The sequence below is a fragment of the Mytilus californianus genome, unplaced genomic scaffold (genome assembly GCF_021869535.1).
Source record: "Mytilus californianus isolate M0D057914Y unplaced genomic scaffold, xbMytCali1.0.p SCAF_12, whole genome shotgun sequence".
In the NCBI taxonomy this organism is placed as follows: domain Eukaryota; kingdom Metazoa; phylum Mollusca; class Bivalvia; order Mytilida; family Mytilidae; genus Mytilus; species Mytilus californianus.
The window spans coordinates 44,278,116-44,350,204 of NW_026262604.1; the positions used below are offsets into that span (position 1 = coordinate 44,278,116).

At 32.8% G+C, this 72,089-nt stretch overlaps 3 protein-coding genes and 2 long non-coding RNA genes across 5 annotated transcripts in view; 4 read left to right on the forward strand and 1 right to left on the reverse strand.

The window, feature by feature from the left end:
• The window catches only part of LOC127721873 (uncharacterized), a 23,466-nt gene extending 10,164 nt beyond the window's left edge, over positions 1-13,302 (forward strand). Inside the window, exons 6-9 of the mRNA XM_052228695.1 lie at positions 894-956; positions 1,145-1,182; positions 5,665-5,853; positions 6,965-13,302. Of these exons, the coding sequence (XP_052084655.1) occupies positions 894-956; positions 1,145-1,182; positions 5,665-5,853; positions 6,965-12,459 (5,785 nt within the window). The 3' untranslated portion in view covers positions 12,460-13,302. The remainder of the gene's footprint in view (positions 1-893; positions 957-1,144; positions 1,183-5,664; positions 5,854-6,964) is intronic.
• A 15,023-nt stretch (positions 13,303-28,325) lies between these two features.
• LOC127721872 (uncharacterized) lies at positions 28,326-35,945 on the forward strand. The gene is made up of 5 exons (XM_052228694.1): positions 28,326-28,356; positions 29,354-29,757; positions 31,624-32,253; positions 33,414-33,632; positions 34,308-35,945. The coding sequence occupies exons 2-5, from the start codon at positions 29,355-29,357 to the stop codon at positions 34,394-34,396; spliced, it is 1,341 nt and encodes a 446-aa protein (XP_052084654.1). The 5' UTR covers positions 28,326-28,356; position 29,354; the 3' UTR covers positions 34,397-35,945.
• Positions 35,946-37,955: 2,010 nt separating this feature from the next.
• On the reverse strand, positions 37,956-39,494 carry LOC127721874 (uncharacterized). The gene is made up of 2 exons (XR_007991501.1): positions 39,411-39,494; positions 37,956-38,898 (listed from the first exon to the last, which is right to left on the reverse strand). It is a non-coding gene; the product is annotated as an uncharacterized LOC127721874 (long non-coding RNA).
• A 109-nt stretch (positions 39,495-39,603) lies between these two features.
• LOC127721875 (uncharacterized) lies at positions 39,604-45,472 on the forward strand. Its single transcript, XR_007991502.1, has 3 exons — positions 39,604-40,273; positions 41,923-41,995; positions 45,405-45,472. It is a non-coding gene; the product is annotated as an uncharacterized LOC127721875 (long non-coding RNA).
• Positions 45,473-46,948: 1,476 nt separating this feature from the next.
• Positions 46,949-53,920, forward strand: LOC127721088 (uncharacterized). The gene is made up of 5 exons (XM_052227771.1): positions 46,949-46,957; positions 47,587-47,779; positions 48,765-48,848; positions 51,189-51,275; positions 52,716-53,920. Exons 1-5 carry the CDS (start codon positions 46,949-46,951, stop codon positions 53,918-53,920), a joined length of 1,578 nt encoding a protein of 525 aa, XP_052083731.1.
• The last annotated feature ends 18,169 nt before the right edge of the window (positions 53,921-72,089 follow it).

Genomic DNA, 72,089 nt, shown 5'->3' on the forward strand with positions numbered 1-72,089 from the left:
AAGAAGGACCTGCCTCATATGTGGCACCCATCCAGTTGCTCATGTATACACTACAGTTAAGGTAGATTTTGCTCTATCCACCTGTCCACCATAGGATGTCCACTCAAATTTGATATCAAATTTTGTAAAAGCATGGAAAGTAATAGCTTGTGTTATTAGTCCTCTACCAATGAAGTAAAAGGGGACTTTAGGTTTGCATTCTGTCTGTCTGTCTGTCAGTCCAGCAAATCAGTTTTCCACACTTTTTTTCTTTGTGCTTGAAGATATTGATCTTATATTTGGTGTATTGTTTAATCATGACAAGTTACAGATCAAGTTCGAATTTCCTTTGGGTTTGAAGAATTTATGCAGAGTTATGGTCCTTGAACTAAGAAAAATTAACTCAAATAATCAGTTTTCCGCACTTTTTTTGTCATGCTTGTTTTTCAAAGATATTGTACAGTCAATTCATGTCCGCTTTAAAGGGCACAAGGGACATATAAAATTTTCTTCAATTTATAGGACCAGTTAAAGCCAGCAATAACATACATGTAATTTCAGTCTTAAAATAATATGAATTTGGAATTGGAATAAAATTGAGAATGGAAATGGGGAATGTGTCAAAGAAAGTACAACCCGACCAAAGAGCAAAAAACAGCCTAAGGCCACCAATGGGTCTTCAATTCAACAAGAAAATGACGCACCCGGAGGCGGGCTTAAGCTGGCCCCTACACAAAAATATGTACTAGTTCAGTGAAAATGGACGTCACACTAAACTCCAAAACAAGTAAATGAACTAAAATTAAAAAAAAAAACATACAAGACTAACAAAGGCCAGAGGCTCTTGACTTGGGACAGGGGCAAAAATGCAGCGGGGAATGTATAAGTGTTGTAATTTCCTTAACATTACATACATATTGTTATGGTGGACTAAGGAAGAAATTAGATGTTTTGCCGCCAACATTACCTGAGTTAGAAATCTTATCAAATTCAGCAGTAAGTACCAATAATCACATAGATATAAGAAGATGTGGTATGAGTGCCAATGAGACAACTATCCATCCAAGTCACAGTGAGTAAAAGTAAACCATTATAGGTCAAAGTACGGCCTTCAACATGGAGCCTTGGCTTACACCCAACAGCAAGCTATAAAGGGCCCCAAAATTACTAGTGTAAAACAAATCAAACAGGAAAAAACCAACGGTCTAATCTATATAAAAAAGGAGAAAAGAGAAACACTTATGAACCACATCAACAAACGACAACTACTAAACATCAAATTCCTGACTTAGGACAGGTGCAAACAATTGCAACGGGTTTAAACGTTTTAATGGTACCAAACCTTCACCCTTTTTCTGAAACAATAGCTTAACATCACAACATAGAAAGACACACTATAAAATATCAATTCAAACAGGAAAACCAATGGTATAATAACATAGATGAATCATAGTACTGTAAATTCAGAAATTCATGTGTGCGTTTATTATTCGGAATGATTGATGACTGGTAAAAATGCAAGATCTAATTTATATGCAATTGCAAAAAAAAAAATGTGAAGAAAAATCACTACTAAAATTATGAATACAAGATTTTATTATTGTGAACCTAATACTGACACATTTTTGGCATTGATAAAAACATTGTGATAATTTCTGAACTGACAGTAATCCGTAGCATTACAACATTGTGATAATTTCTGAACTGACAGTAATCCGTAGCATTACAACATTGTGATAATTTCTGAACTGACAGTAATCCGTAGCATTACAACATTGTGATAATTTCTGAACTGACAGTAATCCGTAGCATTACAACATTGTGATAATTTCTGAACTGACAGTAATCCGTAGCATTACAACATTGTGATAATTTCTGAACTGACAGTAATCCGTAGCATTACAACATTGTGATAATTTCTGAACTGACAGTAATCCGTAGCATTACAACATTGTGATAATTTCTGAACTGACAGTAATTCGTAGCATTACAACATTGTGATAATTTCTGAACTGACAGTAATCCGTAGCATTACAACATTGTGATAATTTCTGAACTGACAGTAATCCGTAGCATTACAACATTGTGATAATTTCTGAACTGACAGTAATCCGTAGCATTACAACATTGTGATAATTTCTGAACTGACAGTAATCCGTAGCATTACAACATTGTGATAATTTCTGAACTGACAGTAATCCGTAGCATTACAACATTGCATACGAAAACAAACGAAAAGCTTTATTTAACTCATAAATTATTCAATGTTTTTAGCATAACAAATATGTAACTATAAGAATTGAATGTATTTTTTTCATGAGCTTAAAGGGTTGTAAAATTCATACAAAATGTACTTTGGTAAAAGATTTTACACCGCAATAAAATTACAGAAAGAAGCATTCAATTCTTATTTACAGCGCACAGTCCTAAATCCAGCAACTCTGACAATTTTAGGATGATATGTTTATTGTAATTTTCACTAATTCGGTAGATCTTTCAGGAAAAGTATCATTGAAATGTACAGTCAAACCTTGTTATGTCGAAGTCGAAGGGACCGGACCAAAGTATTCGACTCATCCGAGATTCGACTCATCCGAGGTCGAGTTTGTCCTCATAAATGTTCAACACACTAAGGCCAATTAAAATTAATTGATAGATTTTCATCCCCGCCCGCCCCTCTGAAATCGTTCCGCCCCAATTTTTTTTATTTTGAAAAATTTTCGATTTCCGGATTTTGTTCATTTTCGTTACTGGTAACTGTCGATAATTTCGTTTCATTAATAACATCCTGTTTCAAATTTTGGTTTTTGCATTTCTTTGTATGTTTGATTCGTTATACATGTATATACATGATAGAACCTTATTATTACACTTGCATATATGAAGAACACGTCACAAGAGCGTTTCATATCTAATAAAAAATAAAAAATAAAATCCTCCCACCCACCCCATTTTTTTCAAAAATTTGGATGAAAATCTACTAATTAAATTTACTTGGCCTAACATTCCGCTTGAACAATCAACAAAGGTGTTAATTACCGGTCACCATAAACATGTCATTTTAACTGTTATACAAACAAATATGTTAACTCAGCTTTAATCTCTTTCGAAAATGATTAGGTTGCATAAGAAATACATCCGATTTGAATTTTTATCCTTTCGAAAATTCTTCCTTTCGAACTTCGAGACATCGGGGTCAATTTACATTAATTTTACATCGACTGGACTATCAAATTTACTCGACTTAACCGAGTATTCGAATCAACCGAGTTTGACTCATCAGAGGTAATTATGCATTGATCAAACGGGAATTTTACCGGGACCGAGAAATTACTTCGACTCATCCGAGTTTTCGACACAACCGAGTTCGACACAACTAGGTTCGACTGTAGTACATTCTTTTAATAGAAAGAAACATTATGTTTCATACTTTATTAATTCAAAATCCACATTTTCAAAATGCTTGTTAAGGTTCAGATAATTGAGATTATTATATTGGTATATTTTGGCAGTTTTAACAAAAATAGTGCCTTAAATTTGATGCATATTTAGAATTGGGTGCTTTTAATACGACCGCAAAACAATTTGTGGTTGTATATTGGTATGACGCTGGCGTCGTCGTCGTCGTTGTCGTCGTCATCGTCCGAAGACACATTAGTTTTCGCACTCTAACTTTAGTTTAAGTGAATAGATCTCAATGAAATTTTACCATAAGGTTCAATACCACAAAAGGAAGGTGGGGATTGATTTTGGGGGTTATGGTACCCACAGTTAAGGAATTAGGGGCCAAAAATAAGCATTTTTGTAACTTCCAGACATTACTTGTGTGTAAGTGTATGGATCTCTCTGACATTGTACCACAAGGTTCCATATCACAAAGGGAATGCTGGGATTGATTTTGGGGGTAATTGCCTCCAAATTTTAGGAATTAGGGGCCAAAAAGGGGCAAAAAACAAGCATTTTTCTAGTTTCATGACAATAACTTGTGTGTAAGTGTATGGATCTTTCTGACATTGTATCACAAGGTTCCATATCACAAAGGGAATGCTGGGATTGATTTTGGGGGTAATTGCCTCCAAATTTTAGGAATTAGGGACCAAAAAGGGGCAAAAAACAAGCATTTTTCTAGTTTCATGACAATAACTTGTGTGTAAGTGTATGGATCTCTCTGACATTGTATCACAAGGTTCCATATCACAAATGGAATGCTGGGATTGATTTTGGGGGTAATTGCCTCAAAATTTTAGGAATTAGGGGCCAAAAAGGGGCAAAAAACAAGCATTTTTCTAGTTTCATGACAATAACTTGTGTGTAAGTGTATGGATCTTTTTGAAATTGTACTACAAGGTTCCATATCACAAAGGGAAAGCTTGAATTGTTTGGGGGTAATTGCCCAAAAAGGTTAGTAATAAGGGACCAAAAAGGGGCCAAAAATAAGCATTTTTCTAGTTTCCAGACAATAACTTGTGTTCAAATGTAAGGATCTCTCTGAAATTGTACTGTAAGGTACCATACCACAAAGGGAAGGCTGGGATTGATTTTGGGGGTAATTCCCTCAAAATTTTAGTAATTAGGGGCCATAAAAAGGGCAAAAAACAAGCATTTTTCTAGTTTCAGGACAATAACTTGTGTGTAAGTGTATGGATCTTTATGAAATTGTATTGCAAGGTTCCATATCACAAAGGGAAAGCTGGGTTTGAGTTTGGGGGTAATTGCCCTAAACGTTTAGTAATTTGGGGCCAAAAAGGGGCCAAAAAACCAGCATTTTTCTAGTTTCCAGACAATAACTTGTGTTCAAGTGTATGGATCTCTATGAAATTGTACTGCAAGGTACCATACCACAAAGGGAAAGCTTGGATTGAGTTTGGGGGTGATGAATCATAAGGGGGTTCAAAAAATTGGGGGGGATTTTTTTTTTCTTTAAAATTTTCCATTTTAAATTGGTTATTTCTGATTTATATATAAAAGCAAATAATAATGATATGGTTTGAATAGGTAAATTAAAAAATTTTAAGTTCTTAGACCACTTTCATTCTGTGTGAGAAACCTATGCTGTGTCAAATATTTAATTACAATCCAAATTCAGTGCTGTATCAAGCTTGAATGTTGTGTCCATACTTGCCCCAACTGTTCAGGGTTCGACCTCTGTGGTCGTATCAAGCTGCGCCCCAGCGGAGCATTTTATTGTCAGTTCTTGTGAATGGATAGTGGATGGGTAATAAAATACTGAAAACCAACAAAATAACGCGAAAAATAAATCGTCGTGAATATAGAGCTCTTGGGGCTTCTCTCATATAATTACATCAAGAAAATGAGTAAACCGCGAAAATAAATTGCCGCGAAACCGGCTGAAAATTGCTAAACGTGAAAGAAAGTATCCGTGAAAATAAGTTGGTTTACAGTTAAAGTTTTTTGGACACATAAAATAGGATTAATTGATTGCCGTTTGCTTATTATCCACTAAAATAGGACACATTGGAGATGTTCAGTTGTATCAAATATAAACACCATATTAAGAACAAAATGAAAAACAAATATGTGAAAAAACAAAATATTGAAGTTTAATGCATTAAGTTGACATTAGAACTTTAGGATTTATTAGGTTTTTTTTTGCGTTAAAGACTTACTAAAGTTGGAAATATTTATTAACCATGTGATATTTTTTTCTTCAGCCTGGAAATGAAGATGACGAACTCAATACAGCCTCCTGTCAACTGGTATGTGAGTGGGCCCATAAACTTCTCAATGCTAATTTCCAAGGTATACGAGATTTGGCTGAATACCTTATCAGTAACCTGTGTGTTAACAGTAAATCTGTGGCTGCCTTCACTGTCATTGCTGCTATGGAAGATGCAGGCATACAGAATATTAAAGGTATTGATTGTGAATAAAATAATTTTGTTACATATCTTTCATACTTCATAATTAACATAAAGTTATTTTTATATGTAGTTGTATGGAAAAATTGTATGGGAGATATATAGATTCTTACATAGTTACTTGTGGATTATCAGATTTATCCAATCAAAATAGTTAATTATCGAATTTTAAAGTCCGATCCTTAGCGAGGAATTTAAAAAATTGATAATTTAACTATGTAAGAATATGTTTTCTTATGATTATCAAATACATTTTCATTTTAAGACACCCCTTCGAGTGCCTTCCACAATCCACAAAGTTGTCAATTTCTTTAACACCAGTTAGCACATTTCAATTCATCCAGTGAGCTGATAAAGGTTTATGACTCTTAAACTCAGCCAATCGTCTTCTGAGATCATCTATAACCACACGTTGATTAAATTTTTTTATACGATGGGTCCAGTTAATTGTCAAAGAATTAGAAAAAACTCTTTATATGTGTAAGAATCTAAATATTTCACATCTTAAGGGTCCATTGTGAATAGTGTACTTTTAACCTTAATTAGAGAAATGTTTGTGGCTGAATGGTTTCATTAGTTGTTTGATTATCTTAAAAAATGACTAACAGGCTTTAACACTTTAGCAGACTTTAGGATTAACCACATGCACTACAGCATAGGCCAGTAAAAATTTTGTGTGGCCAGTAATTTTTTCCTGAAAAAAGGATCAACAAGCCAAATACAATTAAAGATATTTTATGAGAGACTGATTTTTCGCGTTTGATAGTCATAGAGTCTTTCATGAAAAGACTGCTATACACTTGTAAATGAATTTAAGTCTTTAACGGTCTTTTTGATCAAAAACAAGGCTAGCCACCATGACATTGAGCAATTATTTAAGTACATATGCTAAGACATAAATATATAGCCAATCAGTTGAATGTTCAAATAGACAATCTTGTATCTCGTCCACTTCACATTTTTATGAAAATTAAATGTCAATGTGGTATTTACAGAGCCATACTTGTTTATATATTTTTTTGAAATTCAATATCAATCTTGTATTTGCAGAGCTGTCCTTGTTTATATATTTATTCTAAAATTGAACCTCCATCTTGTATTTACAGAGCCATCCTTGTTTTCTAACACAACCGGTGGAGATAGACACAGAGAAACACAGATGTTACTTCAGAGAAAACTACAAGAAGGTAAACTCTTACGTGAACAAAAGAAAAAACTTCAACAACAACGTGAGGAAAACGAACAAAAGTTAAAAGAATCTCATGATCGTCAAACTCCGTTCATTACATCTCCATCCATACAGCAGGTGATCAAATCTCCCGTGAAACGATTGTTTGAAGATGGTGGAAATCGATCAAAAAGTGTTCAAGGTAAAACCGATTTACAGCGTAGTCAGTCTGTCATGGTTGTTCAACAGCAGAACAAAACAAAACAAGAAAGATCAAAGTCTATTTCTGAAGTTGACGTTGAAATGGTGAGTGATGAAAAAGACAAAATAGCGTCAAGTTTGATTATTGGTCAACAGAAAAGATCTGATAATAACAAAACAAATCAAATCTTGGCTAGGAAGAATCATCCAGTAGATCCTGCAAGGAAGCTAAATATAGAAATTCCGAAAAATGTTCAAATGGATCAAAATATTCTGAGGGAGCTTACAACAGTACATTGTGAAGAAAACACTGCCAATGTTAATTTTGTTCTTGAAAGTGATGCAAAAATAAATCCAAGGTGTAATATAGAACAAAGAGAAAATAGGAATTTAAATAATCGAGCTGAAATTGAAAGTATGATTTCTGATGAAGTTGATGGGAACCGTCCAGTAAATAATAATAATGTTTTATTAATGGAAGTAGAAAGTGAGAAAACTTCTAGTCAGATACAGCATATCATCAGGAAACCGTCACTCATTTCCGCCAATGTATGGAACATTCCCGTATCCATCAAAGACAATAATTCCGTCAATGCTAACATTGAAACATCTGTTGGAAATGAAAGTATTAAACAGTTGTTGAATAGTAACACTTCAGTTGAGAGGACAGAAAACGATTCTGCTAATCTGATAAGTTCTGCAAACCATTCATCTCGTAGTGCTTTTGTTCCATTCTCGCAAATCCAAAGCAGGAAGGATTCCAATGTTGACTTGTGCAAAGGTCCGTCCATTAATTTGACGCAAAGTGATGGTCAGATTTTTATAACTGTTCCTAACAACTTTGATATCACCAAACTTCCGTCCCATTATTTGGAGAAGATAGAACAAGTCGCTGGCCAAAGTCAGCCATTGAAAAAAGACCGTCCATCTTCATCTTTAACTGAAGCACCCAAGAGGACCACAGAAAATTTGTTAGGAAAAGTTATGTTTCAACCTGTTTTACAGAGCGGGATTATTGCACCAAGTAACTTAGTTGTTTCATCAACAAAAATGTCGACGATTGCCTCAAACAATACTTTACCAACCTTGGCCTCATCGACTGTTTCTATGGAGACCACCAACAAAGTATTGAAAACAGGAACTGTATTGCCTCAGCAGGTAACATCAGATGCCAAAGTTATCTTACCTGCACATTTCAATATCGGAGGAAGTTCTGGAATTGTTCTTGGACAAGGCCAGATTTCTGATATTGGGAAGAATGTCAATTCGGTACCAACTCCTGCACATACAGTTATTCTACCTGTCACCACTTCAAGTTCATCCTGTAGTCAGCTGCTTAAACAGATGGCTCGAGCTCCAGAAATAGCTTTGCTTGCACAACAGGCAAACAATCAGAATGTATTACGAAGACAGACAATAGGCCCTGTCGGAAATCAGGCAAACGTTAGTTCGAGTGGCTCTATAAAAGTTGCTATCAGTGCTGCAGATAAAAGTCACCAGTCAAGCATCCCACAGTTTTCACCTGGAAATGTTGTTCAAGCATTGCTTTCACCAAATGCTACCAATGTTCCATCCATTAACAGACCGGTTGTGTCGCTTACACCACTACAATCGCCTAGTGCTAACAATCTTCCATCCATTATCAGATCAGTTGTTCCAGTTACATCACTACAATCCCCTAGTGCTAACAATCTTCCATCCATGAACAGGCCAATTGTGTCAGTTTCTACACTTCAATCTCCTATTGCTACAAATCAGCCTGTTATGAGTTACCCAGACGTCTCAATGTCATCTGTGCCATTAGTTGTTCCTCGTTCAAGTCCCATATCATCGGTATCAACATCGCTAGCAATTCTAAATTCTCCAAGTCAGTCATCCATGTCATCATTCAAGGTTGTGAATTCAACACCAACTACACTGTGTTCAATCGTTCCACTTAATAATCAAGAAACTTTGGATAATTCACTTCATTCAAACCCGTCCACTCCTAAGAAATCCACAAAAAGCAGATTTGCACCCATTCGTCCAAAAGCCTCGCCAGTGAAAACAATATCCACAATTTTAAAGGACACTAAAATCACTCCAACTGACAATTTTGTTTATGACAAGTCTAAATCCGTGTCTGAACTTCTAAAGGAGAAGAGAGCCCGTGAGGCTGAGCTTGCTTTGAAGAACAAACAACATTCTGGTGCTCAAAATGTAACAGGGACCATTAATATAGACATATCAAATAGTCAGAATATGCCGGGTACAATTAATCCACAGATGTGTTCAAACGTAGAAAACAGGACAAATATTCCAGTTTCAGTCGGGTCATTTTTTGTACCAGCTGATCACAGAAATGTGAAAAATCTGTTTAATGTTGGAATGTCTCAAAAGATACAACCTGGAACATCAGTAGTAAACGGAGACAGGACAGACAGATTACAGAGCGGACAAATACAGGTTCCTCCAGGGTTAGTGTCAACAGGGGATGTTGTATATGTGATAAATCATGTGCCACAAGCACTTGATAAATCACCCGTTAAATCGGTGGTAGCAAGACCAAATACGCTTAGCCTTGGAAAGGATTCTGGGGATGGAGGGGAGAGAAAGAAAGGAGTTGAAAGCCCCGACTTGAACGATGATGATACAATGGATATAGAAGATGTTCTAAAAATGTACAAAGAAAAAGAAAATGATATGGAAGTTTCATGTGAAACACCTTCCAAATTTGCTAAAATTGAAGATGGTGACCAGATTGTTCATTCTCGACCAGGATCCAGGTGTTCTGCCGATATAGAACAGGCTGGTGGTAGGAAGAGGAAATTTTTAAACACAGATAATGGCCAGTTTAGATGTTTTGGTAGAAAGAGGTTGAATTCAGGTGAAGAAACTGATGATGATGTCATTCTTTTTGATCCTCTAGAGGAAAGCAGTGAAAATAGACGTGAGAGTCGTTCATGTACCTTTGAAATAGATGGGAGCCCTAAAACAAATAAGACAATCACATCAGCTCTCAAGCATAAAAGTCAGCACTCTCCAGACATCAGCATGCTGGAAATTGATGCTTTGATAGATCTTGTACAACCTGAACAGCCCCATTCAGTTCGACCACTTAGAAAAGTTAGTTCAGCAGCAGTCGGGGTCAATTCCTTGTCGTTAAGGAAGTCTCAACAACAATTGTTAAAAGAAAAGCCGCTACTAGATCAAATGATAAACACTTTCCTGCAGAAGAAAGATAGAAATATAGCAGATTTCGGTACAGTAGATGGCAAAACTTCAATTATTCAAAACTCAGAAATTTTTCCACATGTGGATATTGCTGGAAAGTCGAACTTTCATTTTGAAACTGAAAATTTGCTGCATGATAGAAGCAAGTCGTTCAGTGATGCCCCACTTTCTGAAAACATGAGTATTTCACATCTTAATGTTCCACATGAGCATGATGTTCTACAGAGTAGTACAGGCTTTGCTATTCCAACAGATTCAGAACTACCAATGGAAGCAGACAGTGATTTGCCTGAAGAAATTGCTGATTTCATAACAGAACAAGTTACTATGGTTGCAGAAGGCATTATGGGAAATAATCCAAATGATAATGTGGAAAATGCTAAATTTTCAAAAGACGTTGAGGCCATTCAGAAGAACTTTCAGAATATTTCGAACAATGAGATGCACAATGCCAGGAATACGTTGCACAATTTTGAAATTAATTCTAATCAGTTGAAAGCTTTACAGCAACTGCAATCATCAAGACCTCAGAGCAGACAAGAAACCAATATTGAGGTAAATAGAATAGGAACGTCCAGGATTTCCGATCGTCCCACAAATATAGGTGATGTCAAATTTGCCAGTCCGCAAAGGCCTGTCAGTAGGAGGCAGAGGACACCTTCTGTTGAAAGAATAACATCACAGATTTCTGCAAATTCAGCTTTGGATCGCAGGTCTGTTACAACTCCAACATTATTTCCAAGTCCAATTCATTCCACAAATGTTAGAAGACGAGAAACTTCAGTTGACAGGATGACCAATCAGACACCATTCTCAGATCCTGGATATGGAAGCATTGGGGCCAGTCCTATATTGAATCCAACACCAGTTTCCCAGTCCATAAATTGTGACACGTCAGTTACATCAGGACACAACTCTAGTTTCATGTCAACCCGTGCCGACTCTGCTCAAAGCATTGCTAGCGACACTGCAATATTCAGCCCAGTGTCATCAGCTATCTCACCCAGATTTCAGACATCAACTCCTTATCCTTTACAATCACCATGTCCAACGCCGTGCCGTAATATTATACAGAGTCCAATAGATGCAGTTGGTCCTGTTCAGTCATTTGTACCAATTCAAGGTTCACAGCTCCAGATTGACAGCAATGTGACATTGATAAAGCCTGTCGTGACAGTGGCTATGTCTCAATCCAATCAAACATCATCAGGACCTCTTCAAGCTAAGGAACAAAATAAACTAAGGAAAGATCTTATTGGAATTGGAAGCATTTTACCAAGAACTGAACATCAGGCATTACAAAAACCTCCACCTTCGTACAGCGATGCTTTATTATCACAACTGCAAGGAAACAGAATGGATCAGAATAGATTGTCAAACAAAGGTGCGTTTGATGTTCCTTCTCAAGGTGCATTTGATGTTCCATCTCAAAGAAATGAACATGTTATTTCACAACAGCAACAAGATACTGGAAATGGGAATTCTGAACAGGTGATGGTTGCACCATTTTCTCACAGGTTGGCATTGATGTCTACAAAATATGGAAGTAGGAAAGTGAATAGAAATTCTTCAGATCTGCATAACCGGTCACTGCCAGAAAATTTATTGCAAAGTAATGATTCAAGTTTATTACCAAACAGTGGACTATCTCAGAACGATGAAGATCATGAGAAATCGCTACAAATCGAATCTATCAAAGCTAGTTTACAAAATAATACTCTTGATCTGGGTAATTTCATTCCAGACTATGACAGTCAGGATTTCTCAAGTTCACAGAACTTAGCTGAGGTAAGGGTCAGAAGGTCAGAGAGAAAAATCAGGCATAGGAAAAGTGATTTAGCGATTGAGAAAATGATGGATGACGATGATATAGAATTCATCGCTAAAAGAAATTTGTCTCTGGATTTGGAACATAATACAAGTTTTAATGAAGATGACCTTGAAACGACCCTTGAGGATCTTAAATCATTGGATGGGCAATACTTTACACACGATAACCAAGATAACAGATTTATTTAATTTGTTTGTTTTAATTAATGGTAAAGTAATGTTTAAAATAGCGTGCTGCCGTAGCAGTGTATTTCTAAAAGTTTGTTACCATTTTGTAAGAAAATTACGGTATTTGACTCACTAGCCAAACTGAAAACTTTTTAAGGGAATCTTTTTTAGGCTGCACAATATTTTGATAAAAATTTGGAATAGAGATGGTGGCTTATTTTGCAGAATTTATTATTTTGATGATAAAATAGCATTTAAAAAAAATACTACTTTTTATTTAGAAAATAGCAAAAAGTAATTTGAATAGACTTCATAGGGAAAACAAAATTTTCAAACTAATGAGAAATTAAGATATTGTTTATTAAAGTTAGTTATAAAAAGACTTCTCTGAATTTATCTTTCACTGCAAGTGTATTGTTTTGTTAAGTGATTTCAAATGTTTTTGTTTTATATACATGCTTCAATTAAAGTTCCAAACAGAAATGGTTCACAAAATGTCAATGACAAAAGAAAGGCAATAAGCCATTGCATCTGTAATAATGTCATGAATTAAAACTTTTCTGTTGTTAAGTTATGGTCAGTAACAGGATTTATTTTGCGTCGGTTTTTGTTTGTTTTTTTTCCTGGTACAATGAAGATTTGATCTCATTTGACCTCAAGTTTATTGTGTTATTGTGTGAAATATTTCATGAACCATGACAAAATTAATGATATGGCTTATAAGTGTTGTAACAATATTGAATATAGGTTTTATGTGTTAGTGTTTAAGGTTTTTTGCCTGAAATTCCACAGACTGGTTGCTTAATGAAAGACAGAAGATTTATGTGTTTACATGCATCATCAGAACATACTGTAAAGTCAGAAATTTTTTCATTAGGCCAATTAAAATTAATTGATAGATTTTCATCCCCGCCCGCCCCTCTGAAATCGTTCCACCCCAATTTTTTTTATTTTCAAAAATTTACGATTTCCGGATTTTGTTCATTTTCGTTACCGGTAACTGTCGATGATTTCGTTTCATTAATAACATCCTGTTTCAAATTTTGGTTTTTGCATTTCTTTGTATGTTTGATTCGTTATACATGTATATACATGATAGAACCTTATTATTACACTTGCATATATGAAGAACACGTCACAAGAGCGTTTCATATCTAATAAAAAATAAAAAATAAAATCCTCCCACCCACCCCATTTTTTTCAAAAATTTGGATGAAAATCTACTAATTAAATTTACTTGGCCTTACATGCATTTGTTATTATAATTTTTTAAGAATTGTCAAAAATGTGAGATTAATTTTAACAATTTCTGTAAATTCTACATGCAGCTAATGCTTTAAAAAATAAAAATGCTTGTTTTTAGTTTTGCATTACCTAAAGTAAAAATTAAATTTCTGATTTTACAGTAGGTTACATTGTTTAAGGTTATGATTTGTCTAAATAGTTGTATAATGCTACCCTTGTATGGTGTAGTTTTCAAATGTTAATGTGTGTACATACTTATAGGTTTATTATGTGTATAACGTGTACATACTTACATGTATAATGTGCTTCTGAACTGATCAAGAAGTTTGTCAAAAGAATGAATAGGAGACCAGATATATTGTGTTGCATTTTGTTGATTTTTAAGCCCATTCTTCATTCTCAGCCACATGCCCACCAGCCCAGACTTCTAGATTTAGTATCCGGCCTGTTAGATTTTTTATTACGAACCAATATGGTCTCTACAAAAGTTTTCAAAAATGAGCTATGGGCCTGTGGCTGCACAAGTTGATCATGAAGACTGTATTAAGTCATGTTTAAAGTTAACTGTAATTTGTTGAGTTTTTTGATGGGAACTTTGAAATTTTATCTAATATATTACTTTACAATGTTTGCAAGAAAATACATAATTTTCAAACACAAGAAAGATATGTGAAAACAGAATGGCTTAAAAATTGCTTTCTTGACAAACTTCATGACTATGTTCCATATAATGAGCCTTGGACTGCAGATTTGTATATATATTTGTAAATATATATTTTATACATAACTTTTGATAGGTATGCAACTATAGTGCTGTTTTATACAAAATAAGTGCTTTTCAAAGTGTCCCTTAAAATGAATAATTGCCAACATTTTTTGTTTTGTTTTTTTACAAATTATTTTAATGTCTCTTTTTATAACATGTAAAATTCATTCATTTCAATCATTAAGTAATTTTATAATGAAATCATAATAATTGATAATTTTAAACATCTTTAAACAACAATTTGCCTCATTTTTATGTTAGTATTATTATCATTTTTAGTTTGAAGTTTTTTCAAGTCTTAAATTTTCCAGGAGAGAAATATTTTTTTTACAGTTAAGTTTGAATATTTCAACATAATTCTTAATTATAGTCCAGAGAACAACACATTATTTGTTTGTGAACATTAGCTGTATAAAAAAGCTTGTTTAAGTACTTTGGTCTTGAATGCAATTTTTATTTCTGCATTGTATTGCTATGTAGGTTTCAAATTCATGTTTCCAGTCTTTTATTACTAGTACTTCATAAAACTTGTTTATTGTGTACAATTAATGCATATCAAGGGTTGATTTTTTCCTCTATTGTAAGTTTGGGTATTAATGTATACAAATTTTGTACTGTAAATTCAGAAACTTTGGCCTCCATTTATTGCTTTGATCAATGGAATTAGAATTGAGATTGATTATTGCAATTTCGGGAAGTGCTGCATAGAAATAACGTTATCAGTTTTTTTTAAGCAAAACATATCCCGATGCATTTTTGGCAACATCACAACAATTTCTGAATTTACAGTAATAGACAGTATTGACTGCTAGAACAGTTATTTCCATTTTTTTTTTTATTTCGGTGAGAAAAATTATCCTTGTTATCCACAAATAATGCCAGTTATCCACAAATCCGAGAAAACTGGTACCTATTGATAAAATTACTTTTATAGTAATAATTTTGTTGTTGCATATTTGTATCATATTAATGTAAGACTTGATGAAAAACTGTTATTTCGTTGTAAAACTTTTATTATTATTATTGTTATTAAGAAACATATTTAAACTGCATTCAAGACTTTGCCTATTTTGAAATATACACAAGAAAAAATTGAGAAGAAGATATCTGGATTTATGTGCTGATTTAATTATTTGCTGATGAAGATTTTTGATTGGATTGTCAAGAATTTATTTGAATTATTCAAAAAGGGCTTTTCATTTACGTATAAATGCTGCTGAAATTCAAAATAACAACATTATCATAAATGCCATCTTTTTCAATATACACTTTTGAAGATTTGACCAATCAAACTGTCACTTCAAAAACTTAAGTGAAAAATAAAGTGGAACATTTTTTAACTTTTGCAAAACAAAAAGAGTCTTGAATGCAGGGTACAATGGTAGACTTGTTAGTGTATAGATTTTATAGTATATATATAATTTGTAATATACTAAATTATAAATTTCCTTTGATCTCATTTAGGGAAAAGTAACTTTGTTCACAGCAAATTTTGCTCACATGGATTTTATGTTAAAAACCAAGAGCTTTACATATTATGTAGACACCTGGAGTTGGTTTCACCAAAAAACTTACGACTAAGATTGATTGGAAGTATACTGAATTGTTCATGACCTACAATTAATCTTAGTCGTAACTTGTTTTGTGAAACCTACCTGTCTATTGTTACAATTTCAAATGGCCCTGAACCTTTCGTTATTTAAGGCAAATTTGAACCCCTGAAATAGCATGGTTTCTTAAAAAATTATAGCACTGACCATATTTATAATACATTGTATTAGAAAATCTATTCAGAAAGCACCATAGTACAACATATAGCATTATGGTACCATTATACTATCAGTTGAGAACACTGTGGAAGGGTTTTTTAAGTTGTATAATGAATAGACAGGTGTCTAAATATCTACAAAACGTGAAGGATTCTAGAATATCTTTTGAAACTGTATTATGTAAATGTCTAAAACTTCTTCCTATTTGTATTATGTGACTTATCTCCTTTGAAAACCATCGAGTTAAGTTTTGCTGTGAACAAATATTAGGTAGGGTTTCTTTGAATAATAATTACTTTTTAAAAACTTTCCAAATCATGACAGGTATTTTTATACTTGAAGCTTTAAAAAGAATACAACAATTTATAAAAAATTAAGCACTTGATTTCAAAACCCTTCCAACACTGAGGCTGTGACTTAAAACCCCACTAGTGGCAGGTTCTGAATTCAATCTTAATTGACTAGGTTTGTCATTTTTTCCTGCCGAAGATTGTGGTTCTCTCTGGGCACTCTTGGGCTTATTCTACCAATAAAACAGACCATAACAATAAAGACGAGAGTGCTGAAAGTGGCATTACACATCAATAATCAATCAATGTAACAACTTCACAATGTTTATTTTGTTATATAATGTTTCTCTTTATAGATAAAGTAAGGATTGTAAATCAGGTGCAGATCCAGAATTTTGAAAAAAGGGGGAGGGGGCCCTGGCAAGCAGACATTTGAGTCTATGCATTTATCATATATGAAGTTCCATAAGGAGGGGCCCAAGCCACCAGCACACCCCTCTAAATGTGCCTCTGTAAATCTTCAGGTATAATTTACCTGTCATGATTGAATTGATTTTCTTTTGATCTCCTTTGATCTCACTTTAATGTATTCATTTGCACTGCTCTTGTTGAGGAGTGTTGTTCACTTATAAAAGAATTATTTATTAGAATTAATGATCAGGTTTTATTTCCATGACAAATTGTGGAAATAACAGACTTCAAAAATTACTAAATGGTTTTAAATTGTAAAATTCAGCTAATTCTTATAAAGAAATTCATGTTTCTTAGCACTACAATAACATATGAGCTGTGTCGGATAGAAATCAACCTTATGCAAATGAATATCAATACATATGTTATCCTAGTTAGGGGTGAAAAAATCTCCATGCAAAAATCTGTAACTATTTGAAAATTGAGTTGTAATAAGAGCCCTACAAAACAGACCAAAATTCATCTTTTATTTCGTATCTGAATTTTTCAAAATCAATCAAGTTTATACATGTGCATGTACATGTATATGTGATGTGCACTTGCATAATGTCGATTTCTATCCGAAGCAGCTCATATAAAATATTAATGTTCCAAAAATGTTTTACTGAAAATTCAGAAATTTTTGCATGGATTTATTTTTTAATTGAACAATGAACACAAATGCGAACTTTATTATTGTGATTTTAGAAAATGCTGCATACAAGTAATGCTAATTAAACTTTGTATGTAAGTTTTTATTTTTGCGAAACCTATCTCATCACACTATTTTATAATGATAAAAAGATCGCAAAAATTTCTGAATATTAAGAACTTATAGATATGACATTGTGGTTGTTCTTTATCCAATAAGAAATCAGATAAAACAAGTCACATGACCATGATGACATTGTGGTTGTTCTTTATCCAATAAGAAATCAGATAAAACAAGTCACATGACCATGATGACATTGTGGTTGTTCTCTATCCAATAAGAAATCAGATAAAACAAGTCACATGACATTGTAATTGTCCTCTGTCCAATGAGAAATCAGATAAACAAGTCACATGACATTGTATTTGTCCTCTGTCCAATGAGAAATCAGATAACCAAGTCACATGACATTGTAGTTGTCCTCTGTCCAATGAGAAATCAGATACAATAAGTCACACTGTGTTCACTATTAATTTTAGGTTAGTCACTTTGCTTAATTTATTAATTTTACCTAATACTCTTTTATTTAACATATCTATTTATTTAATGCTTCATTCCATTTTATTTTTTTCCGTCCATTATTTGTTCTTTCCTTCCATTTTGTATATCATTCTGCCAATATATAAAAGATTATAATGTATGTTTGAGTATTTAACACACTAGTTTCCCCCAAATATTCCTAATTTAAAATTTAAAATTTAAATTAAAAAAAGATTCCAATGATTGCATAAATTTGCTAGAAAAGTCTGCATGTTTTAAAACTATTTTATATCCTAGATAGCAAGTTTTTTTTGTTCTTGTTAACAAAATCTTGTGGAAATGATAATTGTAGTTTTTTTGTTACTTGGATGTTATGCTAAAATCTCTCTAGATGACTTCTCTGTAACTTATTTTCTCAATTTTCCTACTTTGTTGATGTTTCAATACATTGTATATGTGAAAGATCCAAATTATTATGATGATTCATATTTGCGTTATTTTTCTACACAACACCAATGTCGCAAAAATAAATGGCTCACCAAAAAAATTGGTTTACAGTATTAAAAAAATTTAGTGAATCCTATTGTACTTAAATGATTACATGTAGTACTTTTCCTACATAATAGACTATTTTCATATTACCGACTTTTGACTCCGGATTATATAATTTTTCCACAGGCTACCTTCTCTGTGGTAGGACGTCCTGGTACTCGGTCAAGTAACAGCAGCCAAAAGAAGTAAGATCAAATATATTATCGGTGCAATTTAGGGGGAAAGTTTGCTGTTTTACGATGATTTTTTCGTCTATAAAAAACCTGAAAGAGTAAATTTCACCCCAAAATTGTACCGATTGTAAGCTTCATTTTACTTCTTTAAATTGCTCTTACTTGACCAAGTACCAGGATGTCCTACCACAGATCAGGTAACCTGTCAAAAAATATAAACTACAGAGTCAAAAGTAGGTAATATAAAAAAGTCTATTACATTTTTTGTTTGTTTATTGTGATGTTTGGGTTATTTTTCTACACCTGAACATCTCAAAAATGAATAGCTCGTCAAAATTTGTTGGTGTACAGTTTTAAGATATAAAATGAATCACTTTGTTTTTTTATAAGTACTTCTTTTCCTATATATTTATTTTCTTTATTTTTGTTCATAGAGACATACACATGGTGTTTTTATATTGAGAAAATCATAATCTTTTAAATAATTATTATAATTGATTATAATATGAAAAATGTCATCTAATCATATCTCTTTTGTTTATTGTATTTTACATTATTTTAGAAGTGAAAAGGTTGAAAACATTGCATCATGTTCATCCTCATTGTTAAGATTTTATAATTGTGGAGTCCAACTTTTGTGATTTGCTGTTTAAAACATAGAATTTTATAAATACAGATTTTATGTAGAACTAATGTTTTTTGTTCATTTATTAAAACAAATCAGTGACAAAGCAACATGATCAAAAAGACAAACTCGTTCAAGCTTTGATTTGAAACTTGAAAAACTTCACAGGAGAGGTATCAAATGCCTTGGTAGATCTAATTTTAGATCAATTTTATTTATGAATAAAAGGAGATGTGGGGTTTATGTCAAAGAAACAGCAACCAAACGACAAAAACCAACCAAAAGATATCTACAGAGACAAATGTGGTTAGACATAATAAACAAATAATGTACACGAAAAGGTCTAAATTGATCCCAAATCTATTCACCCGATTAATTCATGCCCTCCCCGTTATTGAGGTTCAATGTGGACATTGTAGCAGTCGAATATAATGACTGAAAATTTTGGGTTACAAGGTTAAAAAAGATTTAAATGATCTCCCATTGAACATAATTCTCCAATAACATAAACACTAAATGAAAATAACACTTTAATAATTTTGTGTGTCCAAAGCACTTTCTGGATTTACCTTCATCAGGAACTCTCAAACCCAAATATGTGAAAGTCGAGGACGTATAAGACCAAAATATGTGATTAGCATAGGTGGATCCAGGGCCCCCCCCCTTCCCTTTTCGTGGGAAAAATTTAGTTGATTTTATAGGGAATCACTGAAGCATGACTGGAGCTGCCCCCCCCCCCCCTTAAGGTCAGTCAGCGGGCCCCCCCTTATGAAAAGTTGTGGATCTGCCACTGATGAGTCTTGACATTGTTTGTTTTATGCACAGAAGGATATAAAGATTATATTGAGGCAAGTGACATGAAACTGATGATATAAAATGAACATCAAATGAAAACAAATTAGATGGGGTGAGATAGGACATAAAAAGGGAATAAATGTTGACTGCTTCAAGAAATATATGGAGACTTTGGTAGGGACGGAAAATTTGTTGGATGGTTTGCATATACCGGTATAGATGATTTATGTTATCAATAATGGATTTTGTCTTCATTATAAAAATTTATTGATTGGTTTTTGGTGTTTATCGCTACTTTCGGCACTATAGGCTATTTCGTGGCGATCAGTTTTTATACGACCGCAAAAAAAATTGACGTATATTGGTATGACATTGGCGTCGTCGTCGTCCGAAGACACATTGGTTTTCACACTCTAACTTAAGTTTAAGTGAATGGATCTCTATGAAATTTTACCATAAGGTTCAATACCACAAAAGGAAGGTTGGGATTGATTTTGGGGGTTATGGTACAAACAGTTAAGGAATTAGGGGCCAAAAAGGGGGCAAAAATAAGCATTTTTGTAACTTCCAGACATAACTTGTGTGTTAGTGTATGGATCTCTCTGACATCGTACCACAAGGTTCCATATCACAAAGGGAATGCTGGGGTTGATTTTGGGGGTAATTGCCTCAAAATTTTAGGAATTAAGGGCAAAGAAAAGGGGCAAAAACAAGCACTTTTCTAGTTTCATGACAATAACTTGTGTGTAAGTGTATGGATCTTTCTGAAATTGTACTACAAGGTTCCATATCACAAAGGGAAAGCTGGAATTGAGTTTGGGGGTAATTGCCCAAAACGTTTAGGAATAAGGGGCCAAAAAGGGGCCAAAAATAAGCATTTTTCTAGTTTCCAGACAATAACTTGTGTTCATATGTATGGATCTCTCTGAAATTGTACTGCAAGGTACCATACCACAAAGGGAAGGCTGGGATTGATTTTGGGGGTAATTGCCTCAAAATTTAGGAATTAGGGGCAAAAAATAAGCATTTTTCTAGTTTCAGGACAATAACTTGTAAGTGTATGGATCTGTATGAAATTGTACTACTAGGTTCCATATCACAAAGGGAAAGCTGGGTTTGAGTTTGGGGTAATTGCCCTAAACGTTTAGGAATTTGGGGCCAAAAAGGGGCCTAAAAACAAGCATTTTTCTAGTTTCCAGACAATAATTTGTGTTCAAGTATATGTATCTCTCTGAAATTGTACTGCAAGGTACCATACCACAAAGGGAAGGCTGGGATTGAGTTTGGGGTGATGATTCATAAGGGGGTTCAAAAAATTTGGGGGAGTGTCAAATATTTAATCACAATCCAAATTCAATGCTGTATCAAGTTTGAATGTTGTGTCCATACTTGCCCCAATTGTTCAGGGTTCGACCTCTGCGGTCGTATCAAGCTGCGCCCAGCAGAGCATTTTATTATTGTTGGAGGAAGCTGAAGTGTTTGGAGAGAATCACCGTCTTTCGGCTGGAAAAATGACAATCCTAGTCAATTAAGATTGGAATCTAACACACCTGCAACGGGCGGGATTCGAACTCATAACCTCATTGATGACAGGTTAATGCTACAGTAGATGAACTACTTAGACATGTAAGACACCAAGGCCCCCTCATTATAAAAATAAGATGCGGTATGATTGCTTAAAAGACAAGTATCCACCAGAGTCCAAATGGCCTCATTTACTCTAACCAATTAAAGAAGGGCCTGGTGGGGGTCTCCAGGGGCGGATCCAGGATTTTGGAAAGGGGGGGCGTAGTAATAAAGTTTGGACTTTTTTGTGGCTAAAAAACATAAAATAAGTGTAAAATGCATTTTATAGTTACAGTGTAGGGGTTGGACATTTTTGGTGCCGTATTCTCTCCACCAATTGTCTATTATGAAATGATTGGATGGATCCAAAGCTATGTACTAATTAATATATTTGATGTGGGATTTGTCAGTAAAAAATGGACATGGAAAATTATCGTTTGTTGTATGGTTAGTTAGCATAACCTCACAGATTTCTTGTTGTAAACAAGATATACGGCTATTCAATGAAATTTACAATACGACCGACACGAAGAAAGACAAACAAGCAATTTTCATCCAAATGTTTGGTTGAAATGTTTTACCCAACAAGGGAAGTGAGGGGTTCCAAATCAACCAAAGGCTACGAATTAGTCGGAAATGACAATGAAGTTGTGAATGACGGTCGACACATGGAGACATATAGGCCACACCCAGCAGGCAGGTTGCAGTGGGGCCTTGAAAAAGTATTCAGTATATCAGTTCGGCGAAACAGACATTCCGGTCAGATATGGGATTCACATGCAACCCCCCCAAAAAAAAAATTACGCCCGTTTGTTATTCATCATGTTCATTTAATGCTAAATAATTCTGTTGAAAATATTTTTTTTCTAATAGCAAAAAAGTGGACAAGATTATTGTTTTCAATCCAGATACGGCCAGAATTTTTGTTTAAGGCAAAAATCAGGGTCAGAATTTTTTCTCTTAAAAATCTCAGACTGCCCCCTCAGATCAAATGGTCCGTACCTTAGACTTTAAATCTATATCTATAGCTTACTGACTGGGGATCACTATTCAGCAATGTTATTAATGGGCTGGGGCGTGTTGGGTTAAACATGTTTTCGTAGGTAAATAATATTGCTGTGGAACTTTTTTTTCATGAGAGTGTAATAGAGTATTACACTCTGTTGGGTGGAATTGTGAAATAAAATTCAATACGTTCTTGCTCAATACTTTGTCGCTTTGAAGGCGTCGTGCTTGTCATCCTCAGCCTAAGCAATGTGTTACTGTGATTTGAATTTCAAAATGACTGAGTGACATTTTTTTCGACGAACTGGTCAGCTCCACCGTAGAGAATCACATGACTTTGACATAATCAATAATATATTACACTAAATACGAGCGAAAAATATCTTTATAAGTAAAGAATTGTCGCATAAAAATTAAATACACGGGAAATGGCAAAGTTCACGAAGTCTAGTCTGATTAATCATTTTACGAAAAAAAAAAAAAAAAAAAAGTGTAAGCAAAGGGGGGCGTACGCCCTCTACGCCCCCCTCTGGATCCGCCACTGGTCTCATCACGATTCACGAGTTGATTTTTTTGTCAATCACGATTCACAGAAAATAAATTTCCATGATCACGGATCACGAAAATATAACAAAAAAATAAATCTGTAGAAAAACGGATCACGATAGCGAAAATGCGCCGATCACGAAGAACGAAAATAAGCCATCAGGCCCCTCATTAAAGGTCAACTTTAGAGCAATATAACCTTCTCATTGATAATTCTGATTGCTTAGTAATTTTAGAAATATTTCTATCATTTAAACCATAGAAACTTTATTTCCGACCTGCAAAATACTCCGTAGCGAAGGGGGCATTAAGTTTTACCCTTGTCCGTCTGTACGTCCGTACACCCGTCCGTACGTACGTTCCAAAGTTGGTTTCCGTTCTCTAACTTTAGTTGCCACAACCAAATGTTATGAAACTTATACACAATGCTTATTTCCACAAAACACAGATCAAGTTGGAATTTTGGTGGCGTCACTATAGCCGTTCTAGAGTTATGCCCCTTTACCAATGGAAAATGGCTGAATTTTTCGTTTCCGTTCTCTAACTTTAGTTTGCCTCAACCAAATGTTATGAAACTTAAATACAATGCTTATTACCAAATAAATCAGATCAAGTTCGAAATTGGGTGGCGTCACTTTTACCGTTCTTGAGTTATGCCCCTTTATAAACATAAAAGGCACTGGCTACGGTTACATGAAAATGTACCAATAATATAAAAAATATTGTTACATTGGAGACTAATTGCCGGAATGCAGGGTTGGGTAAGGAACCGATTAATTACGAATGTAACAATAATATTTGGGTCTACGGTTACATTTCTTTATTGTTACATTAACGCACTGCAATGTATGATGGGGATAGTAATAAATATGTATTAAAATAAAACTTGAAAACTTTTATTTGATATTTACAATATTGCATACAATATTTTGATTTTTTATTTACAATGACAGTTTCTACAAATCCAGTATGTTGAAACCACTCTAAGCAGCCATCACAAACCAGTGATACGGCAATGTGCACGCTCTAAATTGCATACCGTAAAATTCCATTCTGCATTTTCCCTTTATGAAGTTTAAGAAACTTTCAATGTCTGAATGCCATGCTTCAGGTGAAAAATATTTTGTTACTCTTGCGATGTTTACATTTTCGTCCAATATTTTTTTTTGGAAGCATGTTAGGTTGTTTAAATACAAGTCAATTATGAATGCTGTTAATGTTGACATTTGCCGACAGATTTAAATTGGTGGAAACAGTGTTTTCATTTTCAGAGTCCAGATATTTTGTGATCTTATCAGTCGTGACAGTACATGCTCTTTTGAACAGTTCATTAAGTATTCATCAATAGTGATATTGAACTAAACTGTAGTAGTCATGATTTTTACCAACACCAAAACTATCAATACTTATTCGCTGAATAATTTTATTAGTATTAATATTATCTAGTACATATCGAAGAATTAAGCAACATAACTATAGAAGGTTTAAGTTTAATAAATCTATCATACATTGCAGTCTTTAATGTAACAATAACGCAATGTAACCGTAGACCCAAATATTCTTGTTACATTCGTAATTAATCGGTTCCTTACCCAACCCTGCATTCCGGCAATTAGTCTCCAATGTAACAATAATTTTTATATTATTGTTACATTTCCATGTAACCGTAGCCAGTGCCAACATAAAAATTGCTGAATTTTTCGTTTCGGTTCTCTAACTTTAGTTTACCTCAACCAAATGTTATGAAACTTATACCTGGGACTATTATGATTATTTAAGGAAGTTCGCTACTCAGTTTCAAAATAACAAGCTTTTCATAACACTAGAATATACTGATAGGGGTCTAATAAAGGAACCAAAAGAGCGAAAAAAAAATATAGGTCCGTGTGCTTGTTTTTGAGATATTTGCCATTGAAATTTTGGCGGGAAAATGTTCTCTCTTGATTTTTCATAGCTTTATCATTGACAAGTTTAAGTTCTCAAAAACTATAAAAAAATAACAAAGATTTTATAAGACTTTTACAGATGCCTTATATTTAAACATTTAAAAGATTTATAAAAAGAAAAATGGGGGTTAGTGGGCAAAATTTTGTAAGGCATTCAAATGGATAAAACCAGAGGATTCCGAAAATCTGACAAAAATTCCAAAACATGACAAGCGAACATCCTTAAGGAATGACGGTAATATTTTTTCTGTCTATGAAGAAATAACATCAAAAATGTGGTGCACACTGAATAACCCGCGTAGCGGGTTATTTTAAAGTGTGCACCACATTTTTTATGTTATTTCGAAAAGACAGAAAAAATATTACAGTCATTTCTTATAATTTAATTCTAAATTTCATTTCAAACCGGAGTAAACCATGAAAAAACGTTGATGACGTCACGGTCACAGGACAAAATTATGTCTATGAGTTGATAAACAAAACAACGTCAGCCAATCAGAAGACGCGTTACATCCAAAATTAAATTATTACCACATAATACAAAATACAAATCAAGTTTGAATTTTGGTGGTGTCACGTTTACCGTTTTAGAGTTATGCCCCTTCACAAATGGAAAAAGCGCTGAATTCTGTTCTCTAACTTAAGTTAGCCTCAACCAAATGTTATGAAACTTATACACAATAATTATTACCACAAAACTCAGATCAAGTACAAATTTGGGTAGCGTCACTTTTATTCTTCCTTAGTTATGTCCCTTTATAACTTTATATGATATGCAAGTGGGGGTATCATCTGTGTCCTATACACATTCCCCATTTTTCTTGATAACATTTAACTAAAAGCAAGTTAGGGAGCTACCATTTGATTTTTATGGGGGGGGGGGGGGGGGGGGGGGAAATTTGAAAAAAATAGGCAGGACAGGAGTTTTGAGTAAAAAAAAAAGGCAGGATGAGATTATTTGCAAAAAAAAAAAAGGCAGGATGACAATTTATGTAAAAAAAAAAGTCAGAATAAACTAAAAAAAAAGGCAGGACCGAATAGAGTGAAAAATAAAAAGACAGGACCGAATAGAGGAAAAAATAAATAGGCAGGACAAAATTTTTCATCCTAGCCCCCCCCCCCCCCCCCCATAAAAATCAAATGGTAGCTCCCTTAATAGTATTTGGTATGCAGTTTTACAATTGTACATTTCCTTTCCATCGAGATTATTTGGCCTCACTCCCTCTGTCATGGTCTCTTGACTTTGAATCTTTTCCCTAGTTTACATGTTTGATCATGTTTAACTTTGTGATTAGGTCACTTTATGGGGCTCGGGAGGTTATGGGTTTGATCCCTGTATGAGTTGGTCGCACAAAGGCTTTAAAATTTGTAAGAAAAGACTGGTCGACAAGGAGTCGGAATAATTTGTCAGTGTAAAGTGATAAGTCTTCCTGCGGACTGTCACCTGAACAAAAATGCGACTCAATGTTCTGTGATAAGATGTGGGTGTATATGGTCTGCAACTCAACGGCAATAGTAAACAAGTTTTGTACAAAGCAGTGTATAATGTAAACATATTTTTATTAAAGAGTACGTTATGTATATCTGCAAGAGTAGATAAATACAAAATTAGCAAGTAATTCAAAAATTGGGATAAAGAAATGCTCATATATAGATCTATCTTCCTAAATTCAAAAATAAAATTACGAAACTGTATTTACATGCTGAATGGCAGACTAATATGTATGTAACAAAATACATTTAATGAATACAATAATCTAAATAAATATAAAAATAAGAAGATGTGGTTTGATTGCCAATGAGACAACCGACTCTCCACAAAAAACCAAATGACATAGAAGTTAACAATTATAGGTCACCGTATAGGTCGCCTTCAACAATGAGCAAAACCCATACCGCATAGTCAGGTATATAAGATCCCGAAATGACAAATGTAAAACAATTAAAACGAGAAAACTGACGGCCTGATTTATATCCAAAATAATGAACTAAAAACAAATATTACATACAGCAACAAACGACAACCACTGAATTACAGGCTCCTGACTTTGGACAGCACATACAGAATGTGGCGGGGTTGAACTATTTTGCTGGCGCCAACCTCCGTCCCCGTATTTTGAACAGTGGCGTAACAGTACAATATACGAACAAACTATAAAAATCAGTTGAAAAGGGCTTAACTCACCCAATCGATACAAAGCAGAAAAACAAGTAACAAAAACACAGACCGGACATGGCAGGGTATTAATACAGCCCCACAACAAAAAAGACACTTAGTACAGATCTGAGAGTACTCGCAGTTACTGACAACCAGTTCAGAGCCAATAACAACTAATAAAAATAATCATGTATCTAAGTCCATTATTAGTTGTTATACATAAAGCTAGCACAGGGGGATACAGCTGTTTAGAAAAGTGACAGTGTTATTACAGAAAGGGATTAGATTGTGCATGTAAATCAATTGCTACTCATAATAAAGTTTTGTACAGCTTTGAATATATTAAGTCAATTTTGATCTACTGCTAGTCTATTGGAGCAAAAAGATTACAAAAAAATGTGCAAATGCAATGCGTCTGACTAATTATCCAGTTATCGTCATAAACATGTATGTGATATTTGCGACCGTACGTTATTTGCACAGGTATATCTAAGGGTAAACATAAGATAAAATCTTTGTGCCAATGTAAGAGTACACATATTCTAAATAACATCGGTTTAAAAAATAGGTGTACCCCGAGTATCTGAATAATTCCTATATTTAACTTCATTCATAAAAAAAAAGTCCGATTCAGGTAACACAAATATTAACAAACACAATTACAGTCATGACCCGGATAAATACTATTATCTTACATACATAAATATATCTATGCTATTATGAAAAACGAAACTTTAACCACATGACTTTGTTTTATTTACGTTTATGACGATCAGTCATAAGACTGGTTTATTTATAATAATGCGGTTACCTGATTGAAGCATTAGTGTCGAAGAACAGGTAAGCATAACTTTACATTGATTCATTTTCATCGGAAATAATTTTAAAACAAAAAATACTGCACGTATCGGAAAAGTTAAAAAAAAAATCGACCTTAAAATAAATATTAAATTTCAATTCATTAATCAGTGAAGTCAATCATAAGAATAAGCGTTATAATTTAGTATTTTCAAAAGCATAATTGTACTGTTTCTTTAGATAAATTATATTTCAGCATAAAGACTAGATTATCATGAGTACTTTTGTACGGAAAAAGCATGTACGACTTCTCAAAGTTCAAAGTAATTTTCAATATAAAAATAAGAAGGTGTGATATGCTTGACAATGAAATAATTTTCCACTAGAGATAATAACGTAAAAGTTAGCAACAATATGTCACCGTATGGCCTTCAATAATTAGCATAACCCGTACCGCATAGCAAGCTACAAAAAGCCCCGACATGACAAATGTCAAGCAATTCAAACGAAAAAAACTAACGGCCTGATTTATATACAACTCTAATACCGATTTCGATTCGATTATTGATTTCAATGATTCACACGGTAATCCGATTGGGACGTCGGGATTTGGCCTTTTTTTCGCTGCATTCGGGATTTACACTGATCGGGACTCAGGAATTAATGATTGATTTTTCGGGATCCGGGAAAGATTTATTCTTTCTGGAAATCGGGATGACACCCCCTCCTACCACCCCTCATTGAACAATTTCAGTCTGTATGCGTTTGTCGGACAATTAAGGAAGTTAATAATAACCATTACTGTTTCAAAAGTTTCCTGGTTTGTGCGCACATAAAACTGGTTTTTATGCGCTACACAAAACCTAAAGAACGAACACACAAACCCCAGCAAAAATCGGGATGTTTACGTGTCGGAAAGCAATTTAGTATAATTATAATAGAAATAAGGTATAAACATTAGATCGATGTGTATTTTACATAAATTATTGACAATTTGAATGAAATAATTATATAGAACACACGTTTGAAATTGTTTCAGAATGTCTAAGGAAACTGAAGTACAAAGACAACAAGCACCACCAACTGCAGCCACCAATCCACAAAACGCAGCTGCAGGATGTGGCAACCAGATGTTTTACCAGTACACAGCACCAACTGTAGTCCTACAGACACAATCAGTAGCCACGAAAACGGTTATTGAGGCCTACATATTGTCGATACCTCTCGGCTTTCTTGGAGCTCATCATTTTTATCTCCGCAGACCTGGATTCGGAGTATTATATTTCTTCACATTCGGATTGCTAGGAGCTGGCGTCATTTTCGATTGGTTTCGAATGCCATGGCTTGTTAAGAATGCTAACAAAAGAGCTAAAGATCCTGAAATTGAGTATAAAAAGAGACTGGATGATGCCTATATTCTTTGGTTTCCATTCGGATTGCTCGGTAAATTTCTACATATTATCTTATACTAATATTTTGCTCACATTTCTCAATCAATTTTAATTATCGCTTTTCCCTAACAAAACAGCTTTTTATACGACCGCACAATTTTTTTTGGGTTCGTATAATGCTATGATGTCGTCGTCGTCGTCGTCGTCGTCGTCGTCGTCGTCCGAAGACACATTTGGTTTCCGGACAATAACTTTAGTTTAAGTGAAAGGATCTCTATGAAATTTTACAAGAAGGTTCAATACCACAAAAGGAAGTTTGGGATTGATTTTGGGGGTAAAGGTACCAACTATTTAGGAATTAGGGGCCAACAAGGGTCCAAAACAAGCATTTTTGTAGTTTCCGGACAATAACGTGTGTGTAAGTGTATGGATCTCTCTGACATTGTACCACAAGGTTCCATATCCCAAAGGGAAGTCTGGGATTGAGTTTGGGGGTAATTGCCCCAAACATGCAGGAATCAGGGGCAAAAAGGGGCCAAAACAAGGATTTTTCTAGTTTCCAGACAATAACTTGTGCTTAAGTGTATGGATCTCTCTAAAATTGTACTACAAGGTTCCATACTACAAAGGGAAGGCTGGGATTGAGTTTAAGGGTAATTGCTCCGAAGAGGGGGGGGGGGGGGGGTCAAAAAGTTTGGGGGGGGGGTTTCCAATTTTTTTAAGGGGTTCATATTTTTTTTTCTTCAAAATTTTTCAAATTTCAATAGATTTTTAAGATCTTTGACCACATTTATTTTGTGTCAGAAACTTATATTATGTCAAAAATTTTATCACAATCCAAATTCAGACAGTATCAAGCTTGAATATTGTGTCCAAATTTGCCCCAACTATTCAGGGTTCGACCTCTGCGGTCGTATCAGGCTGCGCTCAGCGAAGCATTTTATTGACATTTAACTATACATATATACATGTATTTCTTTACCGACATCATAGTAAATGATAATCAAGAAACCAGCATAATGTCAGTGTTTACAACATAACATATTATCATCTGTTAACATATCTAGATATAAGAAGATGTGGTATGAGTGCCAATGAGACAACTCTCCATCCAAGTCAAAATTTAAACCATTATAGGTCAAAGTAGGGTCTTCAACACGGAGCCTTGGCTCACACCGAACAGTAAGCTATAAAGGGCCCCAAAATTACTGGTGTAAAACCATTCAAACGGGAAAACCAACGGTCTATTCTATATAAAAAACGAGAAACGAAAAACAATTATGAACCACATCAACAAACGACAACTACTGAACATCAGATTCCTGACTTAGGACAGGTGCAAACAAATGCAGCGGGTTTAAACGTTTTAATGGTACCAAACCTTCACCCTTTTTCTGAAACAATAGTGTAACATCCCAACATAGAAAGACACACTATAAAATATCAACTGAAATAGCTTAAATCAGTCAAAGGACATATAAACACCAGTGGACATACACTGAACAAATAAATTTGACCTATGATACAATGTAAATACAAAATAAATAAACTAAGGGAAGAATAATAAAATTAACATGTTATATCGGTATGAAATGTTAAACAATTTAAGAAAAACAATATGCTCGAACAAAAATATCAGCCATTTGCAATAACTTTAAACACAGGTAAATGAAAATAATTTTGTTGTTAGGTATGCGTGTACAGTTCCAATAGAGAAAGGAAATATTTTTACAAAAATAAATAATTTAGATGTTCATAGTACGAAGTGAAAATTTATAGTAATACCAAACACTTATCAAAGCTAAACTGTTTACATGCATGACTATCTCCCTAAATATGCGCTAGATATTTGCTAAAAGTTGTAAGAAAGCAACAATCAATGTTTCATTACTTAACTGTTCGAATGTTTTTTTTACAGGATTCCATCATTTCTATCTGCGTAATTATGGTCTAGGATTTGCCTACCTTTTTACATTTGGACTTTTTGGTATAGGTTGGCTGCTTGACATATGTTTTATGCCTTATCACGTGAGAAAAGCTAACGAAGAACCGAAAATTCCCAACGAAAAATCTGCATGTGCTGCTGAAGTACTTGCTTTGTCACCATTTGGAATCCTAGGGTTTCACCACTTCTACCTAAACCGTCCATTGTATGGTGCGTCTTACTTCTTTACATTCGGATTATTGGGTGTTGGATATATTGTTGATTGGTTCCGAACACCTAATTTAGTGAAAAGACATAATGAAGAAAAGTTTAGTGGTAGAGATCCGAATCTGAAGTATAGCGATGACGCCTATGTTTTATGGTTTCCTTTTGGACTTCTCGGATTTCATCATTTCTATTTACAAAGACCACTTTGGGGATTCTTGTACTTTTTTACGTTCGGTCTTTTTGGAATTGGTTGGTTAATTGATGGATTCCGCATATGTTGCATGGTTAAACAACATAATGAAAACTTGAAGGAAAGACAACGGCTTCCGGTGTACCAAGGAGTTTACGGTCTACCTCCACCAAATAGCATATATACCAATGGATCCAGTGGAAATGGTATGTCTAAAGTATTATTCAAAAGTAATGATGTTTTTTTGCTAGTTGTCTTTCAAATATGAAATCCCGATTAAACGGGTAGACGATTTTATTTTTTCGCGACGTCTTGGATATTAAAAAAACAATGTATGAAAAAGTACGCAGTTTGTATAGAATTTGTTATATTCCACTCTTTCATATAATTCATAAAAGATACACTGCAAGAATGTGTTTGGAATGTGTTTGTTTGCTAAAAAAAATGCAACAGTAGAATACCGTTGTTCAATAGTCATATTCCTGACTTGGAACAGGACATTTTAAGAAAAAATGGTGGTTTTAAAGGCTAGCAAAACCTCCCGTTTATATGGCAATAATAACAATACCACTAAAATGAGAACAATGTTTCTCTAAACACTGAAAATCAATTTACACTGTTTTCTTTTCTCTTAAATTTTTATGCAATTCGGTTATACAGATGTATTTTTTTTTACTGTCGTAAACATTTAGAAGAGGTAATATTCACGATTTATTCCTATTGGAATCCTCTTCGCAATCACAGATGATTAATATATATATTTATATATCAATAGCCACCTTTTAGAAAAGGAATAACCGTAATGTGTTTTGATACTTGCCGCGGTCAATCTTGATTTTACAAATTCTTCTGTCTGATCTGAAGAACGACTAGAAAACTAAGTGTGCGATAGTATATTAAAAAATTACATCGGGAAATTTGAAAATTACAATTTATTTACTCCGTAAAAATATTTAAAAAAATTTTGTTTACGCATGATTTGTTTCTTATTTTGATATTTAACAGTCTTCGCTGAACTTTTGAGATTTTCGACTGTCTTGCATTAATTATTATTATAAACGTTACTTCACTTCTTGATTTCAAAATAATTTAAATGAATTGAACAACAAATCGGAATGTGGACATGTTTAGCGTTCATTTAATTTGCTTAGCTTGATGTTTAAATAAACTGTAAAATGCGGTCTTACCAAAAAAGTTAAATGAAAGAATCGGAATAAACCATTGATCTTTTAGCACGTTCAATTTGCACGCCAATATCTGATATAGTGGGTTTGTTTTACGATATTTTAAATATTATACATATATAAACAAATGCATTTTGTATAACAATTCTTAACAAACGCTTATATTTTCTTTCTTCAATTAGGAGCTCAACATACCCACCCGAATGGTCCTCCACCATATTCTACCACCAATCAGAATGGTTATCCGGGTTATGTGTTTCAACCTGGACAACAGGGTAACAGATCGTATCCACAGCAACAATACGGGATCATGACATATCCACAGCAAGCACCAATGCCATATCAGCAACCACCGGGAGTTATGCCTTATCAGCAACCTCACAGTGGATTTAACAATCCAGGTAAGATTTACTTCTAAAAAGTGTTCAATGCACCTAAAATAAGTAAAGTAAAAATATATAAATAATGAACTGAACAATCAATACATATTTCGGATAGCAAAAATGCACCAGCATCAATAGGACTATACTTGCTCCTAAAACAACAACTACTACTGATATTGTGTTGCTGCCACACGATTTCCATGACAACTACTATTCTTAACTTGACAACAGACTGATTTAAAATTTTAGTAAAATAATCCGAAACTACTATATTATGTAGGTCAAATCATAAAATATTGTAAATGCGCAAAGGCTGAGTTGTCTCCATCATGCCAATTTGACCTTATGTGGTTTTGATTGCTCTTGGTTTTGTAATGATCTCCAAAGCTTTATATTTGTGGATGTAAAAACTTTAAAACAAAAAAAGCATTTTGTATCATTATTGAAGGCCGTACGATGACCTATAATTGCTAACATCTACATCATTTGGTATGTGGTGGATAGTTGTTAATGGAAATCATACCGCATCTCCTTATTCAATGAAAACTCATTTTATTTACCAACCACGGCACCCAGAATGAGACGAACTATAAAAAAAAAATAGACGTACTCGATGATAGTTATTCCATTTTAGGTGCTTTTATGGTTTGGAAATATTCTACGATATTATATGTAGTTCCTTGTCAATTGTAGGTTATGAGGCAACGACTGAAGCAGAAAGTCCACCACCATATCATGCCGATGAAGCTGGAGAACTTCAAACCAAACCTAAACCTTCGTAATACTATACTGATACCTTTGGTAGCTAGAGTGCAACATTATACTGACACTGTATTTGTCAATGAGACGAGCCCAGTACCGATGTAGACCGTCTTTTATTTGTAAATCTGATTACATAGTGTAAATGATATGAATGTTGTAGTATTGTATTGACATTGTATTATTATTAAATTGTATTAACAACTTGCTAGATATGAAAAGCTGTATTAGTTTCTATCTTAAAGAAAAGCATCTCTTCATTGTAATTGAACAATATGCCAATTTATGGAGGACGGAATCCTCATGAAATTAAAAAAAAACCCAATACGTTAAGGAGACAAATCTATATAAAATATTGAAACTAGTGAATTCTGAAATCGGTTATTTTATATTTCTTGTTTTTGACATATGTGAAATAGTCCTTTCCAGTTTTCCTTTTCCTGCAAATTCGTATATCTTTCTACAAAAGAAAGATAGGTGATAATACTAGTTATTTTCGACCACATTCTCTGTTAAAACATGTCTCATATTATTACGATAGTCAGTAAAAATCAACACAAAGACGTCAATTGGTATTCTAGTTTGTTTTAAAATTATAATTTAATGTAAGGTACCAGCTCCCTTAGGCGAAATTGACGATGTTGGCCATTCTTTTTATGTCCCTTTTGACCACAAAGCTCATCGTGTATTAAAACATCTCGGTTTTTAAAATTTTGGTTTTGAGCGTTCCTGAAGAAACTCAATCTAAAAATGTGCTTCAGACAAAGCAAATTTTGAAAGTGTTATTTTAATTTTTTTAGCATTGGGTCTGTTAGTCCCGGAGGATATCATCAGCTCAGTAATCGGTGTTTCAGCGTAATTTCGCCATGTTTTCTTTCTCTTGTCTAGTAGCTAGTACAAGTCAGTTTTATTTCCTTCAGGATGGAAAATAAGGCGACATAAGACCAGGTTTTCTCCCGCAGAAGTCAGTTATAAATGTCTCTAGGAAGGAAAGTGAGGCGTATTTTGGCTATTTTTTCTCACACCTAGCAACTAGTATAAGTCAGTTTTATTTCTTCTGGTGATATAAGTTATTGTTTAACCTATTAATTGGATACAGCTGATAAAAGAGAGTCGAAAGGTACCAATGTGATATTCCAACTCATAGTCGAATACAAAATGACAATGCCATGGCAAAAAACTAAAAACGATTGATGGATCTGATCTAATCTCACTGTTTTGTATCAAAAACCTTGTCAAAGTCAATATTTGTTTAAAAAATGAAAATATCATTTTCAAAATCCCTTGAATTGCATTTAAAATGCTCATGCAATTTGCGACGGACGGATCATGCACAGGCATAGAAAAGTGAAAAAATAAACTCATCATAGATACCAGGACTACAGTTTTGTACGCAAGACGGGAGTTTCGTCTACAAAAAACTCATCAGTGATGCTCGAATAAAAAAGTTTAAAAAGGGCAAAATAAAGTACGAAGTTGTAAAGCGTTGAGGACCCAAAATTCTGAAAGGTTTTGCTAAATAAATCTAAGGTAATTTTGTAATTGTCAATGTAAATAAAGAGTATTCCATAGTTTATGACTTACTAATTATTTGTACAACATCACTTTTGGTCAGCAAGTTTATATTTTGATCATTCATATAGTTTAAACTCGGCAGTACTGCATTTTTCATTATATTCTATATGTAAATATTTTATATGCATACAATTAAAACAATTCAAGACAGCAATTGTTAAGTATTTGCAACGTACGTGTGCGCTGCGGATACCGTATAACGTCATAGCCATACAGTTGGACTGTCAACGTATTGCCTGGATACCTTTTATTGACTTACTAGTATTAATGCCTATGAATTTAGACGTGTTAAGGATAGTAATTACAGTGCGCCTACTACTTGCCAGGCAATACATGAATCAGTGCTCGTTAAATGGTTCTAGCCGAGCGAATTCCTGTTTGGATGAACTGATATTTAGGTTGACTAAAGTAAACATCTTTCACTATATGTTCTTATCTTTATTCGTTCTAAAGTAACAGATGGCCTACAGATTTGTTTTAATGAGGTATAATCAGGCAGCGGTGTCAATCAGATATGGATTCTTAAAAATTCTAAAGGTTTACTCCATAATCTTCGATCACAATCTTTACAATTTTGCTGTAATATCAACACTTTTGATTTTCCTACACTTAACACTACTATTCCCCAAGTTTAATTGTCAGATTGACTACAACGTCTCATTAAACAAAGGGAATCGGATTGTTTTGGATCGATTGAAAACTTAACCGTATGACAACGGAGGTGAACATTGTGAACTTTCTATATCTGTGTAGAAGACATTCTGTATGTATCTGCCTGTCCCAAGTCAGGAGCCTGTAATTCAGTGGTTGTCGTTTGTTGCGGTGTTTCATATTTGTTTTTCTTTCATTTTTTGTACATAAATTAGGCCGTTAGTTTTCTCGTTTGAATTGGTTTACATTTGTCATTTTGGGGCCTTTTATAACTGACTGTGTGGTATGGGCTTTGCTCATTGTTGAAGGCCGTGTGATGACCTATAGTTGTTAATTTCTGTGTCAATTGGTCTCTTGTGAATAGTTGTCTCATTGGCAATCACATCACATCTTCTTTTTTATATTAAAATTGCGCTTTTATATGCAAATTTGATTTCGCCAAAATTGATACAATATTCAAGTATTTGCGTATCCTATCAGTCTTTCCTACATCGAGGGTTACCGCTTAGAAGGATCAAAGATTCCAAAATGGTAAAATTGACACTTGAAATCATTCTTTCGAAATATTTATGGATGCTTTCATGATTTGATGGACAAATATGGAAACGGAAATATAAAACCGTCCCCTTTTCCTCGATTGTGACAAAACTGAACTCCACTTATCATTGTATATCTACATTAATGAGTAACACGATGCGTGCCACGAGTGGAGCAGGATCCGCTTACCCATTTGAAACAAGAAAGAGACATTCCAAAATTTAGATTTTCTTTCCCAATAAAATGCAACATTCATGACAGCACGTGCTTTGTGTGCAACGCCACAATAATGCAGAGGAAACCAAACGAATAGGTTGTAGCATACAGTGTAATTATAAAAATTGAATGCTTCTTTTTATAATTATATTGGGTTGTGAAAACGTTGATCGTGCGCTAGTAATAGAATGGATCCGCGCGTCATATACAATGTGCCTTGGCCAACCCCAGTTTACAATCGAATAAAATTATAAAAGCACCATTCAATTTAAATTACCAACATTTACAGCAGATGGATTTATGTTGATGTTTATGCTAATTAAACAATACTGTAATATTTTAGTTTTTTGTAACATTATCTCAAAATCCTTCAACTTAATTATGATAAAAAGATGCATAATTGATCGATAAGGCGAACGGTCTGAAATGAAAAACAGAATATAGCCTTTTGCTATCGAAATTGCATGAAACGATTTGTGGTATAACTGATAACTTGTTTTTAAGTGAATTAAGATGTTTGTTAAAACGACAAGGACAATCGCATTGCAAATTCTTCGTATTTCTATATTATATGTGTATGTTGTCTTAATGATCAATAGTTACTTCACAATTGTATAATATAATGTATCGATTGTATAAAAACATATGATTATAAAGTGATCATTACGCATGTTCAGTGTTTGGTATTAATCACATTCGAACGAGACAATTTTTTTGACAGAAAATATCTTTATGACTTTTAGCGTCTAATCACAAAATAACTTTGGGTATTGAAGACCATCGTTTTTCTCACTTTTCACGACTGCTAGACAGAAGTTAAGCTGATAATATTAGAACGTAATGCTATCATGTCTGCATCAGCGGATTGGTCTTATGAAGACAAAACGAAAGTCTGGCGTACCAACTTTTAATAAGTTATCTTTCATGAGATTTTGCAACCACTTGGTCGAGTCCACGGCCGTTAGAATTTTCGTCCCCGGGGATATCAGTATCTTAGTATTCAGCCCTTCTGTCATACCATTTGTATGATAGTTTTTTGATAAATAATATGAATACAATGTTGAATCATCCACACATGTCGATTAGTACCTTATGATTGTACATGTTAACTCTATACGGACTTCGTTAACAATGATTTGCATAGAAGAGGTGCGCTGCCCATAATTTTTTCGTTGAGTCCACTGAATAGATCAACACTAGATACTCTCACTATATTTGATATGTCTGTTTTGATTTATAATACCGAAACATATACAAGTAAAATACCTTTATTGTGCGTCTTTTCGGAGGATATAGTTAAATATCAAAATATTTAAACATCAACATATGCAATATTTGGCAATGTATAAAACAGATAGTCTGGATCATTCTAGAATCTTTTTAACCCCAATTCGTGCATTATCCATTATTAGACGAAATTATGAAATAAAATGGTCTCCCAAGGCAGTCGAGGAAACAAGTCGATATTAAATCAGAATCTGTAGATTGTTTCATCACTATTGTATTACATACTAAATAAAGATCTTATTGTTCCTGTCAAATCATTCTGAAAAAGAACATTTAAAACTATCTGCTTAATTTGGTAACATCAGTACAATAATTCCTAATGCAAATTGTTATTGATTCTAGGGTGTCATTGTGAAATATTTTGCGAGCGTTTATGCGATTTTATCACTACACATAACACACAAAAACTAACACAGTTAAAGAAAATGTCTGTACATAATAATGCAGTTATTACTAAGGCAGCGATGGAAGTTGTCAGCCCTAATAGATAGTAACTGTAAATCAAAAGTAAAATGTCATACAAACAATCCGCCATTTTATACACCAGAAAAAACTTTTTCGAATTATATGGTGACATCCTCCCGGTAATTGAAGATATAAAATGAAAAATTATTATGTACGCTAATATTGATATGAATGTGTAGTAATTTACTCCATTTTTATATGACTCTCTGTTTGTTGCACAAATGGTCAAAAACCAAATAACATTGAATAATTCTCCTATTGATATCCGAATAATATAGTAGATAACATTAGAACGGAATAACTTACGAAGAATCATACAAGATATATCCCAGTTTAGAAACGACATTTTGTTTAACTTAAAGAATTAAATACAATTTTGACAGGTAAAGGCAGAAGAATATGAAGTGCAAAATTGGTCATGATTTAGTCACGGGACAATGGTTTTAATCTATGGATTGTATTTTAAATGTATTATTCAAATTGTTGAAATAATGTGATTTCAATGTCAACTTATTTATATTTTGTTAAATAATATTCCGTTAATGATTTTACAAAAGAGTGAAGCTTGAAAAATGGTGTTCGAATTTTTTTTCCTGGATTTCTTTACCACATTCGTTCTATACATGGCAACACATACTTTGTGTGATCCTCTAGAATATACCAGAAGTCAATTGGTCGTTCAAGTTATAACATTGCGGTTGCTAATTGGATGTTTTCTTAACATGCTTGGATATGGAACTTTATTCGGTATTTTTGTCAAAGATGGGAACAAAGAAAACGATGGCGAATTTGTGTTTCTTTGTCTTACTTTGCTGTACTTCATATTATTCTCCACGTGCGTGCGGTTTATGTTCTATAGAACGTTTAGTAAGATCAACAATGCAAATATTTACAAATATTGGAACCGTTTTAGACACATCAGCATTCTATACAGATTTCTAGAAATGCTTTACAACACATTATTATTATGTTATTGTTTATATTTATCAGATTGGAAAATGTCACTTTTCATGATCGGAGTAACATGCGTTTACTGCATCGAAATGATTACTTGCCTTATAGTTCTCGCTGTAGTTATACAGGATAAATTTGGGGGATTTGAGTTTAATAAAAGCCTAATAAAATATAACCGTAAGAGACAAATGTTAAAAACAGGATTCATGAACAAGGTAACAAAATTTAACAAAAGGTCAATTAATAATTGCATATCTATTTGCTATAATCATGGTGTATTAAAAAAAAACATTTATACAAACATGTTCTGTAAGAAAATGCTTTCAAATGTGGAATTGTTCGTAAATTTGAGGTTTTCTACCCTAAAGGTGACTTAATGTACCATTCCAACTGGGCTAAGTTTAACTTAGAGAGAATAAAGCCCAAATAAAATGTTTAATAAACAAATGCATAATTAGAATCATGGCAGACCCCATGCATAGCGTCTTTTGGACGGATGGTTGATGCTCAAGTTAAGTCGTACATCTTTTGATCATATAGCTCTTCACAAAAAGCGCTTCGGACGCAGCAAATATTCATTTGTTTAATTGGCGACAAACATTAAAAAAGGTTCTATCTAGATTTCTTTCCAAACTATCGACACTGCTTATACTAGACTACTTGAATACTAGAAGTGATTTTAGAATAAGAATTTCTCTGAGTTGTTTGTTAACTCTTTGTTCAACACCATAAAAGATTAGTGAAATACAGTTTGTGTGATGATCCTACCTATCAGTTAGTAAAGCCATTAATCAATTAGTAACATCACATATATAATTCCAATGCAGATCAAAATATTCGAGGACATGTTAGAAATGTCACATGTGTCACTTAAACTTTGATTTGTTAAGGACCACTTCATCGATGGAACTCGTTATGATCTTACTGCAAAATAAATCTGAATAACTTACGCGTCTTTAATACGGGTCTGCAAAGTTTGAACATGTGACTGTTTCAGTGTGAGAAACAATGAATGCCAATGTTTAGTTGAGGAATATTTATGAAGAGGATTCATTCTCAAACGTCAAAAGCGGACAAATAAAATGTTTAAATTACTTTTTGGAAATTTTTGAATATTTTTTATATATAAATTAGTGAATAAAGGCTAAATGGAAGACTGATTCTCTTTCAAAGATATCATGAAACGTATTCTGCTTTGCAAAAGAAGCCAAATGTACAAAGAGACAATACAAACAGTTTTAACCCATAGAGCAACCGACAACACCATTGCAAAAACCCAAAAAATAGGTTGAACAATATTAAACTGAAACTGAACAAAACGAACCCCAATAAATCCGGGGCTGGTGTCAGGTTATACGAAAGGATATACAGATTCTTCTCCACATGTGAAACCCTTCGTGTTGCTCATGGAAAATACACATTTTATGATAAGACTCATTCGGTTATGTCACAATTGGGGAAAGGAAAAATTGGTTATTGTTTCGACAAATGGTAAATATTCGTATTCATTTGTGACACTGTTATTCTATAACGGTCAACCAACTCTTGAATGAGTCCATTTTCGAAGGGATTATTTCAACTTTAGTTCTTGGAACCTTGGTTCAATAACTTACTTGTAATCATCAACCTTTATCATGGTAGCAAAGACAAGATCTGAATATCGTATCAGCTGGGAGATATATACTCCTTATTCAGGCGTTATTGTGATGTTGCTACAAGGAAAGGGAAAGTTCGCTATTATAAAGGTGATCATTTTTGTCGCAAACATTTGTTTTAAACTGTCCATCATTGTAAATTTCTAAATATTGGTTTATTCATTTCATGTTCGATGGGATATATTTGCTCTTTTGATTATGTTTTTTAGACTGCAAACCTAAAAGATATACATCCAGCTACAACAGAGACTTCCTTTTCAGATGTAGACGAAACGATAATAGGTAGGTAAAAATTGCTTACACTTATATTTGTTTTAAAGTCAGTAGGTTTTTGAAAAAAATAATTGTAAGCAAAAATACTAGGCTTACAATTTAAGACGCAAGACGCTAGTTTCTTTTACAAAAAGCTCGAATCAAACAGGCTTTATCAAATCGGGAGTTGGTGAGCATTAATAACCGAAAATTCCAGAAAGTTGTCCTAAATACGCTAAGGCCTTTTATGCCTGTTATAGAAAGATCTAAGTGCTTCGAATAATTCATGATCTTAAAAACAGTAAATTTACAGAAAATGAACATATCAATGATATTTAGTTTTAACACAAAAGTGCTGACTACTGAGCTGGGGATACCTTGGGGGCCGAACCCCAACCATATGTGGGACTGACCCAGGAATGGTAGACAACCATACCATATAAATGCCCCAAAACTGTTGATTCTTTGGTAATAAAAAGATTCCCTTTACGATAATGAAATGCAAACCATTTTAAATAGTTGAAGTACAGATTAAGCGATTACATCATCTTCATATGTTACAAATTCGTCCTTGAAAACCAATTTGCTATATAATATTTTCAAAAAGACAAGAGATAACACAATATTTGTATACATGGTTGTATAATGTTACGAAATTGAACCATGGACTTCAAAATATTTAAACTATTCTTTACCTGTCAACTGCTGAAAATAAAAGAATAAAATATCTTTTCATTGCGTTGAAATACAATTGCAACTAATAATGATATTAGTGGTTGTTTTTATGGTCTCTCAAAAGGAAAATTTTTAAGGTAGAACAACCTTCTGTTTTCCCATGATGAGAAACTTCAAGTTAAAGAGTTGAGTAGAATAACACTTTCGTTTGTGTATATTTTGTTTTTAATAGCTTTTGCTAAATCGAATACTACAGCACAATTCATTTATAAGGAAATATACTAATGACTGGTAAATGGTATTCATTCCTCGTTTTAACATTTGTATCTCAAAGACACACAGTTGCTGATTGTAGGTAGATGATATTATATTACTTGTCCTCAGAAATGCCATAATCTCTGAGATTTGCGTTGTTAAGGTGTCCTGTAAACAATGATCATAAGAATGATACATATATCTCAATCATAAATTAAAGAGTGTTGTGTCAGGATCAATGTTGGCGATAAGAAAAATATTATTGAAAAAGAAGCTTCTTTAAAAAAAAAAATATTTAAGTGTGATATAAAACAAAATTTCATTAGTACCAAAGAACTAGGAACATATTTTAAGGGATTTCATTTACTTACCTACAACAGTAATCATTAATATCATCTGATTAACTCATTTCTGTTTAAAAATTCCTCATGTGATTCCATAATCTATTGCAAATGAGGGTACAGCCTCTAACATTTAAATATTCTGACATTATCATTCCTCGTCTGGAATGTAATTGGAAAAAGATGTATTATTATAATCTGATCAGATGACATTTAACAATGAATGAAACTGATTAAAAAAGGAAAGACTGCCTTTCATTTCTTTTGAAGATATTCAAACAAAAAAATGATTGACACAAAATCATTTTATATCAGTTTATCAAGATTGACGCATAAACCGCGTCTTTTTCGATTTATTTCTATCGAAGATCAGGTTCTTGAAAATCCAGAAAAGAAAAGGTCAGTTACGATATGTTCCATGTCTGTTGTCCACATCTGTTATTATGTGTTCCGAAGGGATACGTAGTTTGGGGTATTTTATAACCCGGAGAATTGTCATAACATCTAATTATCATTTAAAACAAGCTGGTTAGCGTTCTTTGTTGGATTGATCGTGTGGCTCCAATTCATGATTGTTGGCATTTTTGAAAGCATATTTTCACAAGGTAAGGTAAAAAAAAAATATTTTCTCGTCAAGCGAAAGTATGCACTCTTTACGAAGTCCCATATATCTGTTGGACAGTAATTCTTGTATGAAAATTTAAATGATATGCACGTGGAGTGATTTGAATAAATATCCTTCCGAAAGTTTGTATCTATGCCCCATTTCATCATTACCATCAATAACAGACATGTATTATTTACAAAGGAACTAAAGAGTCAAAAAAAAAAAAAAAAATCGTAAAGAAATAATCGAAGTAAAAAAGGTTAATTATTATAATCTTTTCCGGTTAAATATACCTGTACAACTTAAGCCTTGCACAACTAACACAAAAGAATACAAAAATGCATATTTGCATGATACATACAACATCGAATTAATTTATCTTAGCCATTAGAAGTATTTTAAAAAGAATACTGATTTTCCCATGACAAAACAATCAGGGTATTTAGATATGTACATAACAGTCATACTGATTATAACAAGTTGAAACGTTCTCAAGGTAAAAAGGAACGAACCATATAGTTATCATGTAATATCCTTATTATTCTATCAATAACTGTAGTTTTTAAATAGGTATCGCTTAATAAGTTGATCCTTACAGAAAGAGTTTAAAGTTACCAAAACTATTATCGTAATCTATATACATTGTTTATGTATCAAATATATCTTATTCAGTAACTGTTCTATGGAATTAAGTTCAATTAAAACTAGAGATTTCTGTTTGTTTACAACCAATTATTACAATAATTCCTTCGACCTCCTATCTAAACCATTGATATATTAATAATAGTGGAGGTTTATGAAATGAATTGACATATACACAGATTTCCGTACAGACAGTTAGAAATCTTCTTTGTAAGTTTATGTACTGCAGAAATTTCATCCAAATTTGTTTTACAACTTTTAACTTTGATTGTCTAAGATGGCGCAAGAAGTATCCGATCCTTTTGTCGGTTTTATAAGTACAACTAACTACACGGTCTGTACTATGCAGAATAAGATAAAATTCCGGATCAGAAATACCAAAAAATTACGATTTGCACAAAACAAAAATAAAGTAAGATAAAAAAGCATGTCTGATATATGTACATTTGTGGTTTGTTCAAGAGCAGGAATAGTATATCTTTTATACAAATATAAAATATAAAATATAAAATATAATTGTCTTTGAATTTCACAGAACATTAGATGCATGGGGTAGGGCTGACTATATAGTCACCGTTTTTTTATGTTAAAAATTCTGTTTATTGCAAATAGTTTTTGTAAGCAAACACATTTTGGTTTATGTTGATGTCAAGTTTTTACTGTAATACAAAAAGAGCTTATAAAACAATCAATTGCATTTTTTTTACGTTTTACATTTGTATTGTAATTGTCTAATATTACTTTGTAAAAACACTGGAAGAAACTAAAATGCTGAAAAAAATAAAATGTTTTTTTTTTAATTAAGGAATAATATAGAATAGCTATGATTTTTTTTTTGAAATACGAATAATTAAATGAACGTAGATACACAATGCATATATATTGGTATTTTGGAACAAATGTATTTTTTTCCCTTAAGCATCGGAGACAGAAATTCAAGTAAACCTGGAAGCAAAAGTTAGTAGAAAACTTTTAAAGATAGCATGTAGAAAGGTAATTATTCAATTTCTTAAGAGGTTTCGGCAAAGTTGAACTGCAACCCAAGTGATATCAAATCATTAATATGAGACAACCAATGGTTACTTTTTCCATTGCGTAAGACATATTATGTTCCTAATGAACTACGCCCAGAGCAAGTGTAAGGAATATACGATGTAAAATGTCAACAAAGGAACATTTCCAAAAGGTCTTAAATAAGTCAAATTAACAGATGTTTATTACCCTTCAGGAGCACCTCATATTACCCCAGTTTCTGGTTCATTCTGTTAGTCTTTAGTTTTGTAGTTATATATGGACCTGTTCGTAGTTTCGTGGACTTAAGAGCTATTCATGTCCCTTTGTTATCCTCCGCCTTTTTCTTTTACTGAAGCGTCCTATTTTGTAGCTTCGAATTTCCAATACTTGGTGTAGCATCGATTGATATTCGAAAAATAAGCTATAAATTGTCTAGAAATATTTAAATTGTAATGAAGAAATAATCCTGTCACGTAACCTTATATTTGATCATAAAAAAATCTGATACTTTTCAGTCACAGATAATAATTTTACTATTAGTGGTACATAATCTCAATACGAAGAAAAAGTCTGATGGATACTTTAGTCTGGAAAAAACATGATTTATTTATTAGTTGAAATTGGCTTTGAACTAGCTTTCAGTAACTACGAGTACTATTATATCGCTGCTTTTAGTCTTTAGTATTTTATGTTAGTTGGATTATTTGTGCTTTTTTTATTGCGTTAAGCGATTTGCATCTGATTTTTACAGTTTGCTCTTATGATCTGCTGTAACACCACAGTCCCAGGTTAGGGGAGGGTTGCGCTATCATAAAAATGTTTAACCCCGCCACGTTCTGTATGTGCCTGTCCGAAGTCAGGAGACTGTTATTCAGTGGTTGTTGTTGGTTCATGTCTGTCATATTTGTATTTCATCAATTGTATTGTATAAATACGGCCGTTGGTTTTCTCGTTTGACATGTTTCATGTCGAGACCTTTTATACCTGACTATTTTTTTAGGTTTTCTCATTGTTGAAGGTGGTACGGTGACCTAAAATTCTTTTATTTTCGTCTTTTTAACTCTGGTGGATATTTGTCTCATTTTCAATCATACCACATTTAAAATTAAAAAAAATCTAGAACTATTCCGACATTTCATGTTACATATTTATCATTTAATAGCTTACTCACGGATAATTCAAATATAAGTTAAGGCGACAGTAGTTAACATATGTTAAAATCTCGTAAATCGAGAATAAAGCGGAAAATCAAGGTAAAAAACAGTAACATTAACTTCAAAATGAGCGACACCTGGTGAGTCGACAGGGTAAGCGTCTCCTGCTATCCATGCATTACTCACCATTCGAATTTACAGTTTGTAAAATACCACACTCGGGAATATGACACAATCGGCAAAATTACAAATCAGGAGACTATACTTGTACCAAAAGATATAAAATCTCGAAAGCATGTCTTTAGTGAGTTGAGACACTGACACATTGTATCGGTCAGCCAAATTCTTGATGGTGACCGTAAAAGTTATGAAGTGTCCATTTCAGTTGTTCGTCCTCATAACTCTGTTAGAACAGTTTGTGTGTAAGGAGCACCACACCCCGGTTAATGAAGTCCGTATAGTGTAAACATGCAAGAGCGTAACATATGAACTGAGCTATGTAAACGCCATACGATTTAATTTAGGGTATGTTTTTTTTTTGAAAAATGTGAAGTTAACAATGTGAAAGTTGAAATCATCATGTTTGTCATGCATTCTTGTCTAAAGTCGTTCATCTATGCCAATATCGATAAACAGGCCAGAATATAAAGCAGACCTTCTACTCTTGGTAGTATTCTTTATGCTAAATTCATTCGGTCACATGAATTGTAAGTACTCATTAATAGAATGTGAGCAATAACTCATTTTATTAATTAGCTATATTGCACGTATGTATTGTCTCAATTGTTCATTTTATCTATAGCTAAGAAGACTTTTTTTAACCGAAATAAGTTTCTTTTTGAGAGAAGAAACTGGTATATTTTTCTAATTACATGTATATATTTATTTATATATATATGTAAATGTATTTATAATGAATAACAATGTCTTCAGCCTTTGGAACCAATTGTTTTCGAAGATGCAACATCATCCAGAGCACTTGAAGTTATGCACTTGGAACAAACATCTCCAACCTCTCCAGTGCTTATATTTCAATCTTCAAAAAGCAATGCAATGGGTAACATTTTATGTTGGATAGAGGACAGCCATAAACTTCTTCCAGAGTCATCAACTCTGGTTAAATCAGGTATTATTTATCAGATAGTGATTATATACTATCAAATTACGTTGATAAATCGTTAGCATTCAATAAAGAAAAAAAAAATTAAAATTAGTAAATTATACGAAAAAAGAACAGTTGTTTAAAGGGGCATTAGCTGTAAAATTCATGTTCACCGATTTGACTCAAATTCTCATATTTGATTTATAACATACAAAAACATACATCCAAATTATAAATAGTCTAAAATAAACAACGTACAATGCAATGACTCAATAATATGCATCAGCATTTTGTGTGTATTTTACTCTAGACCCCATTAATTTATTATAGAGGTGACCTCCGAAGACTGCCGATGGTCATATAACCCGATATAAACATATATATAAATATAAAGAGATAGCGAACTTGTGCAATTTGATTTTTCTAGGTCTGTTTGATTTCATAGTATAGGTTAAAAATATATGTTAATCATCGTTTTTACCTGTATAAGAATGAGTTTTTGTGGATCGGATAAGTAAATCAAATGGTTTACCCTTGTTTCTCTTTGAATGTTGACATTCTTTTCCTTTTAATAACTGAACACGGCTAATTAACGCGTAATCCATCTCTAATTAAGGGGTTAAATTGAAGGTCACATGAATACGGATTCAATAAAGTCGATTTATTCAATTGCAAGTGAATAATTCATCAGCTATGTTTCTTAGCTTATTGTGACAAAATTGAACTAAACTGGCTACTAAAAGCGATTTATTATTTCACTATTTCACTTTCATTAATGATTGAACAAAACAATCATATTTTAATTTCTTTTATATCTCGTAGCTAATGCCCCTTTAACTGTTATTATAAAGATGTACGGTCAATGAAAGAATTTTCAAATGGTTTCTTTTATGTAAAACTAATATTTTAATTTTTCTTTCAACATGCATATCTGTGCTAAAATATATCACCATTAAATTCTGCGTGATTTTTGTTTATGCTATATATGTCTCTATACATTTAAATGTAGATTTCATCAAATTTTTCTGGATTGATCTTATAATGGACAAAAGAATAGACAATAGGATTAACAAACCGATGGAACAATATAAAGGTAATATAACTTGTATTGTTATCTTTATGTATAGCATTGGTACGTTGTATCATCCTTTGCAAATGTCTTAAAACGTTTTTTTATGTTTATTTTATGTATATGTATAAAAGATGTAAACTGATATGAATAAAGTAAATACACAATTTTGAACACAATATTTTCATATCGCCACTAACAAAATGTTGAAAAACAAATATCTCGGTCGCAAACATGACAACTTATCCTTCAAACATAACATAAACTATACACCTACATCGTCTTTCATATCGTACTACGAAAATATATAACCTCACTAACGGGTAAGTGGTAAGCACAAATATTAAAAATTATTAGTCAAAAATATAAAATACAATTTGGGAAATAATACTTTATAAATTTGGTGCGTTCATATTTTACCTATTAGGAGCGTTCGAAATGAAAGCAATAATATTAACAGTACCAATTTTACTGCACCAGATGGGCATTTCGAAAATGAATGTCTCTTCAGTGGTATTAGAGGGTGAAATATTTGAAATCCAAAACTAATACAAACTTTGATAAGCTGATGTGATGTATAAATACCCCAGGAGCTTAATGACCAACAGGGAGCTAAACAAAATGTTTAAAACTATTAAAGGTCTCCGAGTAGCACATTTATTACTTTGGTGTTTTCTGGTTTTAAATTTTGTCAGAAAAATAAAATGAAGTGATGAATGAAGACTTTGAAAGTTTTTTTTTACCATAAGGATCATTTACAAAATAGATTGAATCATTTAAGGTCACCCTTTTCTGAGGAGGCAGGACCCTTGGTTCCTTTCTAATCTTAAAATTAAAATTTATACTAACGCATTCAATAAATCATTACTGTTTTGAATGTTCAATGAATTCTAGAACTCGTCAGTTTGGCATAGAGTTGAAATAAAATATATCGATGTACATCGTTTTTTGCCTGTGTATTTATGAAGTCAATCAATAGTATATTTGTAGGAGTAAGTAGAGCTTATGAGCTTATAGAAATCGTTTGCATCATAAGAGCGCGTAATTAAAGATATATTGAAGTACAATCAGCGAAGCAAAAATCAACTTTTATTTCTATTTTTCCCCCGGTTTGGTTGCAAATTTACTGTTATTATAATATGAAAGTTATTGATATGTATACAATTGACGATGCATGTTGAAGCCCCGGATGAAGTCACACTACGTCCAATTCGAGCAAAACACTGTGGATTTGGCCTTAGCTATTGATTTTTTACCTTAAAGAAGTGGTATTCCCTATTTTGTCTTCCCCTTACTAGACAAGTAAGAGAGACCACTTAGAAATATACATAAGATATATAGCAATTGCATGTGGTCTTTGCATGTGTCGATTATATATTTCAACAACTAAAATTGTTTTATCATTTGGAGAGCATAATTTGAAAAAAAATTAAAAGTAGGAGGTAAACAATAAAAATATAAATCTGACAACGTAGACAAGAGTAGGTGTTTAATAAGTATTTTGACCATATACATATTTGATCGAGGTAAGGCTTATAGACTGCGACAGGAAAATTTTTTCACTGCTAAACAAATGTCTAAAGTGACCTCTGTTCGAATCATCGGTTGATAAATCAGTTAACAATGTGGAAATGGTATGACACGAACATTTCAAAAAAGGTCGTGATAATGAAGTAATAGAACATACCTCCAAAAAGACAATACTGCAGTAGGTTATATCACAAAAACGTAGAAATTTGGACCAATTATTTTGTTATTTAATGTGTTGAAGGGTTAGGGTTTCACTTTGCTCCATAAAATTTGTGTGTCGCTCTGTTTGTAGATCTTTAGGCAGCCAATAAGGACTAATCTCCGGTGACATTTTAGCATTCAATAAAAACTACGAAAGGGTCGGTAATGTATTGTCCGTGACTACCAAAACCACTGTTTGGTAAACTGTAAAACACTTTCCTCGAATATAAACCGTAAATTCAATGTTCTAACTACTAGTATATAACTTCTTGTCGTGGTTCCGATTTTTAAATGAACTGATTGTAAACACGAGCAAAACATTATCTGTTTACTTCCATGTTTGAAATGTTTGATATTATACGAAAGTTAATGAAACACTTAACCATTATAACGCCGATTTTGATCCCTGATTTTGTTCCTGATCAAATTGTGTTTATAAATATTTTCGGGGGAGAATGATTTAGAAATCAAAGAGAAATCATGTCATCCAAAATCATCACCTGATTTGAAATTGGCATGTATAGTCATCCAATATGATCCCTTCTTAATTGTCCTCAAATCTTACGATCAACAATCAAATCTAACGGCGAAAAGTGAAAGATTTCATCTCATTGCATTTTATTATTTTGACAGGTTTTGATATCTTTCTAAATTGTAATGGTTTTGTTCTGAATTGCAACGTAGACAAGAGATTGCATACTTCAATAATGACATGTACAGGTAAGCCATATAAACTAAGATGTATAAAACAGCGAACAATTTCAATACACATGAAATAATAGTATCTATATAAACAATGAATGATTGTTGCAGAGGTTATTAATTATATTTGAAGATAACAGCTTAACTTGTCTGTGAGTTAGACAAAATTAATGATTCTTGTTCTTATTCAAAGGAGTAAGACCACGAAGGCCCTAATTTTGCCATCAAGCTTTGCATTGTGTAATATCGATATCGTTAACAAACCTATAATTAAGATTTTAAATATGCAAGTTTTGATATCAGATAAATTTTTATGTCCGCTATTCATTTATCCATATTGAATGCTTCAAAAGTATGATATGTTCAAGGATTTAATCCAAATTGTATGTTTTTAAGCATTTGTTAGATGTATTTCCTTCTGAAAAACATTGGCCACATCTTTCTACCAGAACAAATTAATTATACAAAGATGTATATAGATCCAATACACGTCCCAACAAATAATCGTGGTGGTCCATGCAAGTGGGCAATGTGATTTGAAGCAAAAACTATTAAAATGTAGCCAAGAAGTTTGTCCAAATTATGATTTTCGTCATAAGGACGCACAATGATGAAGCCATAAGGACATAGTTAGTGTTCTTACGAGTCAGAACTTGTTGATGTTTTATTTGTCAGATTTTATATGATATTTTATCATCAGATGTTTATTATTATTACTCAATTTAATTTTCACTAAATTATTGGGCAAATATTGACCCCCCCTGTGAACCTTCTCATTTTTCCGATGCGACTGAAAAAATCTTTGCAGATATCAAGCGTTTATTTGTGTATTAAGATATGCGTTTTGTCTACATAATACATCTCTATGACCCTCAAATGAAATTAGTTGAAAGATTAAATCAAGATTGAAGTTGGAAAAAAAAACTTATCAATAATACCAAGCTTATTCTTTTATAAGCCAGACGCCCGTTTCGTCTATAAAAGACCCAATAGTGATGCTCGCATAAAAAAAGTCGAAAGGTCAAATTACGAATCGATGAGCATTGCTAACAAAACATTCCGAAATTAAAAAAAAGCTGATATAATGTTACAATTACACCAAGTTATAATCTATTATTTCCTATTAATATATTGCAGTTATACAAAAGGAAGAAAAAAACCTTATTTTCAGAAAATGAAAATTCTGTTCTCCTATTAAAAAAAAATACGTTACCGTGACGGTAAATACAAATTTTGTTTACCACGCATAAAACTAAAGATATAAAAAGGCATTTATTACGTTCGAAGACAGTTGCAAATTTATTTCTTTTTTTATCTAAATATTGTAGATGTGGGGTGAATGTTAATGATAAAAGAACCAAAGAACAGTCGGAATGCATCAAAAATTAATTTGAAATTTGAAGTTAAACTGTGTCCTATATTTAACAATAAATACCCTTTCATATCATTTTATTCCAGCCATACCTTTAGAAACGTTTATCAATAGGAAGAGGAAGATGTCAGATTTTGAGACACTAATGCTAACCTTACATCACGTTAGGCGACAAACACTTTCTACTCAATTTTGGACTGATATTTTTCTTCCTGTGGTTGAGAATAGATCCTCAATTTTATGTCAATTTTTATTGACTGCAATATCTGAGGTGGAAACACGCGTATGGCAAGAGTGTCACCTTTATTTGATGGATGGGTTGTCACGTGCAATGACTAACCAAGACAAAGATACTGCCAAATCGATAGCTTGGTTCATCACAAGGAAGTTTTTTCTAAGTCTCCGTAGTAATTTTCTAGAAAATGTTATTGACATCTGGCCTGCTTTTCAGTGCAAATGTCTAGATAAAAAACAAGTACTGTTTTGTTGTCAAACAGTTGCAATCATTGTAGAAGTGGATAAGTTATGCCCTGAATTACCAAACGGCTTTTCGGAAATTGAAGTTAAGTATATTTTAAAAGATAATATCAATAATGGTGAATGCTCTAAAGTACATGAACATCTACAAAATCTCAGCAGCAAAATTACCTGTAATTTTCCAAATAAGATATCAATATCAGGTATGGACTCCAAACACCTTTTTGATGAGCATACAAATCTATCATTAATTTGCAAGTCGCCATTTAAATCTACCGGATTTCGAACGAATAACCACATGATAATCAAACAACCATGTATACAACTGTACTGTAAGAAAAAAGGATTTATACCAATTGGTGAAAATCATTTCCCAAGAACTGTATTTGGAATGCAGACAGATATATTGGATGGTAGTCCACGTTTCGTGTCACATTTGAAGGTGGGGGATCAGATTGGAACAGATGGCTATAAGAGGGGAACCCTAGGCGGGTTTGTTAAAGTTCGAGGAGATACAGCTTTTCTTACTTGCCTTCATGTGTTTTTAAATGCAGATGAACTTGCTTCGGACAACCTATCACTTGATGACGAACAGACAGTATGGGTGAAATGTTATAGAGAAAATTCATCCATACTTTGTGGTAAAATAAGAGAGATGGCATTTGAAGTTGACAATGAAAAGGAAATAAGCATTGATGCGGCACTTATTGAGTTAAAAGAAGGAATAACTATTGAAGCATCGGACTATGTTTCATCAACTGACGTAAATTTTCCCTTCAGTAGCATAGGTATGTTTGTTCATTATTTAATATAGATAGTCTATATGTAAAGGCATATTATGCAATGGAAAAAGGACAACCACTTAAAAACGAAAACCATTAGCTACATAATCCAAAACTAATGATATCACGAGTCTTGAGGTGTGTCGGTAAGGATGTCCTGCTTTTCATCATGTAGTGTATTTTACATTAAGTGATGGTCCCGGATATCAAAACTATTAGTAAAGGCATAAATATGAAATACAACGTCTCAAATTAACATGTAAATTATTAATCAGAGGTGATTTTCCGGAATGTGACGTGTATGAAATTGCAATTTAAGAATAAAGATAAAGTCTCGAGGAATAAACCTTCTAAAGAATAAGTGAATAAGTAGCAAGGGGCATTCAAAAATCATAAGTCCTTAAGCTGGGGAAAACTCAGAGAACTAGACACTAGTGACATCCGCCGTTTTACTCCTGTTCAAATACGGTGATAATTCGTACCAGCTGATTATGCATCATATTCATGCAAATTGGCAAGTGTGCCTTGTCTAACCCTATTACATCACACAAATACAAGACAAACGCCACAGGTAAAGTTTTAACTCCAAACCTCGCCCAATATAAACTTTGTATATGAAAACAAAGGATAAAAAAAATCTGTTACAAATAGAAACAACACCAACATTTAAAACTAAAACACGGGAACATACTACAATGAAAACGTACATAAAACAAAACGTATTAATCTTAAACAAAAGAAGGAGTGATCTCAGGAGCCCCTGAAGTAAAATTTATCCAATAGTGACACCTGTCGGGTAAGTAATTGATAATAAAAATTCGGTGACATGCGCAAGAAAATGAAATAACATGTCCATACAAGAGCATTGAAAACTGGACTGTCGATTCCATCTGGAACAAAACGTCAACCATCAGCGGCAGCTCCACAGTGGTTGTGAAAAATAAGCTAAGATACTTGTACCAGGCTTATAATTTTAAAAGCCTGACACTTTATAATTTAGGCAATTGAACTTATTTTAATATAATAAAGAAGGTTATTCTAGAAACGCGAGTTTCGATCAAAAATATATATATACGTTTTTAATATGTTTAATTCGGCAGGAATGAAGTCAATGTATCTGAATGATAGCTGTGTTGATTACAACGACCCGAAGTTATCATCAAATTCGATACTACAAACTGTCTCTGTGGGTGCTGTGTCAGGTTATTCACAGATTAATATAACGAAAAAATGGTCTAAGATAAATGATGCGTCTATTGATTTAGAAAATATCGAGGAGACCTACAGTAAAGTCGTTATAGATGAAATTACAGACAATGTTAAGTATGCTATTCAATCTCTTAAGTTATTACCTATACAAATATCACTGCAAGAACTAGACGCCGATACTATTGGGAGACATTGTCGCGACAATATTTCCTCTGGTATTAAATCGATTGTTGTCGATGTGATAAAGCATATTTTTGAAACAAGTCAAAGTCTCCGTGATGTAGATATTGATGCAGCGATATTCGCAAGAACCCAAAGTTCATTTTCAGCTGTAACGGGAGATGTGCACATGCAACGGATATTCCTTAGAAGAACCGCCCAAAATATGGCTGCAAGGAGAACCTCGCGAAGAGTTTATAATCAAATTTATATACCAAAAATACCTTTTGAGCAGGGTGATTCAGGAACGTGTATTTATGTTAAAGATCCAAATCAAGTAGGTACAGTAATGGCATCTGCGACCAACCAACTAGAAGGGTGTATAGGAATGGCAATTGCGACCCATCCACTAGGAGGATGTATTGCAACTCCTATTAAGGCCATATTAAAGCATTTTAAACTAAGAATAAAATAAGCATTTAAACCACAAGAAAGATTGAACATTTTAATCAGATGTTTCGATATAATGTGAATAATTTTATATTTTCAACAAAACATTTTTTTTTTGGTTTGATTGCTTCCAATTAGTGATAAAAAGTTTTTTTTAATCTGCTTTTAAATAGCAAAGCTATCTGAAAAGCTGTATGGATGTTTTCTCCTCACTTTCAAAATTTTACTTTTATGTTATAAGTAGGAATAGCAACGGGTACGATTTTAGTTCTCGGATACTCGTTGGGCTTTCATAAATCCTGAGACATTTCCCCTAACTTAAGGTTGTTTCATGGTATACCGCCATCTTGGATTGTACAATCGCAGTACAAAATTGGTCTAGTTATTTGCTGAATTCTGCAAATTTGCAATTTATTTGTTACACTGTTTATTAATATAAATAAAACTAGGTGATTTATTGTTGTATACAAAATATTTAAACAAATTTCAAATTTTGTGTTTTTAAAATCAATTTCTTCTCACAATTTATTTCAAAATTCTATCTCATAGATTTCTTTTTATGCACACAAATGTGTTTTTTCATGAACAATTTAACCAAATTTAGGCAATTTTTAACGACTCATAGCTCGGAAAATAGCACGGTGACCCATACTTTTTATTATATTTTTTAAAAAAGCATAGTAACATCTTCATTTTGGCAAAGTATAAGAAAATTCTGTCTAAAAAAATATATACTTATGATCTACCTTAATTTACCTTTGACACATCCCCGTCACAACTCTCATTTCTGAACAAGAACAAAGTAAACCCCACGTCACTGATTAAATACATTTGTAACGGTGTATGTACACGGATTAACACGTTCATGAATCAATGACTCACAAGCCGTAAACTAACCTTCGATTGTTAATCAAGAGTTCTTTGTAAACGTGATTGGTGTGGGATGTTCTTTTAATGAAATCAATTTGTATTTAAAACTTTATCAATAAAATTAGTTTTGTACAAGTATAATTTTAGGTCTAATATTTTGTTGACAAATTATGGGACAAGTCATTATATCAAAATCACGAATCCCACGGGAAGAGATGATACAGATTGTCCGCAGTGAAAGAGGGTCTTCAAAAATACTGTGAAACTGTTTACTCGCGTAGTGGTATTAACCATATGTGGATTCTTAAAAATTCTAAAGAACTTCTGGATAATTTTAAATCTCGGTCTTTTTCTGAAATTAGTTCTATCAAAACTTTTGATTTTTCAACCCTGTATACCACCATTCCCCATGTGAAATTAAAAAATCGCATAAAAGAAATAATTCACAATGCCATTCAACATAAAAATGGTAGCATACGCTATAAATGTATTACTTTGGGATACCATGAGGCATATTTTGTTAATAGCGAACAAAAGGGTAAGACATGTTACACAGAGGAACAAGTGATCAGTATGCTGGAGTTTCTTATCGACAACATTTTTGTTGAATTTGGAGATAGACGTTTTCAACAAATTGTCGGCATTCCTATGGGAACGAACTGTGCGCCTCTCCTTGCCGACCTCTTCTTATTTTCATATGAATCGGAGTTCCTTCAGACACTTGTCATAAACAAGAAGATCAAAGAAGCCAGATTATTTAATTTCACTTTCTGATATATTGATGATGTTCGTTCCATTAACAATCCGACATTTTCTGATTGGGTTCCATTAATATATGCCCCAGAACTAGAAAGTAAAGAAACAACAGATACGGCTTCCTCCGCCTCATTTTTAGACTTATACCTCGAATTTGACATACACAGTCATCTCAGTACCAGAATCTATGACAAACGAGACGATTCTAATTTTAAAATCATCAATTTCCTCCACCTTAGTGGCAATATACCAAATTCACCTGCATATGGGATATACATTTCCCAACTTATTCGCTATGCAAGAGTTTGCAGCTTATACTCAGACTTTGAAAAACGTTACCAGTGTCTGAGCAAAAAGTTGATGAACCAGGGGTATGTCAAAGAACGTCTCGTCCTTTTTCTAAAAAAGTTCATCGGAAGGTACCAAGACCTTGTTGATAAATATTCCGTATCAACTTCACAAATAATACATGATGGTCTTGAAGTATAGATTCTGCGTACTGACGCTGTTTATCATCTTAATAATGTGTTAAAGTGTTCCCTTATTTGTCTTTATTAATATTACTTTTACTATTCGGTCTGTTTTTGGTGATATACATTTGACGTGGCTCTGTATTTATGCATCCCGTCATTGTGCTGTTTGTATTATTTTTCATTTTTACTTGTGTGCTTTGTCCGTGTGACTTTTTATGTTTCTTTGATACATATATATGACGTGTCTCTGTACTTTAAACATCCCGCCATTATGTTATTGTTCTATTATAATTTTTGCATACTTTGAACGACAAAATTATTGTATATCTCTACCTGTGTGACTTTACATTCTGACGTCAAACACGCGATTTTACGCAAGAGTTAATGTTAAAATTATGATTCGGTCCCAGTGCTTAAAATCCCTAGATCCTATATGGGTTTATTTGGCATACATAAATAAAATACAAAAATAAGTAAGCAATGAACGAGGTTGTTAAATGTAAAATATGCTTTTTTGTGCTTATTTGTTTGTTTTTGTTGTTATTAAGATTGTGGCACGGTGGTGACTGATGTACCCCTATTTTGACATTTTTACCTATTATGTCTGTTTGTTTTATTCACGCATCGTTGTCAATATAATGTAATTTGATGCGACTGTCATACAAGTGAGAGGTTAAGCGACATAAAACCAGGTTCAATCCACCATTTTCTACATAAGAAAATGCCTGTACCAAGTCAGGAATATGACAGTTATTGTCCATTCGTTTTATGTGTTTGTGCTTTTGATTTTGCCATTTGATTAGGGACTTTCCGTTTTGAATTTTGTACTTGGTCATAATATTGATTTATCATTATTACTAAAATAGCTTTTTTTTACAATTATTTATTTCCCTCTGATACATTTTAAATAAAACAATCCAGCGACACAATGTCCCTGCTAAACATCAAGTTTTATAACACACTCAATCTAAAATACAAGTAGACGTACTTATCTGTATTTTAACATAACTAGAACGTGTATAATGTATTAAGCATTGTTCTTTAAAAAGAAAACACCATTTATCACATTTATTTAATATTATTTTCAGCAGTTACCATATGGTACTAATGAATTCTCTTTTCGCATCAATTAAAAAAATATATGCATCTAAAACTTATCTGGATTTTCAACATTCCTGCTTTAGATATAATTGCTAGCATGTAATTGGGTGATTCTAACCAAATAAGATATCTGGAAAGTTAAATGTCTAAATTGAATAAAGATAAGTGTATCACAATGTATCAGACGAGTACTTTTTAACTTTTTAAAAATTGAACTGTTAACCCCTCTTCGATTACCCTTAACCATTTTCAATTCGGAAAGGTAAAACATTTATATTCTTGGTCGTTTTTCAGTTTTATGATTAAAATACTTGCGTTACAATATAAAATGCAGATATGTAAAATCTTATGCTATGGCGTAATATAAAATCACGAGAGTGTAATGTTTAGGTCTCAGAATTTTATACAATCCTGGTGTTAATTAATCAACGTATTTTGACTCAACTTATTTTTTTGTATACTTAATCTCTGTTTGTAATTCTGATGAAAGCAGACAAGATTGTATCACTACCCCTTTGCAGATAACAAGTTTACACCCTGATTTTAGGTGAAGCATATTGCCCAGGTAAAATAGACAAACTAATATTTGAATCAGTAGATTAAAAACTATTACATTTTCAAAACTTAAAAACACATTAACCAATTGTGTGAGTCAATAATAATTGCTATGAATGTCTAGTTATGCTTTGATAGATTCGTTTGGTTGAAAATTTATTTATTCAATTACTTTTGAATAATATAATTATCTTTTCTTGAGGCTGTTTATTCATTTATTCTTGTGGGACAACACTTGGAAAAGGTTTATTATATAGCCAATATTACGGATTGAAATCTAAGAACAATTCCTGTCGTAGAGATTGGCAACAGTTATAACAATGAACAACACTCCACTATGCCAGATGCTGCTGATGATATGAAAATAAAACAAAGAATGGAACATCACACATTTTTGTTTACACTATTGGCCAGGCATTGTTTCATATTTTTCATGTCAGGGCATTTTATAGCCGACTATACGGTATGGGTTTTTCTCATTATTGAAGGCCGTACATTTGCTTAAAATTGGTTACATCCACTTCATTTGATTGTGGTGGGTAGTTGTCTCATTGGCAATCATACCACATCTCCTTATTTTTATATAGTTTATCAATCTTGGTGGAATTCTGGTTTTTATGTGTAGTTTATGTACAGATATTAGATTTATGTCGTCTATATTTAGACACAATGTTGTATTTTCTTTGATTTTCTTTGTGCTTCATCGTCTCTTTGCTTTGGTATTTTCTCTTCCTTTTACAAAACGAAATCAAGTAAGTTTATCTTTTTTTTTTAATTTTGTTTGTTTCTAAGCTGGTTATAAAAAACTCTCAACACCAGCAATTACAACGTTTAACCGTAATTTAGACAAGTATATTCAATGCAGTCGTCTCATCTTATTATGTTCAAATGTACGAATGATAATTTGAAACACAAAAGTCTACTAAAGAAAGAACAATAACAACATGAAAAAAAATCATTGGAACTAAAAACCGAATGTCTCTATATTACAAATGAAGTTTTCCGATGTTCAAATCTTATAAATTGATAATCAAGACAAATCGAGGTAAAACACACTTGGGGAATCAAAAGGAGCAAACTGAGTGTGTGGACAGGATACGCGCATTTTTACACACATCAAACGCCGTATTAATGTACACTCAGTCAAAAAGTCACAATCTGGAGAAGGACACAATCGGTAAAATGACAGATTAAACGAGGATTCTGGTATATAAAGATCTACGCCTTCGAAAATTCGCCACTAGTAAGATAAGACACAGATCATCGCTTATGTCAATCAATTCTAGATGGTGTATGTGAAATTTATGAAGTGTCGGTTTCAGTCATTCATCCTCATAGCTTTTGATCTGTTGAGCAGATTTTTGTGTAGAGAGATCACTGTAACTAATAAAGTACGTATAATGTAAAAATGCTCGAGCGTACATATCAATTGAGATATGTAAACGCCATGCAATTGGATAAAGTAGTATGCTACTGTTGAGAAGTGAAAAGTTGACATTTGGAAAAGTTGTAATGGCGTTGTCAGTTTATTTCCGACTTATAAGTTTGAATGTCCCTTTGACATCGTTAATAATGCTAGTTAAAAGTCGTCTCCATCTGTGTCAATATCGAGGAGAAGATGGATATTTTCAGCAAACCTTATCTCATAACAGTTCACTGGGATATATGAGATGCAGACACTCACTACATGACATATTTGGTATTGAGTGACAGAACATCATCGACAGATGAAAGTCAATTTAAAAAACTTTGCAAAATATTTTCTTTTTTTCCTTTAGAAGGTTGTCTGCTTCATATCATGCTGGCCAAGAAGACGATAAGTAAGTTTAAATTTTGAAGCATTTTTTCTCTATACAGCATATAACAGACAACGTGCATTATTTAGTCATGTGTTTTACAAATGGCAGAGAATTTCCGGATAAGGCGCAACTTGTAAAATAGGTCAAAGGTGAAGAAGTCTTAGCTATTACACGAAAATATTAATGGACGTCTCCTTGCTTTTGAATTTTATGTTGTTTCTCTTTCATAGATTCAAATTCGCCCTAAAAATAAAGACGACGTTAATGTTAAGCAATTATTAACCTCAATGTGCTTTTTTTGTCACCGTCTAAAAAGTAAAATAACAAAAATACTGAACTCCGAGGAAAATTCTAAACGAAAAGTCCATAAGCAAATGGCAAAATCGAAAGCTCAAACACATCAAACGAATGGATAACCACTGTCATATTCCTGACTTGTCTTATGTAGAAAATGGTGGATTAAACCTGGTTTTATAGCTAGCTAAACCTCTCACTTTTATGACAGTCGCAAAACATTCAATTATATTGACAACAATGTTTGAACAAAACAAACAGACATAATAGGTAAAAATGTCAAGAAAGGGGTATAGCAATCAACATTGTGTAATAATCTTAACCACTATAAAAACAAACAAATATGTCAACAAAGAAAAAAAACAAAAGGCATATAGACAAAGCATACAAGCAAATACAAAAGACAAGAATACAAAATTATACCTTAGCACATAACACAATAACACAACGACGGGATGTATAAGTACCGAAAAAAGTATAAATAACTAAAATACCGAACTCCGAGGAAAATTCAAAACGGAAAGTCCCTTATCAAATGGCAACATCAAAAGCTGAAACACACCAAACGAATGAATAACAACTATCATATTCCTAACTTGGTACAGACATTTTCTGATGTAGAAAATGGTGGATTAAACCTGGTCTTATAGCTAGCTAAACCTCTCACTCGTATGACAGTCGAATAAAATTTCATTATATTGGCAACGATGTGTAAGCAAAACAAACAGACATGATAGGTAAAAATGTCAAAACTAGGGGTACAGCAATCAACATTGTGTTATAATCTTAATCACTATAAAAACAAACAATATGTCAACAAAGAAAAATAAAAAGGCATATAGACAAAGCACATAAGCAAAAGCGAAAGACAATACAAAAATTTTCCATAGCACAATAACACAATGACGGGATGTATAAGTACCGTGTTTATATATCCCAACTGGTGACGTTTTGAATTTTAATGAGTGCAATCTATGTGTTACTGGTAAATTATTAAGTCAGGAAGTTCGCTACAACAAATTACATGACGTATGTCTAGTGAACGATGGTTTATCAATATTGTCAACTTCGCGATGTCTACAGTATCGTGTCATTATTGTGTTTACATTGAATCGTAACTATACCTTGTGTTTACATTGTTTACTTATTAAACAATGCGATGTTGAAAATAGCGAGTCATCATCGTGTTTATATTGTATATCAAGTCTATATCTTCCTATTTACATCAATCACATCGTAGATATCGCGGTGTTGAGAATAGCGAGTCAACATCATGTTTATATTGTATACCAAGTCTATACCTAGTGTTTACATCGTTCTCATCGTAGAAACGGCGATGTTTAAAATAGCGAGTCAACATCGTGTTTATATTGTATACCAAGTTAATACCATCCTTAATACCATCGTAGATTTCGCGATGTTGACAATAGCGTGTTAGCTTAGTGCTTATATTGTATACCGAGTATATACCTTTCTGTTTACATCGTTTACATGCTTATGTTAATGACAATACCTTCAATAACGATTAATTCAATAGTTTAAATTAATAATAATTTCGTTTACTATGTTTGACTTATGAACTTGATTGTGTTAATTTGCTATTTATCTGTAAACGTTTTGGGCATAAGAAACTTAAAAAAATTAAAAAAGAAATTCATTTAATTAAAATACTCATTGATTTTTTGTTTGTGCTAATTTCATTGAAGTGACATATAGGTCCAATTGGCCGGTAGTTCTTATACTAACTGCTCAAAATTACATTCATTGTAATACAATTATACACATGTCACTATAATGAACTTTACTTACTTTACTCATATTCCTTAAATAGTTATTTTCTTCAGGCATATTTACTGCCATATTACTGCAAAAAATAATTAATTTTCGTTTACAGTTTCAAATTTTTGATATAATTGTTTACTAAGCAATAATTGAAAAAATAACAAGAAAAGTCGCCTTTAATTGGCAATAACTCCTATAATTAGTCATTAATTGAAAAAATGTAAAGAGATCGTTTATACATTGTAAATATCACGACGTTTACAGTATATAAGAGTTTATTCAATATAAAGGATGTTGAAGATATATAATGAACACTGCAATGTAAACGATGTAAACATGATATTGATGATACATTGTTAACATTGCTATGTTAACGACGTCAACATTGTAAACAGTATATAAGAGTTCTTAAAAAGATAATAATGTTGGGAAACGATATCGTGTAAACATTGTTTAATTCGCTATGTAAATACGATATCGTTACTGCATTGTGAACATCGCGATTTAAACAATGTAAATGATGGAAACAGTATACAAGAGTCCTCATAATGTAAAACACGTTAACGCGATATCGTGTAAACATTGTCAATATCGTGATGTACACGATGTAAACACGATATCGTAAATACATTGCAAACATCGCGATTCTAACGATGTAAACAGTATGTAAGAGTTTGTCCAATGTTAAAAATGTTGACTCGATATCTTGTAAAGATTGTTAATATCGCGATGTCGACAATGCTGTTTTTACATTGTGCACTGACATTAATGAATTACATAAGACCGTTCTTCCATAGAAACAAAGATTTGCTTTAGAAGTTTGGTTTAAAGTTTTAAGAAAACTTATTTCAAACGGAAAAGCAATGCTTAATAATTTTAGACAAGACTATGTAAAAAAGTATTAAAAAAAATAAAACAGAATATATAAAAAGTGGAATTTATCCCTGGTAGCATTTAAAGGATGAATAGTTTCACATAAATTGAGAGCTCTATTAGCCTCCGGTTACTAATATTTATGTCGATAACAATAAAAATTGACAATATTTCTTTTTTTAATAAATATTCTTGTACTGGCCTAATATTTGAGTACTTTTTATACCTCAGGATGCACTGTTAGACATAATAACGAAGAAATTTAAGTTTAAAATTGCAAAATTTGTTGTCACATCAAAAAAAGATGCCAATATTTTCCATTTTGTTAGAATATCATACAACAGCAATAACATTTTGTCCCATTGGTCCCTAAACATGACTGGTTTTACACAAATTGAGAGCTCTATAAGTCTACAGTTACTACTTTGTATGTCAATAACAATAAAAAGTGCCAACATTTCTCTTTTAACTAATGCTCTTATATTGGCCTAATATTTGAGTACTTTTTATGCCTCAGGATTGATTGTTAGACATAATAATGAAGAAATTTGAAATAAAGTTTAAAAATTTCAAAATTAGTTGTCTCCTCAAACAAAGGGGCCAATATTTTCCATTTTGTTAAAAATATTATACAACGGCATTAAACTTCTGTTCTTTTGATCCCTAAACACGACTGTAGCAGCTACTAATATGTATGTCAATAACAATAAAAATTGCCAACATTTCTATTTTTTTATCCTTGCACGAGCTTGATAACTGAGTACCTTTTACCTTCGGATTGATTTTCTAACACAAAAGGAAAGGAGTTTAAGATTAAAATTGAAAAATTCGTTGTAGGCATTTATGTAAGGGCCTAATTCTTTACCTTTTGCTAAAATATTATATAACAACAATAAAGTTCTGTTCTTTTGGTACCTCAAAGGGAATATTTTTACACAAATTGAGAGATCTTTAAGTCTCCGGTTACTTATATGTATTTCGATAACAATAAAAATTTCCAATTTTCTTAGTGCACGTACAGTTGAAGATGTATAATCTGTAGTAAACGACCGTTAACTACCGACTAAACGGACACAGAGTTAGCGCGAGTTTACTCGAGTAGACATTAGAAATTTCCATGTTTACCGCGTTAACATAATTATGGTAAACGCGGAAATTGGAGTTAACAACTGAAATATGTACAAGCGGCGTTAACGCGCGCTTTCTTAATGTTATGCTTGGTCTACACCAAACTATATGTAAATATCCCTCTTGCAAGGACTGTTAATAAAATAACAAAATCATGAATTTGGACAACTATTGTGATTATTTATATTTTATTATTAAAGGGAAACTTCGCAAAAAAATGAAAAATTGATATTATGTTCGTTATGTATAAAAAAGCACAAGTTCATAAATATTAAAGTTTTATTCTGCTAGATAAGAGATCACCATCGATTTTAAATTTAGAGTATCAATTCTCCGCATGCGGCCATTTTGACATCATACCTGAATAGAAACCACGATATATCTATAAACCACAAAGTACCAAAACAAGCAGTAACCTAACGTAGCCGTAATTGAGTGTCGATATCTTGTCCAGCGTACGGTTGTTTTATCCGACAAGGAAAGCATAAACAGTTTCCCGGGTCACAAAAAAGATTATAATAGACATGGTTGTGCAACCTTTCCTAACTAACTTGATACGGAAAATGTAATTATATATATATTTTTTTAAATAACTAGTATTATGGTCTGTCGTTTTAAAACTGTTTTTTTTAACTAAGTTTTTGAAACAAGAAATTTTAATGGAAATTAGTTTATAGTCAAAGTTCAAAGTCATAAATAAGTGTTCCGTGTAAAATTGTTTTCGAAAATCTAGTTTGTTCATAATTCTTTTATGTAATAAACTTATTTAAATAAATTCGGACCTTCCCGTATCTGATCACTAGCATGGCTTAAGAAATCCCAGAGGTATTGTGAGGTGACACGTCCAGGTATTCAAGCGATTTCCTGTCGGGCTTTAAAACTCTTATTACACAATTACGTAAAGCAAGTTCGTGCATCACTTCACTTCTGAGGGTATTGATCAGTGTACACGGCCGATAACTTGTAACTTTCCATTTTGAAACTATCAGGTGTAATATACATCTTTGTCTTGCGTGTCCGATAGTGATATACTAGTCATTACTAAACTCATACGCTTGTTTATAAATAACCTTTCTGGTGTAAAGAATGATATTTATGAAAATCTAAATAATTCCAAAAAAAAAAAGATTTGATAAAATAAAAAAATCTATTTACATATTTTCCAAGGGTAAATTGGGGAAAATGTAAGTATATACTCGTTGTCAATAAGTATGGACATCTTGAAACATACAAATATTGATTTAACAAAATGTACGCACTTGTCGATCATTGGTTTATACGCCTAGATAGAAGGTTACGGAACTATAGATAGTCGCAATTTAGAATATATACATGTAAATTGAATATACGAGAGAAACATCCAGAACCAATCTGATTTAAATACAGTTCGATATATTACTTGCTTTGGTTCATCGAAGTTATGGACATAGTAAAATCACAGATTTATTTTTCAATAAGATTATTTTGAACAGTTTAAGAAATTAGTCATCATCACAATTGTTGGGTATAATTTATAATAATGTGAACATGGTTCTAAAAGTACCTGATGTCAATTTTCCTGTTCCGACATGCATGTAATATATATGCCACTGGACGTACACTAATGATCCCCAAAAAGCCTATTTGAAGAAATAAAGAAACTTCACTGCGGATAGACTGATAGTAGTTGTATTAACGTCTGGTCAGCTAGAGGGTTGATTAATTTATTTAGTTAGCTTGTGGTGGTAATAAACCATTCCCAATATTGCACTTATGCATAAAATATCAAATGAGAGTAATATAAGAGAAAATATAAATACGAAAAGTCGCATATCTGGTACAAAAAGTCTCACCATGAACTATAGGATTTTACGTACGATTGTCATTCTTAATCGAAATAACGGACAGTCATTTAAATACATGCATGTACGCTGTGATAAAAAGGGGTGTCGCAGTTGCAAAGTATTCATCATAAATCTATTTCAAGTTTATACTTTCCTGTTATTTTTATAAGTTCACGCAGAGACATGTATACATCTCTAGCTAACGACAATCAACTATATAAATATCTGAATCGGATGTGATTTACCGTTCATGTCTTTTTTTTTTCTCCTTTTTTGTTATTTTGGCAGGAATATATACATTGTAAGATATACTGTTCCCAGGTTTGGGGAGGGGGGTTGGAGTTCATGTCTATCGAAAGTTACAAAATAAGAACGGTGTATTTATGAATTTACAAGAAGAATTCTGTTCTTGGGCGTAGTTTTCTTCTTTTTTTTAGTTCAATGATTTAAATAGAGAAAAAAAAATCTAGTCAGAATTTGAATTAAATCGTTCCGGCAATCCCCCACCTAAGACGCCTCTAAAATAATGAATGGTCATGCTTCACAATCATCAGAATTTTCGTTGCATTGGTATATATACTCTATCAGTAGTGATTAACCTTGACATTTCCGGGTATAACAGAGCTACTTGTATATTACCTGTATGTGGTTAGGTGATCTTAGGTGACGTCCCATGAGGTCTTACGTATACAGGTTCACATTTATAATGGTTTCTGATATAACAATTAGGTTTTATGACATTCACACCTCTGCATGTTCTGTATACAAAATTCTTATCTTTTTTTCAGACCGAATGAGGATGTGAATATTTTCCAGGAAAAATATTGAGTATCAAATTAATTTCGGGATTTTTTTCTTTCTTGGTATTAAATCACAGAAATTTAAAGAATATACTGCTTGTCCGTTTAAAAGTTTTCTTGTCAGTTTAAACAGACGTATATATGTCTCTGGTTAAGAGTGGGTTTATGAATGAATGATAAGTCTTGCAAAGGTACAAGATATAAAGCACATTGAAAATTGATTCCGCCGGTCTTTTTGCATTCAAAAAAGGAAAGTTGACGTTAGATTGATTCTGTTAATTTTTTAAAACATCGTTGGTCAAATAGCTAAAGAATTTATACGTTGTGAGATTTAGAATATTTTAATCAGGGCATTCCCGATTAGGTAAATGTAGATCGCTTTGGACGGACCAAACTATATTAATGTAACTGATAATTTTCTCTGCACATTTAAATAAATATTCAAGGTTACCGATGATAATTTGAAATAGTACAGTTTTGATTTATACGCTCGTTTTCGTGAGCCATTTTTATCTATGAAATTATTTAATTGAAAGTAATTCAGAATTTCGATGTTACAACACAATGATCACTTATTTATTAAAAAATTGAGCTAACGCAAAATATTAAAAAATATAAAACGGCGATTCAGTTATTTTGCCACCATATTCCTCCCCAAATAATAAAAAAAAATATCCTGTCTCAAACCCGCACTTGTTTTATCCTTTTTTCCCCCATGTTTTTCATACAACGGTGAGCCCTTGAGGCCAAACAAAACTCTTGTGAAGATCAAAAGATTAAAATTACATAATGCTAATCTTTTAATAACCGTGAATTTAACCACGCCTTTACCAGGTGGTGTCAGTATAATACACATGCATTGTATTTACACAGTACTAGACTGATGCAAGGATTTGTATAGTAAGACAAATCCTCGACTGAAGTAATAGTTGAGAATACAAACATGCATTTTTATTACACTATCAGTTATATATGTTTGTTCAACATATCCGTCGGAAAAAAAAATCATAAAAACATTCTATTGTATGATTTACTTTTATTACTATAATCATATCAGAAATCTTTAAAATATAAAAGGTGCATTTTAATTTTAAAAGTTGCACGGCTGATCACTTTTCTTTCTGAATTATTAGTTGGTTAATAGCTACGCCAAAAGTCTTCGATGCGCTTTAAATCGCGTTATAGGATGATTAATGAACAAGACTTAAAATGAGATTAATCCACTCCCGGCATGCAAAAAGACTTAAACTACGTCACAGAAGTCAGGAAGTTCGAATAAATAAAATTAATAATTCCCAATTTTCTTCTTTATTAGTGTTCATATCCAGATAAAACTTGGTGAATATGTTTTTTATGGTATTATGAACATAATAAGATGATAAGTAAAAAATCGCGAATTTTCCCTTAAATAATGTATTATGGTTATGTCAATTTTTAACCATCAATGAGGTGTAAAGTTTCAAGGTAAAACAACATGAAATAAGCAGACATCAGTATGAACACATGTTGAATGAAATCGGAAAAGTAATAATATTTCTCATCTTTCTAAAGCTTTATGTAATTAGACAATAAGATTAATCATTATGTCACTTAAGCATTTTGATAAAAGTCCTTACTTAGTACTTTCAAAAAAGGGGGGTTATTTTATATATATGGTATGATCAGTGTCAGATAGAAAATATTACCTGGCAATATAAAAGTTGTTTTATTTATCCCAAGTCATTCCATTTGTAAACTTTCACTGATAAAGACATGGTTAAAACATATAGATTATTTGTTGAACAGTGACTTAAATTCCACAGTTTGATTGTTTCCAGTACATTATTTAAATAGCAATTTCAAATTTTGAAATTGTCTATTAAATGAAGCAAAACTGACTTCTTTTCCTTCATGTATAAAATAGGAAGATGTTGTATTATTGCCAATGAGACAACTCTCCATCAGAGACCAAATGACATAGAAGTTGTTGTTTTACAAAAACATGTTCCAGAATCATTGAAGTTAGTGCATGGTTGAATCTATTGATAATTCTTTTTGATAATTTTTATGTGAAAACATTTAATCATTCCTCACTTTTGCTTTTATTTCACATTTATATTTATAAACAATATTAATCATCTTGTTTTTGTATTCCATAGTCACAGCCACATGTATCAGACTCATTATATCACAATTTTCACACACGTTTAAGAAGTAAACTGCAAACATCCTCTTTTCAGTAATCCAAAATGAACACAATATCACATATCACATATATCTGATTTTCGACTTTTCTTTTTAAGTTTTCTTTTTGTTTAACCATGAAATAATACTAATACATGTTCAGAACCATTGAAGCTAGTCATTCATCCATTTGAACAGATTTCCTTGTGTTGAACCTGATTTTTCTTACAGTAAATTCTTTGGTTTCTTACTTTTGCTTTTAATACAAATGTTATTAAAACATAAGTTAACTTATAATTTGTATTCCATTGAGCACAGTTAACAGCCTCCATTGCCATTTATTTTCTCACACATATTTATATGAAAATGAAAAAATTTGATATCTTACTTTGCTGAAAAATGTATTTCCCTTTAAAACACCAACAGTGTTTATTTGTGTGGTTGGTGTAGGGAAAGTAGATGAGGGAGGGACAGAGGTCCCCCTTATGCCTAAGTTATGGAGCTACATTAATTAACTTTTTACCTATACCCCCCTAAATTTTGTCAAGTTTAGGGGCCCGCGGGCTCCCCTTTTTCAGAATCCTGGATCCGGATCTGGGAAAGGGGGGGGGGAGGCGGTTAAGTTATTTTATTATTATTAAAACAGTTTGTTTCTATTTAAATTTTGGGAAAAAATCAAGGCTATATTTAAAACACTCTCCCAGACATTGTTTTGTGTTTACTTAATGAAACATACTTATTCGAAAGTTAGTATCAACTGTTACTGCTCAATGTGTCGAACAATATATGTCCTTGTTTTGTTTACCATGCCGACTCTAAATAAAGTTTATTCATTCATTTAGCTAAATTTATTGATTTATAATCGACATATTCCACCGCCGTTTATCGATACAAAATGAAGAAATATGAATGTTTTGGTTCGCTTTCAACAAATTAAATGAGAAGAAACGGCTCTCGTCGGTAAAGAGTTACAAGTTACAACGCACTTACCTCAAAATGTATGCAAAGCCCATCTTTCCATTGTGATTTCCCTTAGCCTACTTCTGTGACAATGTGCTCCACAGCTGATGATAATGAGTGTGACTTTGATAAGCTAATTGTCGCAATACAACAAGTTGATAAATCATTGACTTCAGTGAAGCCAAATAACCACTCGTCCATCACAAATTCTCCCAACCTCCGATATAGCCAATCAGATTTTGCATAGATTCGAAAATGCAATCACCAAAAATTGATTTGAAACCGCATTTACCTACCCGCAAAGATGTTGTATGAATACCAATGAGACAACTCTCTACCAGAGACCAATTGACGTTGAAGCTAGCAACTCCATGTCACCTTACGGACTTCAACAATGAACAAAACCCATAACGCATAGTAAGCTATTAAAAGCCACGAATCGACAAATGTAAAATAATTCAAACGAGAAAAGTCAGAGCCTAATTTATGATTGCCGATTAGAATGCATTCCATCCATGACCAATAGATGAAAATGTAATCAACAATATGCCTGCAACAATAAGCAAAACCTCGTATTCTGTAGTAAACACAAATAGGCCCAAGCATGACAAAATGTTACAATTCCAGAAAAGGCAAATCAACGGCATGGTCTGTTTTCAAAAATTAAAAAACAAGCAAATTTGGATCTGCCTTTCAAGCTCCTGACTGTTTTTTAAGGAGAATTTTCAGTTATCATTTCATACTTTTGTTGTTTCAATAGGTCTAAAGAACCTACTTATCAAATGTGATAATTACATTGTTAATTGCGATATCGACAAGAGACTGCATACTAAGATACACAACTCATGTAAGTATTCTGCCTTAAAAGCATTCGTTTAATATATAATTAAAAGCATTTTAAAAGCTCTTTTCGAAGTTACGAGGTAAATAAACACACTACGTCATATTTTGAATATAAAGTGCAAAAATATTCGTGATTTGCCTATGTACACCATACTACATTTAT

Bases quoted from the DNA above. Each gene is read 5' to 3' on its own strand.
- LOC127721088 (XM_052227771.1), top strand. The intron at 47,780-48,764 runs GTATTATTTATC...ATTTAAATGTAG, and splicing joins ATCAACTCTGGTTAAATCAG to ATTTCATCAAATTTTTCTGG. The intron at 51,276-52,715 runs GTAAGCCATATA...ATTTTATTCCAG, and splicing joins TTCAATAATGACATGTACAG to CCATACCTTTAGAAACGTTT.
- LOC127721872 (XM_052228694.1), top strand. From the start codon at position 29,355: ATGTCTAAGGAAACTGAAGTACAAAGACAACAAGCACCACCAACTGCA. The intron at 29,758-31,623 runs GTAAATTTCTAC...TTTTTTTTACAG, and splicing joins GTTTCCATTCGGATTGCTCG to GATTCCATCATTTCTATCTG. The intron at 32,254-33,413 runs GTATGTCTAAAG...TTCTTCAATTAG, and splicing joins CAATGGATCCAGTGGAAATG to GAGCTCAACATACCCACCCG.